Source organism: Hylobates moloch, unplaced genomic scaffold, assembly GCF_009828535.3.
Source record: "Hylobates moloch isolate HMO894 unplaced genomic scaffold, HMol_V3 SCAFFOLD_15, whole genome shotgun sequence".
Taxonomy (NCBI): Eukaryota; Metazoa; Chordata; class Mammalia; order Primates; family Hylobatidae; genus Hylobates; species Hylobates moloch.
Genome location: NW_026652290.1, coordinates 77,594,872 through 77,666,293, shown reverse-complemented (window position 1 = coordinate 77,666,293; position 71,422 = coordinate 77,594,872). Strand labels below are relative to the sequence as shown.

The 71,422-nt window shown below is 45.6% G+C and overlaps 1 protein-coding gene and 1 long non-coding RNA gene across 2 annotated transcripts in view; one reads left to right on the top strand and one right to left on the bottom strand.

Annotated features, from left to right (window-relative positions):
* The window catches only part of LOC116483145 (uncharacterized), a 155,896-nt gene extending 138,317 nt beyond the window's left edge, over positions 1–17,579 (bottom strand). Inside the window, exons 1-3 of the long non-coding RNA XR_004252186.1 lie at positions 17,399–17,579; positions 5,451–5,543; positions 4,801–4,935 (exon numbers count right to left, since the gene is read on the bottom strand). This is a non-coding gene — a long non-coding RNA (uncharacterized LOC116483145). The remainder of the gene's footprint in view (positions 1–4,800; positions 4,936–5,450; positions 5,544–17,398) is intronic.
* A 22,608-nt stretch (positions 17,580–40,187) lies between these two features.
* EPCAM (epithelial cell adhesion molecule) lies at positions 40,188–57,953 on the top strand. The gene is made up of 9 exons (XM_032177204.2): positions 40,188–40,547; positions 44,436–44,543; positions 44,775–45,015; positions 46,193–46,258; positions 47,966–48,029; positions 49,886–49,987; positions 50,703–50,903; positions 56,095–56,139; positions 57,503–57,953. The coding sequence occupies exons 1-9, from the start codon at positions 40,472–40,474 to the stop codon at positions 57,542–57,544; spliced, it is 945 nt and encodes a 314-aa protein (XP_032033095.1). The 5' UTR covers positions 40,188–40,471; the 3' UTR covers positions 57,545–57,953.
* Positions 57,954–71,422: the final 13,469 nt, after the last annotated feature.

The window sequence follows — 71,422 nt, the reverse complement described above, 5'->3', positions numbered from 1 at the left end:
CCCCAGCACTTTGGGGAGCCGAGGCGGGTGGATCATGAGGACAGGAGTTTGAGACCAATCTGGCCCACATAATGAAACCCTGTCTCTAGGAAAAACACAAAAAATTGGCCAGTGTGGTGGTTCATGCCTGTAATCCCAGCATTTTGGGAGGCCAAGGTGGGGGGATCACTTGAGGTCAAGAATTTGAGACCAGCCTGGCCAACATGGCAAAACCCCGTTTCTACTAAAAATACAAAAATTAGCTGGGCATGGTGGCACATGCCTGCAGTCCCGGCTACTCGGGAGGCTGAGGCGGGAGAATTGATCACTTGAACCCAGGAGGCTGAGGTTGCAGTGAGCTGAGATCACACCATACACTCTAGCCTGGGAAATAAAGCGAGACTGTCTCAAAAAGGAAAAAAAAATCCGCCATTGACTTGCAAATGAGGAATTGCTTCCAAGTTCTCAGTGACCATTTGCTACAGATATGCCACGTAGTAAACTGGAAAGCCAAGAACCTGGGAGAAGCACCTGCTTGGCAGAGGCCAGGTTTTTGTTTGTTTATATGAAGAGAAACTTTTCCTAGTTTACTATTCCTTTTCAGAACACAGCTTCACAATACCTTCCACACATGTCAGATCTGCGTGCTCTCAGCTATTTGCTAAGAGGACATTACAGCATTGGTCCCTCTTGTGATTACAGGGGTGTAGGGAGCTGAAATGTGGATCCCCTGAAAACTTTCATTCCAATAAGAGAGAACTCTGATGTGGTGGCTCACGCTTGTAATCCCTGCACTTCTGGAGGCTGAGGCAGGCAGATCACTTGAGTCCAGGAGTCTGAGACCAGACTGAGCAACAAAGTGAAACCCCATCTCTGCAAAAAACACAAAAATTAGCTGGACGTGTTGGCACATGCCTGTAGTCCCAGCTACTTGGGAGGCTGAGGCAGGAGGATTGCTTGAGCCCAGAAGGTCGAGGCTGCAGTGAGCCGTGACTGTACCACTGCACTCTAGCATGGGCGACAGAGTGAGACCCTGTCTCAAAAAAAAAAAAAAAAAAAAGCTCACTGCTGGTTCCCTGAACTGGGAGAATCCCATTCAGCTTAAGAAGACAAGATACATAGTCCTAGACTTCTAGAACAAGCTGAAAATGCCAACTAGTTCCCAACTCTACACTCCTGGGAGTCGGCGACAGGTGCCCCCTGTTAAAGGCAACATACTTTTGCTTTGGGCTATAGCTTTGGGGTCTCTGCTTAATTGGAAGCTGGAAGTTTGTAAGCAAAGGAGTTTCCATATTTCTTTATACTTTGAACAATATAAATAATGGACATCTTAAATTTTTTTGTTAGACTCTCTATTATTTTAGTCCCCAAGTGCCTTAAAAAGTATCCAGAGAGTCTTGCCTTTCAGAGTTGCCTTAATCCAGGTCTGGCTCCCCTTATCTGGGGTTCCCTCAGTTCTGCCCTCTGCTTTATGTTGTCCACATCCTCACTCTGGTGGCCAGATGGCTCAGTCAGGCCAACAAGCTCTCCCGGAAGAACAGGAAACAAGTCTACACCAACATTACAGGTAAGAGTCCCAAGAATCTCCCTGATTGGACAGCTCAAGTCCCAGGTGCCCCTCTGAAGGCTGTGACTGTGCTCAGGAGAATGGACTGTGCCAGCTGGCTGTGCCAACCAGGGACCACCCCAGGAGCTGAGGGTAGGATCCCCTTCCCCTGCAGATGTGGACATGGAAGATGGATAGGCTACCAACAATATCCATGGCACAATAGTTCCTGGCCTGCTCACGCCTGTAATCCCAGCACTTTGGGAGGCCGAGGCAGGTGGATCACCTGAGGTTAGGAGTTTGAGACTAGCCTGGCCAACATGGCAAAACGCTGCCTCTACTAAAACTGTAAAAATTAGCCAGGTGTGTTGGCGGGCGCCTGTAATCCCAGCTACCCAGGATGCTGAGGTATGAGAATCACTTGAACCCAGGAGGCGGAGGTTGCAGTGAGCCAAGATTGTGCCACTGCACTCCAGCCTGGGCAACAAGAGCAAGACTCTGTCTCAAAAAAAAAAAAAAAAAAAAAAAAAGATTTGGAATATTCAATAGGATGGTCAGAGAAGGGTGCATTGATGAGGTGACATTTGAGCAAAGGCCTGAAAGAGAAGAGTAATCAAGCCCTGCAGATTGCAGGGAGAAGGGCTTTCCAGGCAGAGGGAGAGCAAGTGCAAAGACCCTGGAGTGGAGGCAGGTCCAGGGTGATGAAGGAACAGCCAGGAGGGTTGAGTAGCCAGAGAAGAGTCAAAGTATTTGGTGTTCAGGGCTATGCTTGGCACTCAGAGCAACTAGAGAGAAGGGACAGTGCCGTCCTTGGTCTCAAAGAGGCAATGAGCCTCTAAAGTGCACACAGCAAATGCTAGAAAAATAGCACATCTAGAAAAACATGGAGGCTTCCTCATGCTGTATGAGTGCAGGAAGGAAAGCTCAGGGACTGGAGCAGCCAGAGAGGGCTTCAAGGAGAAGATGGACATCATCTGGAGAGGCATAGCACAGGCAGGGAGAAAGTGTGGACACAGTGGGTGCCATGGGGCATCCTGTTTAAATATCAGCCTCATTCACTGTGCACTGAGCAATTGGGAATTATTACAGCTTGAGATTTTAAAAGACAAATCAACTAAGGTTCATAACATGCTGGTACTTCCTCTCAGGAAGAGAAATTCTCTATCAAGACTTCTGTCTTCTTCTCATTAAAAAGCTCTTATTGTGACTGGGTGAGGTGGCTCACGCCTGTAATCCTATCACTTTGGGAGGCCGAGGCAGGTAGATCACTTGAGATCAGAAGTTCAAGACCAGCCTGGCCAATATGGTGAAACCCCATCTACTAAAAATACAAAAATTAGCCAGGCATGCTGGCCCATGCCTGTAATCCCAGCTACTTAGGAGGCTGAGGCAGAAGAATCGCTTCAACCCAGGAGGCAGAGGTTGCAGTGAGCCGAGATCATGCCATTGCACTCCAGCCTGAGTGACAGAGCAAGACTCTGACTCCAAGAAAAAAGAAAAAAAAAAGTCCTATTGTACAGTAAGAACCTCTTCTATTTTCTCTTTTTGTTTTTTTGGGTGACAAGGTCTTGCTCTGTCACCCAGGCTGGAATGTAGTGGCACGATCATTGCTCACTGTAGCCTGTGGGCTCAAGTGATCCTCCTATCTCAGCCTCCTGAGTAGCTGGGACTATGGACACACACCACCACGTTGAGCTAATTTTAAAATTTTTTGTAGAGATGTGGTCTCACTAGGTTGCCTAGGCTGTTCTTGAACTCCTGGGCTCAAGCAATCCTCCCACCTTGAACTCCCAGAGCGCTGGGATCACAGGTGTGAGCCACCATGCCAGGCTGGAACCTCTTCTAGATATCAACATTAAAGCAGCATGTGGGAAGCTGTAGTGGGCAGAAAAAGGCTTAGCTCTAGTGGACAGAGAAGATTGGATGGCCCAAGAGTAGTCTCTACAGAGACTTCAGATTCCTCCTACCCACACCCAGAGCCCCCAAGGGCTCTCACGTGCCACAGATTTTTCCAGCCTAGCCTTTGCCTCCTTTTCTAAGGCAAATATCCCTATGAGGATCATATTTTGAGCCCATCACACATTCATGCATGCCATGCCATTTTTCTTAGTTTGTTGTTTCATTCATTCATTCATGTATTCATCAATACCTTCCACAGATACCTACTGATCTGTTTTTACAGGCCCATGTCACTATTCTCAGGTTGTCAGTGGCTGTGTGACCCCCACCTCCCAATCCCATACCTTCTAGAGCAGCAGCCCCAACCTTTTTGGCAACAGGGACCAGTTTCATGAAAGACCATTTTTCCACAGACTAGGGCGGCAGGGGATAGTTTAGGGATGATTCAAGTACATTACATTTATTGTGCACTTTATTTCTATTAGTATTACATTGAAATATATGATGAAATAATTATACAACTCACCATAAGGTAAAATCAGGGAGAGCCCTGAACTTGTTTTCTTGCAACTAGGCAATCCCATCTGGGAGTGATGGGAGACAGTGACAGATCATCAAATATTAGATTCTCACAAGGAGCGTGCAACCTAGATCTCTCTCATGCGCAGTTCACTAGAGGGTTCGTGCTCCTATGACAATCAAGGTCGCCACTGATCTGACAGGAGGCCAAGCTCAGGCAATAATGCCAGCGATGGGGGGTGGCTGTAAATACAGATGAAGCTTGATTTGCTTGCCTGCCACTCACCTCCTGCTGTGTGGCCTGGTTCCTAACAGGCCAGTACTGGTCTGTGGCCCAAGGGATGGGGACCCTTGCCCTAGAAGAGTTCTTCATCTGTAGTCATGAAAAGTTGATAAGTCACCTAAATCACCTTTAATAAGAGCCCAGTAAGTCGAGATGTCACAAAAACAGAGCCAGAAAAAGAATCTATACCCTCTGCTACAGCCAGGACCAGCTACCTAATTTATGTCTCAGCACAAAATGAAAATGTGGGCCCTCAGCCAGGTGTGGTGGCTCATGCCTGTTATCCCAGCACTTTAGGAGACCAAGGTGGGAAGATTGCTTGGGCCCAAGAGGTTGAGGCTGCAGTGAGCGGTGATTGCGCCACTGTACTCCAGCCTGGGCAATAAAGCAAGACCCTGAAAAAAAAAAAAAAAAAAAAAGAAGAGGAAAAGAAAAGATGGGTAGGGGGGAAAAGTGCCATAACAGGCACTAAAATACAAACTTTTCCTTTCTTCTGTGGTCTCTCTCTTGCCGTCTCTTGGTGTTTCTTATTTGCTATTTGATGCTATGCTTCCTTGGGCACGGGGACACTTACACGGTGAGTACAGACCCTCGCAGGCACTTGGGGGTGAGGAGTAGGAGGTGGGCTGCCCATGACTGCATATCCATGCACAGTTCACCAGCTCCAGGAGTCCTCCTCTGGCTAGACCACCAGACTGACATGCCGTCTCTGCCCAGGGGCAAGGATGAGGTGAGGCTGTCAATCTTCCCTTCCCACAGGCCTGCTGCCCCAACCCATGGCTGCTGGGAGACCCCCAAGGGATTAAATCTCCATTCCAAAGCAGTCTCAGCACCTGGCTGAGAGGCCCAGTCCTGCTACTGCTCATCAAAGGCACCATGGTGCTGCCAGCCCAGGGCAAGGATGGCTGCCACCCTGCCTCTCCCCAAAATGCCATAGGGCACACCAGCTCAACCCCAATTCTCCCTGTGCCCACAGCTAGGCCCCTACAGCAGGCAGAGGTCAGCAAGGAAGGGGAAGTCAGGTGGGGCCTGGGGAACCAGGGAGCGGGGAACAGGCAGCTGAGAATTGTTCCAGGGAAGCAGGGAGAGGCAGACCATGCATGGGCCAAGACTCCAAGCCCTCAGTGCATGCTGCATTGTCCCATTGGACTTCACTTGCAAAATAAAAATGCAACGATAAAATTATTAAGAATTTCAAGACAAGGTGGGTGCAGTGGCACACACCTGTAGTCCCAGCTACTCAGGAAGCTGAGGTGGGGGAATCACTTGAGCCCAGGAACTTGAGTCCAGCCTGGGAAGCATAGCGAGACCTCCCACCTCAAAAAAACAGAAAAGAATTCTAAAACAGTAGTCATAGAACATTAGCCCCCCAGTGCAGGAACCTTTTGAATAGAGCTCTTCTGAGCACGAGGCCCTGTCTATGCCAGATGCACACCCACGAAAACGACCTTGGCTCCAACTTTCAATGCGAACTTCTTACAGTTTAGGTCCTCTTCGAAGTCACTTGCTTCTAGTAGCTCCTATCAGAGCTGAGCTGAGGCCTTAGACTGGCGTTGAAAGAGAGGTGAAGTTTCCCGCTGCAGCACTAAACACATCACTGAGGGCCTACAGAGTAATCCTTGAGCATCCCCTGACTCAGAGCACTGCCACCGCATCGGCTTCTTAAAGAAGCACCTCTGGGTCTTGGGGTTCCGGCTTGTTTGTGTCACAAGTAATAACTTGTATTTTATTTGCTTTTAAAAACTGGATATGCTCCCACTTCTCAGCCTCCACATTGAGACCTGTGTTTCGTGTTTTTCAGTGTGTCTTTGAGAAAAGCCCATAAACCTACAAACACCCTTTTTCTCCCCAAGGTGAGGTTTGACCCTAGTACTTACTACCACTGTTTACTGGAGAGTCATGTTGAGAACATCTCCTTTAGGCTCTATTTCTCATCCTAAGGGATATATCCACCCTTCATTACGGAAGGTTTTGAAGGCCTCAAATAAAATCAAAGTAGAATTTTAATAAAATATCTTGGCCAGGCACGGTGGCTCACGTCTGTAATCCCAGCACTTTGGGAGGCCGAGGTGGGCGGATCACAAGGTCAGGAGATCGAGAACATCCTGGCTAACATGGTGAAACCCCCATCTCTACTAAAAATACAAAAATCAGCTGGGCATGGTGGCGCGTGCCTGTAATCCCAGCTACTCGGGAGGCTGAGGCAGGAGAATCGCTTGAATCAGAAAGTCGGAGGTTGCAGTGAACCGAGATCACACCACTGCACTCCAGCCTGGCAACAGAGAGACTCTGTCTCAAATAAATAAATAAATAAATAAATAAATAAATAAATAAATAAATAAATAAATAAAACATCTTAAAGAAATAGAAAATACTAGTAGAGTTTTCACTCTGATTTCAGAATCAATTTGTGGAAATTCAGTTTCACAAGAATGAAAAAAGCCCCCTAAGCACGGTAGCTTTTTTCTTTTTTTAAAAAATGGGGTCTCACTATGTTTTCCAGACTGATCTCAAACTCCTAGGCTCAAGCAATCCTCCTCCCTCAGCCTTCTGAGTAGCTGGGACTACAGGTACGCATCACCACCACCCTGCTAGGATATGGTAGCTTTTTAACCAAAACACACCACCATGCAATGGAGAGCATGTAACTTGTTATTTGGTCACACAAATACATCAGAATAAATTCCAACTCTCCTGTGGAGCCCTTTTTCCTACATCTGCACAGAAACCAGCACTAGCAGGACTGCATCTGAGGCAGATTCGAGAATTAGCAGACTCTGGCTCAGGCAGGACAATAGAGGAGCAGGAAATTTCTTTCAAGGGCTTTTGTTGCTGTTGTTGAGATGGAATCTTGCTCTGTCACCCAGGCTGGAGTGCAGTGGTACTATCTCGGCTCACTGCAATCTCTGCCTCCCAGGTTTAAACAATTCTCCTGCCTCAGTCTCTCAAGTAGCTGTGATTACAGACATGTGCCACCACGCCCAGCTAATTTTTGCATTTTTAGTAGAGATGGGGTTTCACTATGTTGCTCAGGGAGGTCTCGAACTCCACCTCAGGTGATCTGCCCACCTCGGCCTCCCAAAGTGCTGAGATTACAGGCATGAGCCACTGAGCCCGGCTTGAGCCCTTGAGGGGCTTTTTAACCAAGAGATGGTGTAGGGACAGAAGCCAGCAAGAAGAACATGGTGGACTCTCTGTGAGGCCCCAAACCCCAAATCATGAGCCTCCGCCCCCTGAAAGTATTCCAGGATCTCCGAGGGAGGTTTTGGGAGGGGGCCAAGTTCCTGCAATTGGGTGGGTGGGGCTCCAAGCCATTGTTCTTTGCACATTCTTGCCAATGTGACCTAATTGGCTAAGCACAGGCTGGAGAAGCTAGATAAACCTATTTAAATTCAGAGCCAAAAGACACTCAAGGATGTTTTCTGAGGGGGTGTGAGGGTTGGAAAATCATCCTATATTTAATTTATCTCCCACCTCATGTCCTGAGTCAATTCCTTAGTCTTAGATGAGGGAGAGGACTTGGGAGTCATCCTTGTTTTTGATGAGCTATACAACCCTATGGCCAGCAGAGGGAAGTACTGCATTTCAGAGTGACAATTTGAGATCTATGAAAGAATTTCAATCGAGAATAAGAGGCCGGGCGCGGTGGCTCACGCCTGTAATCCCAGCTCTCAGGGAGGCAAGAGGCGGGAGGATAGCTTGAGCCCAGGAGTTCGAGACCTGCCTGGGCAATATAGCGAGACCCCGTTCTCCCGAAAAAGAAAAAAAAAAAAAAAAAAAAGACAAAAAAAAAATAAGCGTAACTCCCCTCAAAGCAACAACCCCCCCCCCCTTTTTTCATATTCTTGCCTGGAAGAAGGGCCTTGCTTTTCTCTGCTTCTTAAAGCTGGGAAAAGTTAAAGCCGTTCTGAAATGCTGCTGCTACTGCTATATGTGGGGGAGAAAGCAAATTTTCTTTTTACTTTTGTAATCAATATTTATTTTAAGTTCGAGGGTACATGTGCAGGATGTGCAGGTTTGTTACATAGGTAAACGTGTGCCGTGGTGGTCTGCTGCACAGGTCAACCCATCACCTAGGTATTATATTAAGCCCAGCATCCATTAGCTATTCTTCCTGATGCTCTCCCTCCTCCCACCCCACCAACAGGACCCCAAATTTCCTTTCTTTTTTTTTTTTTGAGATGGAGTCTAGCTCTGTCACCCAGTCTGGAATGTAATAGCTCAATCTCAGCTCACTGTAACCTCCACCTCCCAGGTTCAAGTGATTCTCCTGCCTCAGCCTCCTGAGTAGCTGGTACTACAGGCATGTGCCACCACTCCTGGCTAATTTTTTTGTATTTTTAGTGGAGACAGGGTTTCATCATGTTGACCAGGCTGGTCTCAAACTCCTGACCTCAAATGATCCGCCTGCCTCAGCCTCCCAAAACTGGGATTACAGGTGTGAGCCACCGTGCCTGGCCTCCAAATTTTCTTATTTCGATGGCCTTGAGCAAAATTATACTATCCTAGACAAACACACACACACACACACACACACACACACACACACCCCATTCTCCCCCCTTCTTGCTGTCTTTCTCAGATATGAGATTCTCCTCCAATGGCCATTTTAAGCTTGCTCTTTTGCTCTGTAATGCAAGGCTTTTTCCCTGTTAAAAGGAATGTCAGGCATCTGTGAGCAAGTAGGGAAAACATTGCAGGAGGCAAGTAAACTTCTCAGGATACCTGCCATCGTTCATACCTCGAAGGCAGGTCAAGCCTGTAGCATCTGAGTCTTCCATCCCTGAGGCACCAGCAGCTCCGACTAGAGGTCCTGTCCTGTCTCCTAGCTGTGGCCCCAGCTCTCCCTGATGGTGACAGTTGCGGCTTCCAAACTTGCTCCTCCCCATGTCTGTAACAGCCCAGCGTACATTTGCCTCATGGGTGACACTGGACTTCCTTTGTGAACCATGTTTTCTTTCACCTTGTCCCAATCCACAATTAACCAAATCTTGGCCCAAATTATGTGCTGACTGGTGTTGGGCAGCTGTGAGACCCCTCCTTGCCCCTGTCTCTGTCTTCTAGGCTCTTCTGAGAACCAGTGTTCTTTGAGATCTCAGATGGGATTTAGAGGAAGGTTTCCACCCAGACCACTTTCCACAAATTTCACTTCTGCATTTCATCTGGTAGGGTGTTGTTTTCAACTAGAAGCCCTAATGGGGAAGAAAAAAATTCATTCACCATTCAGGACAAGGTGTTCACATTTGAACAAGGCAGAAATAACTGAAAGAAACTGAATTCTAAAGGGACTCTCAGCTTTTGGGGGAGACATATTTGAGTGCAGGAGGCTAGACCACCCACTAGCTGGCTCTTTGCTCCTCACTGAGGCCAGCCTTGACTCTAAACAGATAACACAGGGCCGAAACACACCCAGCCAGCTTTGATAAGCAACCATCTCTGCCAAACAGTTTCTTTCACAGGGCCCAGATGATCTCATCACAGAGGCTGCATTCTCTGGTATCTGTTCCGAGCACAGACTCACTTCTGATTACCTTTGCAAATAATAGTCAATCTATCCTGAGAAGCTCCTTTATGTCCCATACTGGGCTAAGGTCTGAAGAGGGTACAGTTAAAGAACCCATGATCTCAGGCTGGGCATGGCAGCTCATGCCTGTAATCCCAGCACTTTTGGGAGGCCAAGGCAGGAGGACTGCTTTAGCCCAGGAGTCCAAGACCAGCCTGGGCAACATAGTGAGAACTCTCGAGACCTTGTCTCTACAAAAAATAAAGAAAATTAGCCATGCATGGTGGCTTGCACCTGCCTGTAGGAAGCTGAAGCAGGTGAGCCTGGGAGGCAAAGGTTGCAGTGAGCCAAAATTGCACCACTGCACTCCAGCCTGTGTGACAGTGAGACTGTCTCACAAAAAAGAAAAGAAAAGAAAAAAAAAAAAAAGGACGCATGGTTCCTCATGAAGCTTGCCTCTGGATCTAATTCATGGTTCTCTATTTCCACAAGCTTTGTGGAGCAAGGGGCTCATGACACTTCATCTTTTATGGTGCGGATAACTCACCAAAACTGGATTTCTTTAGCTACTGGTCCCACACCACTCCCTCCAGGAGCCACCTTCCCTCTCCATGTTTTTCTCATGAATTTTGAACGGGCCATTTCTATTTTATTTTATTTTACATTTATTTATTTATTCATGGAGATGGAGTTTCACTCTTGTCACCCAGGCTAGAATGCAGCGATGCTATCTTGGCTCACTCCAACCTTCACCTCCCGGGTTCAAGTGGTTCTCCTGCCTCAGCCTCCCAAGTAGCTGGGATTACAGGTGCGTGCCACCACACTCAGCTAATTTTTGTATTTTTTAGTAGAGATGGAGTTTCGCCGTGTTGGCCAGGCTGGTCTCGAACTCCTGACCTCAGGTGATCCACCTGTCTCGGCCTCCCAAAGTGCTAGGATTACGGGTGTGAGCCACTGCACCCAGCCAAAATAAAAATAGATTTTAAAAATGAAAATAAAAATAAAATAATAAGATGAACACCACCTCGGTGATCTGTGGGATAGTATCAAGTGGTCTAACATAATTGGAGCCCCCCCCCAAAATGAGGGAAGGCTAAAAAATTAGCCAAAATTTTTCTAAACTTGAAACTGTTTAAAGCAAAAAATAATAACAATGCCTTATGAGGTTTATAACATATGTAGAAGTAAAATGAATAATCGTAATAGGCCATCAGGAGGCTGAGGTGGGAGGATTGCCTGAGCCCAGGAGTTTAAGGCTGTGATGCACTATGATCATGCCTGTGAATGGCCACTGCACTCCAGCCTGGACAACATAGTGAGACTCTGTCTCCAAAGAAAAAACAGAGGAAAAAGAAAAAGAAAGAAAATAATAGCCCAAAGGATAGAAGAGAAGAAATGAGAATAAATTGTTATAAAGCTCTTCGATTTTGTGTGGAGGAGTATAATAACATTTGAAGATATTCTGGGTTAAGCAGTTTATCCAAGGTGGCACATATGATGGAGCTAGGATCCAAATTAAGCTTTCCAGATTCAAAGCTTCTTGTGGGGAGATGAGATGTGAGGTTAGGCTCGCACATGCCACAAGACAGTTTCCCCAAAGGTTGTGGGAATTAAGTGCTTTCATCTCTGTAGTGGGTATCCCCTCAAAAGACATGTTCAAGTCCTAACCTCCATACCCATGAGAGTCGGCTTACTTGGAAATAGGCTCTTTGCAGATGTAATCAAGTCATACTGAGTTAGGGTGAAACCTAACCCAATGACTGGTGTCCTTATTTATAAAGGAGGGGGCACCAGGTATGGTGGCTCATGCCTGTAATCCCAACACTTTGGGAGGCCAAGGCCGGTGGATCACCTGAGGTCAGGAGTTCAAGACTAGCCTGGCCAACGTGGTGAAACCCTGTCTCTACTAAAATTACAAAAATTAGCCGGGCACAGTGGCAGCCACCTGTAGTCCCAGCTACTCAGGAGGCTGAGGCAGGAGAATCACTGGAACCTGGGAGACAGAGGTTGCAGTGAGCCGAGATCACACCATTGCACTCCAGCCTGGGTGACAGAGCAAGACTCCATCTCAAAAAAAAAAAAAAAAGGACATTTGAACACAGAGAGAGAAGACACACACAGGGAAAATGCCATGCAATGATGGATATCTATAAAGTGAGGAACATGCCCAGAAGTTAGAAAGAGGCAAGGAAGGCTCTCCGAGAGGCTTCAGAGAGTGTGAGGCCCTGCCAACACCTAGATTTTGGACTTCTGACCTTCAGAACCAGAGAGAAGACATTTCTGGGTTTCGTTTGTTTGTTTGAGATGGAGTTTTGCTCTTGTCACCTAGGCTGGAGTGCAGTGGCGTGATCTCGGCTCACCGCAACCTCCATCTCCCAGGTTCAAGCAATTCTTCTGCCTCAGCCTCCCAAGTAGCTGGAATTACAGGTGCCCGCCACCATGCCCTGCTAATTTTTTCATATTTTTAGTAGAGATGGGGTTGCTCCATATTGGTCAGTCTGGTCTTGAACTCCTGATCTCAGGTGATCCACCCACCTCAGCCTCCCAAAGTGCTGGGATTACAGGCATGAGCCACCGTGCCCGGCCATATTTCTGTTGTTTTAAGCCACCTTGTCTGTGGCATTTTGTTACAGCAGCCCTTGGGAACTAATACAATCTCTAAAACTTCCTCTTTTTGATGCTCCCAGTCTTTACAATGTAAAGAAGCTCCACCTCTACCCATGAATGGGCCAAGCATAAAGTGAGTGTTGATAGCAGGACATTAAGTTGATGAAATAAACCAGCTTCAGGATCTAACAGCCACAGGGGAAAAGCATGAAGTGTGAACTGGTTGGACTGGTTTTTCTCATAAATCTCAATGACTTTGATCCCAACCAGGTGGAATTTTAAAGTTAATTGATTCAGGGAGGAACACCTGAGCAGCTGCACCATGTTTGAGCCCTGTGCTAGGCCCACTGGGGAAGCCAGGTAAGTCAGGTGCCTCTGCCTTTGGGGAGCTCATAGGATTCACCTCTACACAAGGTGTGATGGAACAGGTCAGTCACTAGCCAAGGTGTGAGTAACAGGCTGTGCAAGTTCAAAATCAAGAGAGTGATTGATTTCCCCTGGAGGAGCATCAGCCAGACCGCTTCACTGAGGAGGAGGCAGTGGCGACATCTCTCTAAATATCTGACTATGGAGTCCATAGCCCAGATAAGGTCTTGTGTGTCTATTAGAGACAAGCAAAGGGAAACAAATCTACCAGGAATGCTGGTGTTTCTCTGGAGAGTGTGTCACTGATCACAGGGTAGTGCTCTTTGCTCAATGGAGAGATGCAAAGCTGTCTAGCCCCTGCTTGCTCTGAGGGGGAATTCTCTGGGCTCTCGGAACCTCTTCTTTTCCCTTCTGCTTCTCCACTTGGGGTGAGTGCTTATCACCACCTTCTGCAGAGATTGAGGAAAGTGGAGAAGGTACATAGAGGCTTTGGAGTTGCTAGCAATCTCAATGACATCTTGTAAGAGAGCTGGTGGCTCGAGAAGGAGAGAGCAGGCCCTTGTGTTGCATTTGCAGGATCTGGGGCAATAGTACGGCCCACATATCTAAGCTCCATTTACGTTGCCAAAAGTAGCATAGGCCACACATCTAAGCTCCATCTACATTGACACTCCATGACCCCACGTAGGCCACCCCGGTGTCATGGCCCAGTCTGGAGAAGTGACCCTGCGAGAAAGCTGTGTATGCCCTGCAGGTAGACTTGACCCTTCTGTGCAAGAAATTTTGATGTCCTGCAAACACCCAGAATGGTCTAGGAGAGAGGGAACAGGCTCCAGTGGACATATTCTCTTGGCCCTGTTGACTCCCTCCTCCATGGGAAGGGACTTGGCTGAAACAAGCCTAGAGCAGGACTCTTTAAGGTCTGGGGCCCTGAGTAGGAATCTACTTACCCACGTCGAAGGTAGAATTGGGAAGAAGCACTGTTATAAACTCAACATAAAGTGATACTGAGTTTCATTTTTTTTTTTTTTTTTTTTTTGAGACAGTCTTGCTCAGTTGCCCAGGCTGGAGTGCAGTGGTGTGATCTCGGCTCACTGCAAGCTCCGCCTCCCGGGTTCACGCCATTCTCCTGCCTCAGCCTCCCGAGTAGCTGGGACTACAGGTGTCTGCCACCACACCCAGCAATTTTTTTTGTATTTTTAGTACAGACAGGGTTTCACCATGTTAGCCAGGATGGTCTCGATCTCTTGACCTCGTGATCCACCCACCTTGGCCTCCCAAAGTGCTGAGATTACAGGAGTGAGCCACTGTGCCTGGCCGATACTGAGTTTCTTGGTTTTGCTCTGGAACTAATGAATTCCAATCCTCACGGAAGCCCTGTGTGAAGCATTTCATGGAGAGAAATTTGTATGATGCAGTGGTTTGCAAATGGGGGAAATGTGGCATACAGTGACATTTGGTGATGTCTATAGGCATTTTGCTTTGTCAAATTGGAGGATACTGCAAAGTATCTGGTGGGTAGAGGCCAGGGATATTGCAAAATATCCTACCACGTTGCCCTGCAGGATAGCGCCCCATAAGAAACAATGATTTTGGCCAGGCATGGTGGCTCACGCCTGTAATCCCAGCACTTTGGGAGGCCGAGGAGGGCAGATCACTTGAGGTCAGGAGTTCAAAACCAGCCTGGACAACATGGTGAAACCCCATCTCTACTAAAAACACAAAAATTAGCCAGGCGTGGTGGCATACACCTGTAGTCCCAGCTACTTGGGAGGCTGAGGCAGAAGAATTGCTTGAACCCGGGAGGCGGAGATAGATGGCAGTGAGCCGAGATTGCACCACTGCACTCCAGCCTGGGCGACAGAGCACAACTCCATTTCAAAAAAAAAAAAAAAATTAATGGTGAGCTTGGGACTGTACTATCAGCCTCAACAAATAGACTTGGCACCCAGCAGCTGTGCCAAGCTCCTGAAGACCCACCAGCCTGAACTGTCCATTCCTTTGCCTTGTGCAACTTTGCCACCCACATCACCCACCATCCCTCACCTTTGGTCTTCACTGGGGCAGCTCTCCATTCAACTAACTCCCCTGCACTTAAGTTAATTATCTGAGTTTTCTTTGCAGCTTAATACTTACCAGGCCTCATGGTGTCTACTTTTCTTTTTTCTTTTTTTTCCCCAGACAGAGTTTCGCTCTTGTTGCCCAGGCTGGAGTGTAATGGTGCCATCCCGGCTCACCGCAACCTCCATCTCCCAGGTTCAAGCAATTCTCCTGCCTCAGCCTCCCAAGTAGCTGGAATTATAGGCATGCGCCACCACGCCTGGCTAATTTTGTATTTTTAGTAGAGAAGGTGTTTCTTGCATGTTGGTCAGGCTGGTCTTAAACTCCCAACCTCAGGTGACCAGCCTGCCTTGGCCTCCCACAGTACTGGGATTACAGGCATGAGCCACTGCGCCTGGCCCAGTGTCTACTTTTCTTATCAGGCTGAACAACTCAGGACACAGATAGAATTTGGACTTAGGTACGTGTGAACCCAAAGGGCCATGCTCAACTGAGCAGCCGGCACTGCCTCCCTGGATCAGCCAGGATTCTGGGAGGGATACTTTGTACAACATTTTATGAAATGTTTCTGGCCTCCTTCTAGACCAGAGCAGAAAGGAGTGGTTAGGATGTTCTAAACACCAACTCTCTCTACTCCATCCCCAGGTTCATGACAACTTTTTAAGCTGAGCATACTGCAATCACTTAATTCTTCTAGACATAAGGTAAGCCAGTAGCCACGTCCACTCTGAGCCTGTGAACAGGCAGGATCAAGTCTAAGAGCATCTCTTCTTTGGAATCTTAAGGCCTAGGATCCCAGCAGTTTGGGGGTCTAAAGACTTTTCAGGCTCCCAAAACTCCCTCTATTTTTTTTTTTTTTTTTGAGACAGAGTCTCGCTCTTTCACCCAGGCTGGAGTGCAGCGGCACGATCTCGACTCACTGCAGGCTCCGTCCCCCGGGGTTCACGCCATTCTCCTGCCTCAGCCTCCCGCGTAGCTGGGACTACAGGCGCCCGCCACCTCGCCTGGCTAATTTTTTTGTATTTTTTAGTAGAGACGGGGTTTCACTGTGTTAGCCAGGATGGTCTCGATCTCCTGACCTCGTGATCCACCCGCCTTGGCCTCCCAAAGTGCTGGGATTACAGGCGTGAGCCACTGCGCCCGGCCTAACTCCCTCTATTTTTAATAATTTTAAATGTTTCCCCAATACTTAGCTAAGTAAAGAAGGAAAAGGTGTACTTTTATTACACAGTCAGTTCTGGATAATTCTAAGGGAAATTCTTCCATTTTAGAAATCTCTGCTTTCTTCTTTTCTCCCAGACTCTTCCTTCATTAATTCCCTCAGTAAATATTTGTCTGTGGCCGGGTGCAGTGCTCATGCCTGTAATCCCAGCACTTTTGGAGGCTGAGGATGAATCACCTGAGGTCAGGAGTTTGAGACCAGCCTGGCCATCATGGTGAAACCCCATCTCTACTAACAACACAAAAATTAGCTGGGCATGGTGGTGCGCGCCTGTAATCCCAGCTACTTGGGAGGCTGAGGCAGGAGAATTGCTTGAATCAGGAGGCGGAGGTTGCAGTGAGCCGAGATCACGCCACTGCATGCCAGCCTGGGTGACAGAACAAGACTCCGTCTCAGGAAAAAAAAAAACTATATATATATATATATATATACACATACATATATACATATAAATATGTTTTTATTTGTATATATGTACATATACATATAAATATGTTTTTATTTGTATATATGTACATATATACATATAAATATATGTTTTTATGTGTACATATACATATAAAAACATATTTATATGTATATATGTATACAATACATATACAAATAAAAACATATTTATATGTATATATGTACATATATACATATATATTTATCTGGCACCTACTAGATACCCCAGGTACCACGGTAAGCACAGGTGTACAGTGATGAAGAGCATTTTCCTATAAAATATTACCCAGGCTGACTCCAAGTTTTAATACCTCAGGTAGGAAAGGGAGGAGAGTGTTAATAAAATGTTTGCCATGGAATTTCACCAGCGTAAAAACAACATTCTGGGAAATAATTATCTGCACTTCAGTTATTTGGGGTGGTACCGGAGGGAATCGTTACAAAAGTGGTATTAATGGAGAAGAGGAAGGGAAGTGATTGTTTTTCCAAGCACCTCGATCTACTGGATTTCCTTTTTTTTTTTTTTTGAGACGGAGTTTCCCTCTTGTCACCCAGGCTGGCGTGCAATGGCGCGATCTCGGCCCACTGCAACCTCCACCTCCTGGGTTCAAGCGATTCTCCAGCCTCAGCCTCCAGAATAGCTGGGATTACAGGCGCTCACCACCACTCCCAGCTAATTTTTGTATTTTTAGTAGCCATGTTGGCCAGGCTGGTCTCAAACTGATCTGCCCACATCGTCCTCCCAAAGTGCTGGGATTACAGATGTGAGCCACCACACCCAGCCAGCATTTCCTATAAACAAATGCTCCCATAAATAAATGCTCCTACAAATAAATAGTACAAATATCTTTCCAAATCTGAGAACTACTAGTAAGCATCAGTTTTAGAGATAAAGAGAACAAAGCTCCTTTTCTGCAGTAAGAATATATTAGCTTAATGTTGCTTTTTTAGAAAGTTTCCACTGACCTTAAAAACACTGAAATCCAAGAAATTGGATTCTGGAATCTGAGGGCGAGGGAATCCCAGGGTTGTGGACACGCGGTCACATCAACAACAAAAACTAAAAGGAAATGAAAAAAAAAAAAAAAAACGGGACAGCAGCCTGAAATACTAAGAATCCAGATCCCTGCAGGAAGCCCAGGGGACTGCCAGGAACACAGCCCCATCCTGGCCACGTGGTCATTCTCTAGCCTTCCCCTGGGGCCTGGAGACAAAGGAGAGGGGAGGAGACTTGGGGACAAAGAGCAGGAGCTGTAGAGTCTAGCCCTGGGGTGAGGATGCCACTGCTACCCGGGTCTGACTTTCTGCCTCTGTTTTTTGATCTTTCCCAAAGGAAGTTAAACATTAATCCGAGCTGTAAAAGGACTAAGCAAGCAAAGGTGCCTGTGAGAACCTCTAAGGGCACCTGCTCGTCCAGTCTGCCCACCACACTGAGAGCAAAGCGTAAAGGGGAAAGGCTTTCACAACCAGCTCGAGCCCCCAGCCCCTCCTTTCGGGGTTCTTCCCTGCCTTTCAGAGTCTCCCCTCCCACTTCTCCTTTGGATCTCTGGGCGAACCTCTTTCCTTTCTGCCTCCGTCTTAGCATTTATGCCTTAAGTTGCTGTCCCTATGCTGAAATAAATTCATTATAGAAAAGTATGCTCCCTGATAAACGGGTATCACGTAACGGCCAATGGTGAGAAGGGAGATACCTTTTGTTCTTCGATGTTGTTTAAAAAAATTGCAAATGTCATGATAATGAGGCCAGTCAAGAAGACAAGGTGAAAGCCGGACAGAAATTCAGGTCCCTGCATGGCTGTGGAATCCATTTCTTCTGGGTACAGTGAGACTACTTCCCCTAGCTTCCATTTATGATTATTTCCATTATTTGGAACGTTTGTTACTCTTTCTCTCTCTTTCTGTCACACACATGGGTACAGTGAGAGCTAGATGCAGTTTAGAAACCAAATCTCTGTTGAATGGACTGTTAATTTAAATTTTTGAAAAAAAGGAATAAAAATTCTAGTTCTATAGTTCAGTGTTCAGTTTATTTTCCTTGTCTTTTTATTAGGAGTTTTGCCTTTGTCTCCTACCTGCTTCTGCTCCTGTCTGATTTCTCTTGTGGCTGATGCAGAGGAATCTTGGTATTGCATGTTCTTCTGAGACTCCTAGTGATGCTTTCCCAATTATAGAGCGAAAATACTCATTATGAGGCCAGTTTTAAAAATGGCCAGCTAGGCACATATAAGGTTTTTCTTGGTTGTTTAATCTGTAATTAGCTCTGAGGGCACCACTTTTCTTTAATTTTGTTTTTGTTTGTTTGTTTGTTTTTGTAATGGAGATATTTACCTACAATAGGCTGAACACAGTGGCTCACACCTGTAATCCTATCACTTTGGGAGGCCAGGCTGGAGAATAGTTTGAAGCCAGGAATTTGGGTCCAGCCTGGGAAACATAGTGAAACCCAAGTCTCAAATAAAAATAAAAATAATAATAATTTACATACAATAAAATGCACAGCTCTTAGAGGTACATAGAGCATTGACAAATGCATACATGTGTGTAGCCCACACCTCTATCAAAATATAGAATATTTCCATCACCTCCTAAAGATTTCCTCATGCCTTTTCCCAAGGGAGGGGACTCCCAACTCCGTCCCTGTCCCAGGCAACTTTGTTCTGATTTCTGTCACCATAGATTAGCTTTGCTTGTTTTATAATTCTGTATCAATGGACTAATACAGTATGTACTCTTTTGTATATGGCTTTTATTACTTAGCATAATGCTCTGAGGTTTCTCCGTGTTGTTGCAGATATCCGTAGTTCCTTCTGACCTTCAAAACAAAGGTACCTTTGATGGAAAACCCCCACAATTTATTAAGTGCCCTATGTATAGGGTCTGTTCGTAGGCACTGTGCTTGGTGTTGAAGAAGTGCAGTGGCTTTCTTCTGTGTCAACTTAGCTGAGCTGGAACATTTCCCAGAATTCCTGTCCCTATATATTCTGGGTTAGTGTTGGCTACAAGAGAAATTTGCAGTGTTTGGAAGAGGTAGGAAACAGCAGCCTTTTTTCTTTTTTACTGCTCTGAAGGTAAAGTGCAGGCCTAGCAGACACTGAGGCAGCTCCCATGCATTGTTCCAGTGATGCTTAGATCACTGGCAGGAGGCTATATCTGGACTGCGGCTCCTCTAGCCCCATCAGAACTTTGTCTGTACTCCTAGCATGTAGGTTAAAAGCGGGGAGAAGTAGACCTGGGTTCCAGTTGTCCTCATGAGTTTCCATGTGTCCTCACTCCCATTCAAGTCCAGCTTTCTTTTCCGACGCCAGTGAGGCCACAGAGACTTTAGGCTAAACACTAGATACAGAGGCAGCAGTCTTCTTGTTTTCCACCAGTTCCCATAATTGTGTGATTCTATATCATCCCTATATAAGTCCTTTATTCTCTATCCTTTCTAATGGCTCTGCTTCTCTGATCAAATCCTGACTGATTCAGGAGAGACAAGACATCAGCATCCATGTGGACAACACATCCAGCCAAACCAACCTGGCCTCCTGGCTGCTTAGATTTGGAACCCATTCATGGTTACCTGTTGTCCACTTCCGCACTCCTCTGCTGCAGCCACACACTGGTCACTAAGAACCCTTGGAACTGCTCCACCTCTCCATCTCCCTGCACAGATTTCGGGGTCCTCCCATTTTCTTACTCCCTTTCTCTCACTTACCTGCCCTTGGACCTCATCTAGAATTCCTGCCCTTGGCTTCTCCTTTTTGTCTCAGTCCATCAGCCTCCTCTGGCTTCCTTGTACCTCCTCTCCAATCTATACCTCACTGAATATCACCTTACCCACTTGCCTGCCAGGAGCTTTGGTGCTGTTAAAGAAAAATTATTGGCTGGGCACAGCAGCTTATGCCTGTAATCCCAACACTTTGGTAGGCCGAGGCAGGTGGATCACCTGAGGTCAGGCGTTCAAGACCAGCCTGGCAAACATGATGAAACCATGTCTCTACTAAAAGTACGAAAAATTAGCTGGGCATGGTGGCAGATGCCCGTAATCCCAGCTACTTGAGAGGCTGAGGCAGGAGAATCGCTTGAACCAAGGAGGTGGAGGTTGCAGTGAGCCAAGATCATGCCACTGCACTCCAGCCTGGGAGACAAGAGAAAAACTCTGTTTCAAGAAAAAAAGAGGCTGGGCGCAGTGGCTTATGCCCGTAATCCCAGCACTTTGGGAGGCCGAGGCGGGTGGATCACCTGAGGTTGGGAGTTCAAGACCAGCTTGACCAACATGGAGAAACCCCGTCTCTACTAAAAAAATACAAAATTAGCCGGGTGTGCTGGTGGGCACCCGTAGTCCCAGATACTCAGGAGGCTGAGGCAGGAGTATCACTTGAACCTGGGAAGTGGAGGTTGTGGTGAGCCGAGATCGTGCCATTGCACTCTCCACGTTGGGCAAGAAGAGTGAAACTACGTCTCAAAAAAAAAAAAAAAAAAAAATTATCCCAAACTTGGAAACAAGAAAAGAGGATGACTGCATTCCTTTCAAAGTTGTTTAACGTGGTTTACAGGCTCACTCAAGGATTATTTAATTATTTAGAAGAATAAATCCTCCTAGAACCCTGGGTTTTTAGGCCAAAGTCTCACCTATTTCTTTTCTTTTTTTTTCTTTTTGAGGTGGAATCTCGCTCTGTTGCCCAGGCTGGAGTGCAGTGGCACAATCTCAGCTCACTGCAACCTCTGCCTCCCGGATTCAAGCAATTCTCCTGCCTCAGCCTCCAGAGTAGCTGGGACTACAGGCACGTGCCACCATGTTCGGCTAATGTTTGTATTTTTAGTAGAGACAGGGTTTCACCATGTTGGCCAGGATGGTCTCAATCTCTTGACCTCGTGATCCAACTGCCTCAACCTCCCAAAGTGCTGGGATTACAGGCATGAGGCACTGCGCCTGGCCAGCCTCACCTATTTCATTGTATTCCCTTAAATGTACAGTCATGGGTCACTTCACAATGGGGATACATTCTGAGAAATGTGTTGTTAGGTGATTTTGTTGTGCAAACATCATACAGTGTGCTTACCCAAACTTGGATGGTGTAGCCTGCTACACAACTAGGCTATATGGTGTAGCTTATTGTTCCTAGGCTATAACCTGCATAACATGTTACTGTACTAAGTACTGTAGACAGTTGTAGCACAATGGTAAGCATTTGTGTATCTAAACGTACTTCAACAGAAAAGGTACAGTAAAAATATGGTATAACAGATTAAAAATGGTACATCTATATAGGGAAGTTACCATGAATGGAACTTGCAGGACTGGAAGTGAGTGAGTGAGTGGTGAGTGAATGTGAAGTCCTAGGATATGATCGTACACTACTATAGACTTTATAAATGCTGTACACTTAGGCTACATGAAATTAAAAAAATATATTTTTCTTGGCCAGGCACGGTGGCTCATGCCTGTAATCCCAGCACTTTGGGAGGCCGAGGTGGGTGGGTCACTTGAGGTCAGCAATTCAAGACCAGCCTGGCCAACACGGTGAAACCCTGTCTCTACCAAAAAATACAAAAATTAGCCACATGTGATGGCGTGTGTATGTAGTCCCAGCTACTCAGGAGGCTGAGGTAGGAGAATCGCTTGAACCCGGGAGGCAGAGGTTGCAGTGAGCAGAGATAGCACCATTGCACTCCAGCCTGGGCAACAGAGTGAGACCCTGTCTCAAAATAAATAAATAAAAATAAAAAGATGTCCAGTGCCTAATCTAATAAACACTGATTGGAAAGGCAGATGATTAAGCACAAATAAAGCCTGTTTAGTCAAGAAATTTACTATTGGATACATAAGATGAATCTATACATAAAAATGAAAAGGCAATGTTAGAGCTATGTAGGAGTGAATGCAAATTAATAAAATGTCATTGGAGTGAGACAAGAACTTACTGACAAGATTTCCATTGAAATCTTAGTGTGTGTGTGTGTGTGTGTGTGTCTGTGTGTGTGTGTGTGTGTGTGTTTAGATGGAGTCTCGCTCCATTGCCCAGTCTGAAGTGCAATGGCTTGATCTCTGCTCACTGCAACCACCTCCTGGGCTTAAGCAATTCTCCTGCCTCAGCCTCCTGAGTAGCTGGGATTACAGGCACCCATCACTACATCCGGCTAATTTTTGTATTTTTAGTAGAGACAGGGTTTCACCATGTTGCCCAGGCTGGTCTTAAACTCCTGACTTCAAATTTTGATCCACTGGCCTCAGCCTCCCAAAGTGCTGGGATTACAGGCATGAGCCACTGTGCCTGGCCATCTTAGTGATTTTTTTTTATCCATCTATCTATCTATCTATCTATCTATCTATCTATCTATCTATCTATCTATCATCTATCTATCTATCTATATTTTATTTTTTTGAGACAGGGTCTCATTCTATCACCCAGGCTGAAGTACAATGGCACAATCATGGCTCATTGCAGCCTCGATCTCCCAAGCTAAAGTGATCCTCCCACCTCAGCCTCGCAAGTAGCTGAGGCTACAGGTGTGTGCCACCACATCCCTTTAGTTTTTTAAAATTTATTTTTCTTTTGTAGAGACAGGGTCTCACCATGTTGCCCAGGTTGGTCTTGAACTCCTGGGCTCAAGCGATCCTCCAAGGCCTCCCACCTCAGCCTCCCAAAGTTATAGGATTATAGGTACGAGCCACTGTGGCCCCTCTAGATTTTTTTTTTTTTTTTTGAGATGGAGTCTCACTCCGTTGCCCAGGCTGGAGTGCAGTGGCACGGTCTCGGCTCACTGCAAGCTCCACCTCCCGGGTTCACGCCATTCTCCTGCCTCAGCCTCCCGAGTAGCTAGGACTACAGGCGCCTGCCACCACACCCAGCTAATTTTTTTGTATTGTTTTAGTAGAGACGGGGTTTCACTGCGTTAGCCAGGATGGTCTCGATCTCCTGACCTTGTGATCTGCCCGCCTCAGCCTCCCAAAGTGCTGGGATTACAGGCATGAGCCACTGCGCCTGGCCCCCTCTAGATTTTTAAATGATATTATATTAAATGATATTATAAGTAATTCTTTAATTCATAGGAACTTAATCTCAGGGCACAGCATGAGATCAGAACTTCAATGCATTTTCGTTTTTTTTTTTGAGACAGAGTCTCGCTCTGTCGCCCAGGCTGGAGTGCAATGGTGCAATCTCAGCTCACTGCAAGCTCCGCCTCCTGGATTCATGCCGTTCTCCTGCCTCAGCCTCCCGAGTAGCTGGACTACAGGCGTCTGCCACCACGACCAGCTAATTTTTTTTTTTTTGTATTATTAGTAGAGACAGGGTTTCACCCTGTTAGCCAGAATGGTCTTGATCCCCCGACCTCGTGATCCACCCACCTCGGCCTCCCAAAGTGCTGGGATTACAGGCGTGAGCCACCGTGCCTGGCAATGCATTTTTTAAATAACCATTTTTTCCCATACCATTGAATGAATTATCCATCTCTTTCCAGGGGAATGAAATTCCCCTGTAAAAATGAGCCCTTGACTCACACCTCTAATCCCAGCACTTCGGGAGGCTAAGGCGGGCAGATCACTGGAGGCCAGGAGTTCGAGATCATCCTGGCCAACATGGTGGAAACCTGTCTCTACTATAAATGCAAAAAGCAGTCAGGCATAGTGGCATGCACCTGTAGTCTCAGCTACTCGGGAGGCTGAGGCACTAGAATCACTTGAACCTGGGAGGCAGAGGTTGCAGTGAGCCAAGATAGCATTACTGCACTCCAACCTAGGTGTGGAGGGACACTCTCTCATTGAAAAAAAAAAAAAAAAAAAGACAAGCCCTCAATTACAAACTTCTTTTGGAGTCAATCAGAAGTTATTAAGTGCTATAGTTTGTCTGATGCAGAATTAAACATTTAAAGTTTTTTGGTTTTGTTTTTGTTTTTTTTGAGATGGAGTCTCGCTCTTGTCGCCCAGGCAGGAATGCAGTGGCGCGATCTCAGCTCACTACAATGCCCGCCTCCCTGGTTCAAGCAATTCTCGTTACTCAGCCTCCCAAGTAGCTGGGATTACAGGCGCCTGCCACCACACCCGGCTGATATTTGTATTTTTAGTAGAGACGGGGTTTTCCCATGTTGGCCAGGCTGGTCTCGAACTCCCTACCTCAAGTGATCCACCCGCCTCGGCCTCCCAAAGTGCTGGGATTACAGGCGTGAGCCACCGTGCCCAGCCACATTTAAAGTTTTGACATAAACTTTAGGGTTGGTAAGAGCATTAAGTGAGTTAATTGCATACATGTTAGCTATTACATCACAAATTACTGAAATGTTGTAGTTTACTGTCAAATTATTACAAGTTGCTAAAAGTGGACTTGCATGGGAATCTAAAGTACAATAAAAATAATGCTTAATTATTAGCCAAAGCGCTCTCTTAGCTGAAATGTTTACTCATTGGTCTGCCATGAATGCTTTCAAATAACAATATTCTCTTTGGTGTTCAGGAAAAGATCAGTATCTAGACTTAAATTTCGGAGCTCTGAAAGGAAAGCAATGAACTCTCCCTCCAACACTTTCGGATGTTTTTATGGACTCCCTCAACCCCATAGGCCCCCACGGTACCCTCATGATACTTTTGGGAACCATGATGTCTCTTTCTTCTGAAAAGCTCAGTGCTGCACTCTGGTACTATTGCCTGATATTAATATGTAGTTATTTATTTTTTAACTTCATGTGTATGTCTGATCCTTCCCAACTGGGATGGAAGCTCCTCAAGAACAGGATCTGACTTGGCACAGTGGCTCACGCCTGTCATCCCAGCACTTTGGGAGGCTGAGGCAGGAGGATTGCTTGCGCTCAGCAGTTTGAGATCTGCCTGGACAACATGACGGAACCACATCTCCACAAAAAAAACACAAAAATTAGCTGGGTGTGGTAGCACTTGCCTGTAATCCCAGCTACTCAGGAGGCTGAGGTGGGAGGATTGGTTAAGCCTGGGAGGTTGAGGCTGTAGGGAGCCATGATTGTGCCATTGCACTTCCAGCTTGGGCACGCCTCTGACTAAAAAAAAAAAAAAAAGTAAATAAGTTACAAATTAATACCATACGAGCCTGTGCTTCAGTACAGTGATTAGAAAGGTCCTAAAAGGCCCTGATGCCTGAAATATGTCTCTCAAAGACATGCTTCTGTGCCTTAGATTCTCCACTATTGCTTAGTTCTTTTATTTTTATTTACTTATGTATTTATTTATTTATTTTTGAGACAGAATCTCGCTCTTGTTGCCCAGGCTGCAGTGCAGTGGTGTGATCTCAGCTCACTGCAACCTCCGCCTCCTGGGTTCAAGCAATTCTCCTGCTTCAGCCTCCTGAGTAGCTGGGATTACAGGTGTCCGCCACCATGCCTGGCTAATTTTTTTGTATTTTTAGTAGAGATGGGTTTTCACCATGTTGGCCAGGCTGGTCTCAAACTCCTGACCTCAGGTGATTGCCCACCTCGGCCTCCCGAAGTGCTGGGATTACAGGTGTGAGCCACCGCGCCCAGCCATGTATTTACTTTTTTGAGACAGGGTCTCGCTCTCTTGCCCAGGCTGGAGTGCAATGGTGTGATTACGGTTCATGGCGGCCTCGACCTCCTAGGCTCAAGAGATCCGCCTATCTCAGCCTCCTGAGTAGCTGGGACCATAGGCACCACCACATTAGCCACCACGCCTGGATGATTTTTTTTTTTTTTTTTTGAGACGGAGTTTTGCTCTTGTTGCCCAGGCTGGAGTGCAATGGCGTGATCTTGGCTCACTGCAACCTCCACCTCCCAGGTTCAAGTGATTCTCCAGCCTCAGCCACCCTAGTAGCTGGGATTACAGGCATGTGCCACCGCATCCAGCTAATTTTGTATTTTTAATAGAGATGGGGTTTCTCCATGTTAGTCAGGCTGGTCTTAAACTCCCGACCTCAGGTGATTTGCCCACCTCGGCCTCCCAAAGTGCTGGGATTACAGGCTTGAGCCACTGCTCTTGGCTGATTTTTGTATTTTTTGTAGAGATGGGGTTCCACCATGTTGCCCAGGCTTCACTTGCTTTTGTTAGATAAAATGTTGTCTCCAGGCCAGATGTGGTGGCTCACACTTGTAATCCCAGCATTTCGAGAGGTCGAGGCGGGAGGATCACTTAAGCCTAGGAGGTTGAGACCAGCCTGGGCAGCATAGTGAGACCTCTGTTTCTGCAAAAAATAAAAAATTAGCCAGTCATGGTGTTTCGCACAAGGTACTTGGGAGGCTGAGGCGGGAGGATTGCTTGAGCCCAAGAGGCTGAAGCTGCAGTGAGCTGTGAGTGCACCACCAGACTCCGGCCTGGGCAAGAGAGTGAGGCTCTGTCTCAAAAACAAACAAACAAGGCTGGGTGCAGTGGCTCACGCCTGTAATCCCAATACTTTGGGATGCTGAGGTGGGCAGATCACTTGAGGCCAGGAGTTCAAGACCAGCCTGGCCAACATGGCGAAACTCCGTCTCTACTAAAAATACAAAAATCAGCCAGATGTGGTGGTGTGTGCCTGTAGTCCCAGCTACTTGGGAGACTGAGGCACGAGAATCACTTGAACCCAATAGGTGGGGGTTACAGTGAGCCAAGATCATACCAACGTATTCCAGCGTGGGTGATAAAGCAAGACCTTGTCTCAAAACAAAAAACAATAACAACAACAACAAAAACACAAAGAACAAAACAAAACAAAACCAAAGAAACACAAACTTTGTCTCCAGAAGGCCTCTATTAGAATCTAAATACCTAACCTTCGAGGTGTAACTCACTAGCACGTTGTCTCTCTAACAGTTTCCTAGCAGACAGTTCAAGTCTAGGATTGTATCCAGGGACAGAGCTAGAGAAACCGAAGCACCACTGTGGGGATGCTGATGAGGTAGACCCCTCAGTGAGGCCAGTGAACAGATAAGTCCACTGGGCTAGGCACCTGTGAGATGGGGCAGAGGAACACCTAGATAGGTTAAAGGGCATCTTGACACAACCAGAGTTTATCTGCAGCGTAGTCTTCACAAACCAAGCCAGAACCGCATGAGAGTGAATTCCCATCTGGCTTTGGGGGACAAATGTCTCATCCAAGGCTACACTCACAGCGCTGAGTGGCGACTGGGAGCCAGTGAGCTCTGCTGACTGCTCCACTTTCAGAAATACTTGCAGATCTCAATTATCTAATTGCAATTGCAATGAGAACCAAAGCAGGGGAGCAGAGATAAACAATTTCTGAGGTAACCAGATGGCCTTATTAACTCAAGTTCTCGCCTAAAATTGCCCTCAAGAATCCTGTGGGAATGGGTTGCAGTGGTGTGGCCCTGGATTCACAGCCGACAGAGCTTCTGAATTCTGAGTGATCTGTAGACAAACACACCTCTGCCTGGGTTACACGGTAAGGGCCTCATGTACATAATCGCAGCATGCTTTCCTAGAAATCGCTTGGTAGCGTGATGGGTGGGATTCAGAAGTCAGCAGGAACCCAAAGTGAGTGGAGGGTCATGGCCATGAGTCAGAGGCCTCTGTCCTTCAGCAGCCTCCAACAGGAAGCAGACAGGGAAGGTTCCTATAGTTACAAGGGCTTGGCTGGTTTATTACTTTCATTCTAATGGGCGTTTTTACAAGACATAAGCAAAGTACGAAATATTTTATAGCCATTTGGAGAGGAAGTCCGCCACACATTTCAAAGAATCAATGCTCTCTGTAAGGATGAGCAGCTAACTACAAGCTCCTTTTGGAATTGACTAGAAGTTATTAAGTACCACGGCTTACCTGATACTCAGATAAATATTTCTCCAAGTTTTGACTCCTGAGAAGTAAACTTCCAGGTTGACAGCACCGAGGCTATGTGGTATACTAAAAGGGTGTGGGTTTTAGAGTCCCACAGACCTAGGACCAAGCTTTATGGCCACCATTCACCAACACCAACAATAGGATCTTGGGATTTACTTAATTGTGGTTAACTAGTTTTCTCATTTGTGAAATAAAAATAAATGATACCTAGCTCACAGTCTCCGTGAAGATTAAGTGAGATAATATGAAAGAAATCACATTGTACTTAAATGTTTCATGTTCTTTTCTCCTCCTTTATATGTGTTAAGCTGAATTAGCAAACTACTAAGGAAGATTTCTTTTCTTTTTTTTTTTTCTGAGATAGGGTCTTGCTCTGTCGCCCAAGCTGGAGTGCAGTAACATGATCATGGCTCACTACAGCCTTGACCTTCACCTCCCAGGTGCAAGCCATCCTCTCGCCTCAGCCTCTCACGTAGCTGGGACACAGGCATAAACCACCATGCCTGGCCAATTTTTTTTATTTTTAGTAAAGACAGGGTCTCACTGTGTTGCCCAGGCTGGCCTCAAACTCCTGGGCTCTCCAATCACATTCGGGATTAGGTAAAAAATTAAAAACAAAAAAATAAAAAAGAACTTCTGGGCTTAAGTGTTCCTCCCACATCAGCCTCCCAAAGTGCTGGAATTACAGGGGTGAGTCACAATGCCTGGCCTAAACCACTCACTCTTTTTTTTGAGACCGAGTTTTGCTCTCGTTGCCCGGACTGGAGTGCAATGGCACGATCTTGGCTCACTGCAACCTCCACCTTCCTAGTTCAAGCGATTCTCCTGCCTCAGCCTCCTGAGTAGCTGGGATTACAGGCGCGTGCCACCACGGCCAGCTAATTTTGTATTTGTAGTAGAGACGGGGTTTCTCCATGTTGGTAAGGCTGGTCTCGACTCCCGACCTCAGGTGATCTGCCCGCCTAGGCCTCCCAAAGTGCTAGGATTACAGGCATGAGCCACCATGCCTGGCCTTTTTGTTGTTTTTTCTTTTTTCTTTTTCTTTTCTTTTTTTTTTTTTGAGGCAGGGTCTTGCTCTGTTGCCCAGGCTGGAGTGCAGTGGTGCAATCTTGGCTCACTGCAACCTCTTCCTCCCAGGTTCAAGCCATTCCCCTGCTTCAGCCTCCCAAGTAGCTGGGACTACATGTGGGCACGACTGCACCTGACTAATTTTTGTGTTTTTAGTAGAGACAGGGTTTTACCATGTTGGCCGGGCTGGTCTCAAACTTCTTCTTTCTTTCTTTCTTTCTTTTTTTCCTTGAGACAGAGTCTCACTCTGTCACCCAGGCTGGAGTGCAGTGGCGTGATCTCGGCTCACTGCAAACTCCACCTCCTGGGATCAAGCAATTCTTCTGCCTCGGCCTCCCGAGTAGTAGCTGGGACTATAGGCGCATGCCACCACATCCAGCTAATTTTTGTATTTTTAGTAGAGATGGGATTTCACCCTATTGGCTAGGCTGGTCTCGAACTTCTGACCTCAAGTGATCTACCCGCCTCAGCCTCCCAAAGTGCTGGGATTACAGGCATGAGCCACCGAGCCCAGCCCTACTAAGGAAGATTTCTGGCCAGTAGCCAAATAGGACTTTGAAAATCTTTAACAGTAGGAAGAATCTAAAAAATAATCTTCAAAAAAGAAAGCAGCATGTTTCATGAAAATGTGTAATTATGTAGAAATGGTTGTGGCCAGCCAATGCTAATTCTACTAATTCTGTGTACTAGAGTTATCTATATGGATATGTAGAAACTCCTCGAGGGAATGTGTGAGGATGGAGAATTCATCTTGTTGACCATGAATCTCTACAGAACTAGTACAGAGCCTTGTAGTTTGATAATTCATTAAAACAGAATCATTTTATATCCCCTTCCCACTAACTGGTTCTGAAATACCATTCTCCTTGGGTAATTTTGTTTTTTTGTTTTTTGTTTGTTTGTTTGAGACAGTCTCACTCTGTTGCCCAGGCTGGAGTGCAGTGGCGGGCACCATCTCGTCTCACTGCAACCTCCACCTCCCGGGTTCAAGTGATGCTCCTGCCTCAGCCAACCAAGTAGCTGGAATTACAGGCATGTGCCACCATGCCTGGCCAATTTTTGTTTTTTTAGTCCAGTCGAAGTTTTGTCATGTTGGGCAAGCTTGTTTTGAACTCCTGGCCTCAGGAGATCTGATTGCTTTGGCCTCCCAAAGTGCTAGGATTACAGGCATGAGCCACCGTGCCTGGGCTCTTCAGGTAATTTTGGATCCCCTAAAGGCTCACCCACAGGCCGGCTCTCATATTTTTGCCCACACTTTATGTTCAAAACATGTATCAGTGGTTACCTATGCTTTCAGACAGAATATTCCTACAAGAGTGAGCCAGCTTGCACCACAGACAAGGCAAACTATGCCTGTGTCCTTATCTATAGCTGCATAATCCCACTGGTTAGTGAGCTCCATTCCATGGACCCCCTGCTGTCTCATACAAAGCATTTCACACTTAAGGATAGAAGCAAACTGCCATGTCCTCTATGCCACGATGCTTACTAATCCTTCACCACTCTGAGATATTCTTGGAGCTATTTATAGCTAATTTTCCTGGGCTGACTTTTGACCAAAGAGGAGATGGAAACTTGGTTCTTAACAGTGCTCCAACTGTGTGATTCAACTTGGCTGCATTCCAGCAAGTTCTGTGAGTTGTTAATGGAGGTGAGAAAGGAGTGGGGTGGGGAGTCACAGGGATGCTAACTGTAGATTTGCTTTTTCTCTTTTTTTTTAAAGTTTGTTTTTAGAGACAGGGTCTTGTTCTGTTGCCGAGCCTGGAGGGTAGTGGCATAATCATGGTTCATTGAAGCCTCAAACTCCTGGGCTCAAACGATCCTCCCACCTCAGCCTCTCAAGTAGCTAGAACTACAGGTATGCACCACCAGGCCTGGCTAATTAAAAAAAAAAAAAAATTTGTAGAGACAGGGGTCTTGCTATGTTCCTCAGGCTGGTCTCAACTCCTGTTCTCAGGCAATCCTCTGACCTCAGCCTCCCAAAGTGCTGGGATTTCAGTTGTAAGCCACCATGCCCAGCCCTGTAGGTTTGCTTCCTTTTTTTTTGAGACGGAGTTTCGCTCTTGTTGTCTAGGCTGGAGTGCAATAGTGTGATCTCTGCTCACCGCAACCTCCACCTCCAGGGTTCAAGTGATTCTCCCGCCTCAGCCTCCTGAGCAGCTGGGATTACAGGCATGCACCACCACGCCCAGCTAATTTTGTATTTTTAGTAGAGACGGGGTTGCTCCATGTTGGTCAGGCTGGTCTTGAACTCTCAACCTCAGGTGATCTGCCCACCTCAGCCTCCCAAAGTGCTGGGATTACAGGTGTGAGTCACAGCGCCCAGCCTAGGTTTGCTTTCTGTAGGACTTTATATTGTCATCCTCATCACCACTATTTTAACAAGCTGCTAGTTTACCTAATAAATCCTACATGAAATAGAAATGTGGTCATTATTGGCCGGTGCAGTGGCTCACGCCTGTAGTCCCAGCACTTTGGCAGGCCGAGGCGGGTGGATCACAAGGTCAGGAGTTCGAGACCAGCCTGGCGAACATGGTGAAACCTCGTCTCTACTAAAAATACAAAAATTAGCCGGGTGTGGTGGTGCACACCTGTAATCCCAGCTACTGGGGAGGCTGAGGCAGGAGAATTGCTTGAACTCGGGAGGCAGAGGTTGCAGTGAGCTGAGATCGCGCCACTGCATCCAGCCTGGGCAACAGAGCAAGACTCTGTCTGGGCGGGGGGCATAAAGAAGAAGTTTGAGACCAGCCTGGCCAACATGGTGAAACGTTGCCCCTGCTAAAAATACAAAAATTAGCCAGGTGTAGGCTGGGCACGGTGGCTCACACCTGTAATCCCAGCACTTTGGGAGGCCAAGGCGGGCGGATCACAAGGTCAGGAGATTGAGACCATCTTGGCTAACACTGTGAAACGCCGTGTCTACTAAAAATACAAAAAAATTAGCCAGGCGTAGTAGCGGGCACCTGTAGTCCCAGCTGCTGGGGAGGCTGAGGCAGGAGAATGGCGTGAACCCAGGAGGCAGAGCTTGCAGTGAGCCGAGATCGCGCCACTGCACTCCAGCCTGCGCAACAGAGCGACACTCCATCTCAAAAAAAAAAAAAAAAAATTAGCCAGGCGTGATGGCGGGCGGCTGCAATCCCAATCCCAGCTACTTGGGAGGCTGAGGCAGGAGAATCGCTTGAACCCAGGAGGCAGAAGCTGCAGTGAGCCACGATCACACCACTGCGCTCCAGCCTGGGAGACAGAGCAAGACTCCATCTCAAAAAAAAAAAAAAAAATGTGGTCATTACTTTATCTATTCACAACACTTCCCTACAGACTCCTGGAGTTCACCTTCTTTCCGTAAACAAGGGAACCAACCAACAGACATGACATATCCTCCCTCCCCCACTACCCTATCCACATTCTTGGTTTCCTTTTTCTTTGACTTCCTTCTGGAACTTGAGAGCTTGTTTGGAGGTTCTAGCAGGGGAGCACAGCTACTTGTATACCCTTGACTGAAGACCAGTCCTCCTCTATCGGGGCTGGTCGTCCTCTTCGACCTAACATGCAGCTTCGGGAGGGACGCACATGGAGCGGTGAGAGAGGAAGGGGACGCCTACCTATCCAGCCAGATCAGCTGAATCAACCCTGGTGATCAATAGGGTGACAGATGTCGTAGGAACCTTATTGAGCTGGGTATTCTGAGTCAGTTTCGTGTACAGTGATGATGTGTGTTATGTATGGCTCAGCCAGACTACGACACTTGACAACTCCCTCATCCTGAGTAGGAGTACAAATAAAATTAAGTTTGTGACATTTAGTTCATTCTTTTTTTTTTTTTTGAGGTGGAGTCTGGCTCTGTCACTCAGGCTGGAGTACAGTGGTGCAATCTCATCTCACTGCAACCTCTGCCTACTGGGTTCAAACGATTCTCCTGCCTAGCCTCCCAAGTATCTGGGATTACAGGCGCACACCACTATGCCCGGCTGATTTTTTTTGTATTTTTAGTAGAGACAGGGTTTCGCCATGTTGGCCAGGCTGGTCTTGAACTCCTGACCTCAAGTGATCCGACTATCTAGGCCTCCCAAAGTGCTGGGATTACAGGCGTGAGCCACCACGCCAGGCCCGTTTAGTTCATTCTTACTACACACCTTGATTTTCCATGAACATCTCAGGAATCGGAACATACAGATAATTCCAGAAAGGAGAGGAATCTGTGTATTTTTCCTTTTTTGTTTCCTTATTATGCCTTGTGAGAAGCCAATGCATGAGTTCTTAACCAGCTCCATGAGAACCCACAGAGACAGCCTCGTTTGACCCAGTCTGGTTATCAGAAGAGGGAAGTTCCTTATAATTGTGTATGTATACCTGATTGGTTCACAGATGTCCTTAAACATGAGAACCACTATGTCTGAAAAAAACTCTCAAGTTTCACTGGGGCTGTTGCACACTCTATAAATGACCCATCATAAAGACCTCACCCCTCTCTGATAGGATAAGGCAAAGGTTAAGGTCCATCCTGTTAGCCACACTCTATTTCCTTCTAGCTAGGCCAGAACATAATATCTGGAGCCAACTGTTCCCTCTCTCAGCTGGCTGTAAGAATGCTGTATGCTTTTTTTTTTTTTTTTTTTTTTTTTTTGAGACAGGCTCTTGCTCTGTCGCCCAGGCTGGAGTGCAGTGGTGGGATCTCGGCTCACTGCAGCCTCTGCCTCCTGGGTTCAAATGATTCTCCTGCCTCAGCCTCCCGAGTAGCTGGGATTACAGGCACGTGCCACCATTCCAGGCTAATTTTTATATTTTTAGTAGAGACGGGGTTTCACCATGTTGGCCAGGCTGGTCTCGAACTCCTGACTTCAGATGATCCGCCCACCTTGGCCTCCCAAAGGGCTGGGTTACAGGCTGTATGCTTTTTATAGTGTTGGGTGGTTAAGTCTTACACAAAGTAAATGCCCAGTGAATACTTATTACTGGTCATGACTCAACCATTCAGGTTGTTAGTAAGCTAAGACCAGTCACCCCACAGTCCCTGCCACACCATATGCTCCCAGAGAGAGCACTTCTGGCCCTCCCTATGATGGCTGCCACCACCACTACTTTGTAGGGAAGAACAGTCATCCTGACGGTTAGTCATCCCTAACCTTTGGACTAACTATGCACAATTCAGTTTAGGCTGATTTCTCATTGCGCCTTATATTCCTATGTGCCTCAGTCACTAGAAGAATAAGCCTTCTAGATCATCCAACATGGATAGATCATCAACAGTGGATACTATCCCAGTACCCTGAGTCCACTGCTAATCTGATCAAGCCCCTCTCCCTCCCCTTCCCAAATTCTTCCACTGTGCCTTTGCAACTCCATATCTGTTGCCATCAAACGTCTTCGTAGCCTCATCCTCTTCTTTGAATGTTCTCTTCACCACTTGGCAATAAATGAACCTGGCTGTCCCTGAGCACCCCATCTCCTGAGCAGTCCTCTGAGGTAGAAGCTGCTTTACTTTTCCCCTGACATTTCAGGCTCCTAAGGGCCAGGGGGTGTAGCAGGTTTCCTACTTGCCATTTCCAAACTGTTCCTTGCCTCTCTTCCTTCAGACACACAGCTTCTTTGAAGCCTCTCTGATGACCTCCTATCCTTCCAGCTCACTTACTCAAGAACTCCCACTGTCTCAGTTCTTCAACTGTGTCTGACACCATTTCTCTCTCTTCTCTTGTCTTCACTTCCCAACCTCACTTAAGTTCCAGGGCCCAGCATTTTTATTCCACATTTGCAAATACTGTCCACAACAATCTTATCCTTCTCTCTTCTATCATATTTTATTTCTAGACAGAGTCTCGCTCTACAATAGTCACTTTTAAAATTATTTATTAGCCAGGCGAGGTGGCTCACGCCTGTAATCCCAGCATTTTGGGAGGCCAAAGCAGGCAGATCACCTGAGGTCAGGAGTTCGAGAGCAGCCTGGCCAGCATGGCGAAACCCCATCTCTACTAAAAATACAAAAATTAGCCAGGTGTGGTGGCACATGCCTATAATCCGAGCTACTCTAGAGGCTGAGGCAGGAGAATTGCTTGAACCTGGGAGGCAGAGGTTGCAGTGAGCTGAGGTAACGCCACTGCACTCCAGCCTGGGCAACAGAGCAAGACTCTGTTTCAAAAAAAAAAAAAAAAAGAATACCATTCAGACCATTCAGCGAACTCCAGCGCCCAGGCCCAGGCGGCCTGGTCCTCCATCTCACCCTTTGCTCCATCTTGCCCTTAACCTGAGCCCCCCTGCACCCTGCTCCTTCTCCCCCTGGCCATTTGGGGTCACAGTGCACCAAGAGAAGAGGACGCCACCTTCCCGGTCTCATCCCTACTCAGGTGTGCACCTTTGCTAGGGCCAGTGCCTCCACCCAGGTCAGAGCTTGGAGATTCACCCCCTTGCTTTCACGTTTAAATAAGATGCAGGCAAGGGCCGGGTGCAGTGGCTCACTCCTGTAATCCCAGCACTTTGGGAGGCCGAGGCGGGCGGATCACGAGGTCAGGAGATCAAGACCATCCTGGCTAACACGGTGAAACTCCGCCTCTACTAAAAATACAAAAAACTAGTTGGGCGTGGTGGCGGGCGCCTGTAATTCCAGCTACTCAGGAGGCTGAGGCAAGAGAATGGCGTGAACCCAGGAGGCGGAGCTTGTAGTAAGCCGAGATCACGCCGCTGCACTCCAGCCTGGGCAACACAGCAAGACTCCGTCCCAAAAAGAAAAAAAAAAAAGATGCAGGCAAAAGGCTGTTGTAGAATAGGCGCTGCACACTTGTTCATAAGCACTTGGTAGAAGCACATAATAGGTGCTTAATATTTACTGAAAAGTCTAGTACCTAGTAAGTGCTCAAAACTTGATGAAACGCCAGATGCGGTGGCTCACGTCTGTAATCCCAGCACTTTGGGAGGCCAAGGCGGGCGGATCACCTGAGGTCAGGAGTTTGAGACCAACCTGGCCAACATGGTGAAACCCGTCTCTACTAAAAATAAAAAAATTAACTGGATATGGTGGCATGCACCTGTAGTCCCAGCTACTCAGGAGGCTGAAGCAGGAGAATTGCTTGAACCTGGGAGGCAGATGTTGCAGTGAGCCGAGATCTGGCCACTGCACTCCAGCCTGGGTGACAGAGACTGTCTCAAAAACAAACAAAGAAACAAACAAACAAACAAAAAACAAAACAAGCAAAACCTGGTGAAAATAAAGCACCTGTCAACAATGCTTGGTGCCCAATGCCTGGCACTTAATATGTGCTCCATGAGTGGCAGTTATAATTGTTGCTATATTCTATCAGTGTTCCACACTAATTGACATAAACTTTACAAATATGCTGAGTTGGCCAGGTGCGGTGGCTCATACCTGTAATCCCAGCACTTTGGGAGGCAGAGGTAGGTGGATTACTTGAGTCCAGAAGTTCAAGACCAACCAGAGCAAGATGGCAAGACCTCCAACTACATTAAAAAATAATAATAATAAATAAATAACATTCAAACTCCTAACCATTCCTTAAGGCACTGTATAAGCTCACACCTGCCCTCTCTCAATCACCACAGTGGTTAAGGACTTTTACTCTTCATTCTATATAAAGGACTTTTGTTTTCTACTCATCTATTACTCATAGGATAACAAAAATTTTTAGAACTGGTAGTCTAATTATATATATATCTATATATATACATATATATAGATATATAGATATATATCTATATATATATATATATATTTTTTTAGACAGAGTTTTGCTCTTGTTGCCCAGGCTGGAGTGCAATGGTGTGATCTTGGCTCACCACAACCTCCGCCTCCTGGGTTCAAGTGATTTTCCTGCCTCAACCTCCCAAGTAGCTGGAATTACAGGCGCGTGCCACCATGCCCAGCTAATTTTTAGTAGAGACAGGTTTTCACCAGGTTGCCCAGGCTGCTCTCAAACTCCTGACCTCAAGTGATCCACCCGCCTTGGCCTCCCAAAGTGCTGGGATTACAGGCGTGAGCCACCGTGCCTAGCCTGAAAATATTAATAAATGTGCTTAAATATGGCATTAGAACTACAAAAGATTCACAATTAAAACATAAAATGAGTAATTTTGAGCAGAGAATGACAAATTGAGAAGGTGTTAAAGAGGTATTAAAATAAACAATACCGGCCGGCGCAGTGGCTCATGCCTGTAATCCCAGCACTTTGGGAAGCTGAGGCGGGTGGATCACCTCAGGTCAGGAGTTCGAGACCAGCCTGGCCAACGTGGTGAAACCCAGTCTCTACTAAAAATACAAAAATTAGCCGGGTGTGGTGGTAGGGCCTGTAATCCCAGCTACTCAGGAGGCTGAGGCAGGAGAATTGCTGGAACCCAAGAGGTGGACGTTGCAGTCAGCCAAGATCATGCCACTGCACTCCAGCTTGGGTGACAGAACAAGACCCCATCTCAAAAAAAAAAAAAAAAAAGAAAAAGAAAAAGAAAAAGAAAAAATACCCTGGATCGGCCGGGTGTGGTGGCTCAAGCCTGTAATCCCAGCACTTTGGGAGGCTGAGGTGGGCGGATCACCTGAGGTCAGGAGTTCGAGACCAGGCTGACCAACATGGAGAAACCCCATCTCTACTAAAAATACAAAAAATTAGCCGGACGTGGTGGCACATGCTTGTAATCCCAGCTACTCAGGAGGCCGAGGCAGGAGAATTGCTTGAACCTGGGAGGCGGAGGTTGTGGTGAGCTGACTGAGATGATGCCATTGTGCTCCAGCCTGGGCAACAAGAGCAAAACTCTGCCTCAAAAAAAGAAAAAAAAAAAAAAAAGAAAAGAAAAAATACCCTGGATGTATACTCAGATACAATGAGTCGGAGATTAGTCTGGTATTTTGTCATTTATTTAATAATTATGCTTACTCAATTCACTTTATTATCATTAACAATAAATAGCTGTCCAGTTATAAGAAGATGAAGTTCTCCAGATTAGGTAAACAGATTTAGACCTCAGAATGGAACATTTTGCCAATAAAGCCACAATAACCAGTTAGATTATTCTTGGGAAAAGTACATGTAATTTGGAGAAAGGCAAACTTCCTGAAAACATCCAAAATTCAGCAGACAACAAAAATCTGGTTAACTTGTTCCTGATTTGTTAGTACTATTCTTTTTTTTTTTTTTTTTTTTTTTTTCTGAGACAGAGTTTTATCAAGGAAATTGGTTCACTGCAACCCTTCCAGGTTCAATGATTCTCTGCCTCATCTCTGATATTGGATTACAGGCAACTTTTTGTATTTTTAGTAGAGACAGGGTTTCACCATGTTGGCCAGGCTGGTCTCGAACTCCTGACCTTAGGTGATCCGCCCGCCTGGGCCTCCCAAAGTGCTGGGATTACAGGCGTGAGCCACTGTACCTGGCCTAAATAGCTTATTTCATATACCAAGTGAAATTTAAATTATACAAAACAAATTATAGAGGTCCTTAGAACAGCATGACTATTTACATTAATCAATTTGCCTGCACTTCAACAGAATACAACATAGAAATGATTGTTCTAATATAAACATAAGTTTTGATTTGACATATACTTGTAGAAATTAATCAAACTTAGCTGAATCTTAAAATTGCTTTTTTACCTTTCCTCTTTTTTTTTTTTTTTTTTTTTTGATATGGAGTCTTGCTCTGTTGCCAGGCTGGAGTGCAGTGGTTGGATCTCGGCTCACCGAAACCTCCGACTGGTTCAAGCAATTCTCCTGCCTCAGCCTCCTGAGTAGCTGGGATTACAGGTGGCTGCCACCACATCTGGCTAATTTTTGTATTTTTAGTTGTTACTTTTATGATTTCTTTAGTGGATAAAAAGCTTTTAAAAAATAGGTTACAATGATATTACAGCTAATAAAAAATAACATTAAAAACACTAAATAGTATATGTATGAAGTCTTTATAATTATTTTAATATTGTAATAATATAGTGTGTTGTGAGTTGAATTCATTTGCACGGAAATCGATTACGGTCCTTTGTTTCTATTTCCCTATATTTTCTTTCCGAAGGCCTCATCAACATTGTTCTTTAACAGTAACCAAAACCCGAAATCAGCTCGGTTCTCAGTATTTGGCTCTATGGGAACACCTTTTCTTTTCTCTCTCTCTTTTTTTTTTTTTTTTTGAGACGGAGTCTTGCTCCTGTCGCCCAGGCTGGAGTGTAATGGCACGATCTCTGCTCACTGCAACCTCCGCCTCCCAGGTTCAAGCTATTCTCATGCCTCAGCCTCCCGAGTAGCTGGGATTACAGGCATGCGCCACCACGCCCGGCTAATTTTCTATTTTTAGTAGAGATAGGGTTTCTCCATGTTGGTCAGGCTGGTCTCGAACTTCAAACCTCAGGTGATCCGCCCGCCTCGGCCTCCCAAAGTGCTAGGATTACAGGCGTGAGCCACCGCGCTCGGCCTGGGAACACCTTTTCTTACATCTTCAAGTGCCAGAAATGCTTATGAAAACGAGAAAAGAATTATTAAGAGTAATTATAAAGAAACACTCATTTTCTTCCCAAGAGAACCAAGGAGATTTCTTCTTTCCTCTTCTTTTTTTTTTTTTTTTTTTTTTTTACTAATTTCAAAGGAGTATAATTAAATTGCCAGGTAAAAGCTCAAAGGTCTTTTTTATAGTGTTGTGGAAGGTTCTCTGCTTGTGTTTGTATTCCCTTTAGCCTCCACGTTCCTCTATCCAGTTCCCGCACCCATTCCCCCAGGCCGCGTTCTTCAAGGCTTCAGAGCAGCGCTCCTCTGGTTAAAAGGAAGTCTCAGCACAGAATCTTCAAACCTCCTCGGAGGCCACCAAAGATCCCTAACGCCGCCATGGAGAGGAAGCACCTGGGGCGGGGCGGAGCGGGGCGCGCGGGCCCACACCTGTGGAGGGGGCGGCGCCCCAACGGCAGCGCCGGGGCTGGGGGAGGGGAGCCTACTCACTCCCTACTCCCGGGCGGTGACTCATCAACAAGCACCAGCGGCCAGAGGTGAGCAGTCCCGGGAAGGGGCCGAGAGGCGGGGCCGCCAGGTCGGGCAGGTGTGCGCTCCGCCCCGCCGCGCGTACAGAGCGCTAGTCCTTCGGCGAGCGAGCACCCTCGACGCGGTCCAGGGACCCCCCTCGTCGCTGTCCTCCAGACGCGGACCTGCGCGCCCCTCACGGTGCCTGGCCGGCTCCTCGTGCCCCACTCCCGGCGCACGCCTTCCCGCGAGTCCCCGGCCCCTCCCGCGCCCCTCTTCTCGGCGCGCGCGCAGCATGGCGCCCCCGCAGGTCCTCGCGTTCGGGCTTCTGCTTGCGGCGGCGACGGCGACTTTTGCCGCGGCTCAGGAAGGTGAGGCGCGGACTTGGAGCAGAGTTGTGGAGTTAGGCTGGGCTGGGGGGCAGCGGCCCCCGGCCCCCGAAACGGGAATAATAGGGAGGGGACCAAGAGGCCGCGCTTTCCAGCCTGGAGACCGGACGACGCGGCAGTGCCCCGGCCCAGGCCCTCCGCGCGGTAGGAAACGGCGAGGCGGCGCTCACTCGCGCCGTCCCGGGGAGCTGCCTCACTTTGCAGCTTTGCTCGCCTCGGTAGGGAAATGGCCCGGGGCAGAGGCGGGGGTCAGGCGGGGAACGGTGTGGCCAAGTCCAGGTTTCCTGCGGCCACCGAACCGGTGTCTCGCGCCCTGGCGCACCCACGTCCTCGGTTCGGGGTGGCCTTGGGGTTCTTTGGAACAGCCCACAGCCCCACCCGGTGGCGGAGTCTCTGCGACAGGGACCAGCGGGCTCGCCCTTGTCCTTGCAGCGGGCCCCGGATGTGGGCCTCAGGCGGGGACAGGTGCCCGCAGGGAGGCCTCCAGGGCCGCTATGCACCTGCGCGCGGCAGGCGGCCTGGACTACACAGGGCGTGTGGGTGTTTTCCCTTTTCTAAGGATCATATGAGTAATGCCAAGCTTATTGTAGGGAACGCAGAAATAATAACCGTAAAGAGTAGAAACCTATAATCCCAGCATTTTGAGAATCCCATAATTAGTAATTTCTTTCTTTTTTTTAATTTAATTTTATTTTATTTTATTTTTTGAGACTGAGTCTTGCTGTGTCCCCAAGCTGGAGTGCAATGGCGCGATCTCGGCTCACTGCCACCTCCGCCTCCCGGGTTCAAGTGATTCTCCTGCCTCAGCCTCCTGAGTAAAGTAGCTGGGATTACAGGCGCGCCACCACCCCCCGCTAATTTTTGTATTGTTAGTAGAGACTGGGTTTCTCCATGTTGGTCAGGCTGGTCTCTAACTCCTGAGCTCATGACCCGCCCGCCTCGGCCTCCCAAAGTGCTGTGATTACAGGCGTGAGCCACCATGCCCGGCCTATTTTATTTTTTTATTTGAAACAGCCTTGTTCTGTCGCCCAGGCTGGAGTGCAATGGCACTATCTTGACTCATTGTAGACTACGCCTCCCGGCCTCAGATCATCCTTCTGCCTCAGCCTTTATGCCTGGCTAATTTTTGTATTTATTATTTATTAATATTATTATTATTTTTGAGACAGAGTTTCGCTCTTGTTGCCCAGGCTGGAGTACAACGGCACAATCTCATCTCACTGCAATTCAGGCGATTCTCCTGCCTCAGCCTCCCAAGTAGCTGGGACTACAGGCATGCACCACCACGGTCAGCTAATTTGTATTTTTTGTAGAGACGGGTTTCACCATGTTGGCCAGGCTGGTCTCGAACTCTTGACCTCAGGTGATCCACGGACCTTGGCCTCCCAAAGTGCTGGAATTACAGACGTGAGCTACCGTGCCCGCCGAATATTTGTATTTGTAGAGACGAGATCTTGCTATGTTGCCCAGGCTGGTCTCGAACTCCTGGGCTCAAGTGATCACTCCGTCTGGGCCTCCCAGAGTGCTGGGATTACAGGCGTGCGTCACCACACCCGGCCTTAAAAACAAGATTTAAAATGGTGACTGGTATGTTGCACCATTATTCAAATGTTAGACATGTAGTTTGAATTCAGTTTCTCTTAACTGTGGAATAAACAACTTGGCTGCCGTGTCTCTCTCTCTCTCTCTCTTGGAAACAGTGTCTCGGTCTGTCGTTCAGCCTGGAGTGCAGTGGCACATTTACAGCCCACTGCATCCTCCATTTCCCAGGCTCAAGCAGTGCTCTTACTTGGACCTTCCAAAGTGCTGGGATTACAGGCATGAGCCACCGGTCCGGCATCTCTTGATTGATTTGTAAGATGGTGCCTAGAAGTGGAGTGGCGTTTGCCAAAGGTCTCTGGAAGGGCTTTTACACTTTCACCAATGGAGTGGCCTAAATTCAGTAATTATACTCTCAAAGTAATGCACTTTAGTCAACTCAGTGTTTTTCTGGCTTCAATCTGGGACTACATGCTTAATGTTAAATTGCTTTAAAGTGGTCATAGCTGCTACAGGTTTGTGCTCAGAAAGTCTGCACCCGACTGGTCTGATTTAAATTTCATGCCCCTTAGGGATGAACAGTGTGTTTTAAACAAGTACAGGATGGGGCTGCAGAAGATTTAAACGCTCGAGAACAAGTGCTGTATTCTCCCCTTTTGTGACCCCAGTATTGAGTTTAGTGTTGGGCAAATTAAAGGTGGTTCATATCGATTATAACTTGAACAGGGAAAAATTGAAGTCAACTTAGGGTACTTGAGATACAAAGGATCAATATAAAAACTCTGGTTTGTCGTGCTAGCTTTTTCTTTTTTTCCCTCTTCAGTTGAACTGAGGAGATAGTTTTTGTTTTTAATGATTGTGCTCTTTTAACTAGACAAAAGGAATTAGATAGTCTTGCCAATTCGAAGTTAAATGAACTTTTGAGGTTGTTAAGGACAAAACTATTAAACTGACATCAATAACCCAGAATGGGCTGCTTAGTGTCACTTTCCAAATCAGGTACTAGGATTTAATTTAGTTAGGAAACTCACTTACAGGGAGGACTACAACTGCATTTGAAAGTGTAATTTTTCCAAGATATAAAATGGTTTAAAGGTTGAATATATTCCTGTTAAGCCCCAAAGGAAACATCCCTCATTTAACAAAATGGGGTGGGAGAGCGAGAGGTGAGGATTCGCAGATCCTAGAATTGGAATTGTTGATTTTTTTTGTAAAAGAGGCAGTGACAGCTGGGCATGGTGGCTCACGTCTGTAATCCCAGCACTTTAGGAGGCTGAGGTGGGTGGATTACCTGAGGTCAGGAGTCCTAGACCAGCCTGACCAACATGGTGAAACCCCGTCTCTACTAAAAATACAAAAAAAAAGCCGGGTGCGGTGGCTCACACCTGTAATCCCAGCACTTTGGTAGGCCGAGGCAGGCGGATCACGAGGTCAGGAGTTTGAGATCGGCCTGGCCATTATGCTGAAACCCCATCTCCACTAAAAGTAGAAAAATTAGCCAGGTGTGTTGGCGGACCCCTGTAGTCCCAGCTACTCGGGAGGCTGAGGCAGGAGAATCGCTTGATCCTGGGAGACAGACATTGCAGTGAGCTGCGATTGTACCACTGCACTCCAGCCTGCGCGACAGAGTGAGACTGTCTCAAGAAGAAAAACAAAAAAAGGCAGTGACTAACAGGGGTGTTATTTAGCAGGAGAGGAGTGTGGAAGGAGCTAAGACTGGGAGTTTCACAAAGACAAAGCTAGAAATGACGCTTGGAGAGCTGTGTTCTTGTTTTAAAAAATTGTAACAGGACGCCAGGCACAGTGGCTCATGCCTATAATCCCAGCACTTTGGGAGGCTGAGGCGGGAGGATTGCTTGAGGCCAGGAGTTCAAAACAAGCCTTGGCAACATGGTGAAACCCCATCTCTACAAAAAGTTAAAAATTAGCCAGGCATGGTGGTGCATGGCTGTAGTCCCAGCTACTTGGGAGGCTGAGACGGGAGGATCACTTGAGCCCAGTAGGTCCAGGCTGCAGTAAGCCAAGATTGTGCCACTGCATTCCAGCCTGGGCCACAGAGTGAGACCCTATCTCAAAAAAAAAAAAAAAAAAAAAAATCAAAACAGGAATGCATGCAGATTAAACTATGTGTCTGTATACAGTATGCAAACTTTAGCAAGTGCCAGGCACTTAGGCAGTAGTCTATAGCTGAAAAATAAGACATTCAGCACCACTTTTTAAGGTTTTGTGTCCTTGTAACTTTAGGCATTATTATTACAATATAACTTTGCTGGGACGTGAGAGTTAATAGATCCACATTTTAAAGTAGATTTTTTTTTTTAAATTTTCTAGAATGTGTCTGTGAAAACTACAAGCTGGCCGTAAACTGCTTTGTGAATAACAATGGTCAATGTCAGTGTACTTCAATTGGTGCACAAAATACTGTCATTTGCTCAAAGCGTGAGTAAAATATCCTTATTACCTGTAAGCTTTATTTTGACTTAATACTTCTTTAATTGATGTGCCTTGAGTTGGAAAGAGTTTTATTGGCTTAAATCTGAATCATGTTATAAAGTAAGTGTGGGAACACATAAGTTTCAAATAATCTTTGACCCTGGAACTTTAATTTTTTTTTTCGTGTAATCATGAAATCAGTTATTTTTCAGTTTGGCATTAAGGTTTCTTTTTCAGTGGCTGCCAAATGTTTGGTGATGAAGGCAGAAATGAATGGCTCAAAACTTGGGAGAAGAGCAAAACCTGAAGGGGCCCTCCAGAACAATGATGGGCTTTATGATCCTGACTGCGATGAGAGCGGGCTCTTTAAGGCCAAGCAGTGCAACGGCACCTCCACGTGCTGGTGTGTGAACACTGCTGGGGTCAGAAGAACCGACAAGGACACTGAAATAACCTGCTCTGAGCGAGTGAGAACCTAGTGAGTGGGGCTGCCAATACTACTTGTTTTCATGCTGTTCAGATTCATTTAATTAAATTCATTTTTGATTATGTAATACGATTTCATGGTTTAGAATTCAGAAGATATGAGTGTCCAGTGAAAAGCTTCCTTCTCATTCCAGTCCCCCCCGCTACCTAGTGGACCTCCATAGAATTGATGTTATTCATTATTCTATAACCTTCCAGAGATAGTTGATGAATTTGTTATATATCTATTTTGTTATTTTTACATAAGTGGTAGCATACTAGGTATAATTTTTCTTTTATATCTTTACTTAACATTATTCAGTATTTCATAATTGCATTAGTAGTAAATGTATGTAATTTAACCTATGTATTTGCTCATTGATTGTGTTTTAAAAGTGAGATATGCTTGTTTTAGGGATTGTTTAATGAAAAGGAACAGAAACCCACTCACGCTAGCTTAAGCAAAAAAAGACTTCATTGGAAGGGACTAGAAACTGGAAAGGATGTCAGGACCAAAGTGGGCACTTTCTGTTTTTCTATTTTGGTCTTCTAGAGCCTCGTTGTCAATTTTCTCTTTGTGCCCTTTCTTTTGTTTTTTCTTTTTTCTTTTCTTTTTTTTTTTTTTTGAGACGGAGTTTCCACTCTTGTTGCCCAGGTTGGAGTGCAGTGGCCCAATCTCAGCTCACTGCAACCTCTGCCTCCCGGGTTCAAGCAACTCTCCTGCCTTAGCCTCCTGAGTAGCTGGGACTACAGCTATACCACACCTGACTAATTTTTGTACTTTAGTAGAGATGGGGTTTCACCATGTTGGCCAGGCTGGTCTCCAACTCCTGACCTCAGGCAATCCACCTCCCAAAGTACTGGATTACAGGTGTGAGCCACCATGCCCGGCCCTTTCATGCCTTTTCATCTTTTCAGTTGAACAGGGCACGACACTGCCAGCTAAACTTTGACTTCATGTGACTTTATGTATTGTGCCCAGGGAACAGACGGTCAATATTAGAAAGGGTGTTCCCTCCTGGGTGTGTCCTTTATGAAGGATGTGTAAGGGAAGAAATTATGGGAATATCTACTGCATAAATTTTTTTTCTCTTAGTCCTTATAATTCGAGAATTTTAGGATTAGCTTATTAGGAAAATAGTATAAAAGACTGAGTTAGAGTTAACTGACATTGTCTTTTTACTTTATAGCTGGATCATCATTGAACTAAAACACAAAGCAAGAGAAAAACCTTATGATGGTAAAAGTTTGCGGACGTAAGTGCAATTAAATGCATCATATTATTCTTGCACAATTGGTGGCTCAAATCTTCCATCCTACACCATTAGAAAAACCAACTCTAAATGCTTTTTTATATTTCTGAAAAATAAAGTTACTTGAAATAGAGTTGCAAGAATAGCACAGAGATTCCGGGAATACACTTCACTCAGATTCACCAATTAACATTTTGGCACATTTGCTTTTTATATGTGTATGTGTGGATGAATATGTGTGTGTGCTTTATATTAGTGTATCTATGCATGTATAAATATTTTTCCCAGAAGCACATGAGAGCAAGTTGTAGACATTAGGCCCCTTTACTCCTAAGTACTTTAGTGTATCTTTTGCTAAGAACAAAAGGCATTCTTTTATATAAACCACTATACAATGATCAAATTTAGGAAATTTTTTTTTTTTAGACAGAGTCTCGCTCTGTCACCCTGGCTGGCGTGCAGTGGCGTGATCTCTGCTCACTGCAACCTCCACCTGCTGGGTTCAAGCGATTCTCCTGCCTCAGCCTCCCAAATAGCTGGGACTACAGGTGCCTGCCACCACGCCCTGCTAATTTTTGTAGTTTTAGTAGAAACAGGGTTTCACCATATTGGCCAGGCTGGTCTCGAACTCTTGAACTTGTGATCCTCCCACCTCCACCTCCCAAAGTGCTGGGATTACAGGTGTGAGTCACCATGCCCGGACAGGAAATTTAATGTTATATCACGTTGTGCCCATTTTCCCAATATTGTCCTTTGTAGTAATTTTTCCCCTCTGATTCAGGACCCAGTCCAAGATCATGTATCACATTTAGTTGTCGTGACTCTTTAGTCTCTTTTAATATTGAACAGTTTCTTGGCCTTTCTTTGTCTTCCATGAACTTGCTATTTTTGAAGAGCATGGGCAAGTCATTGTATATAATGTCCCTCAAATTTTGATTTGTCTGATGTTTCCTCTTTTTTTTAAATTTTTTGAGTTGGAGTTTCCTTTTTGTTGCCCAGGCTGAAGTGCAATGGCGCAGTCACTGCTCACCGCAACCTCTCCTTCCCGGATTCAAGCGATTCTCCTGCCTCAGCCTCCCGAGTAGCTGGGATTACAGGCATGCGCCACCATGCCTGGCTAAATTTTTTTGTATTTTTGGTAGACACGGGGTTTCTCCATGTTGGTCAGGCTGGTCTCGAACTCCCGACCTCAGGTGATCTGCCCACCTCAGCCTCCCAAAGTGCTGGGATTACAGGTGTGAGCCACCTCACCCGAGCCTTGATGTTTCCTCTTAACTAAAAACAGGTTATGCATTTTTGACAGGAAAACTACTTAAGCGATCTTGTGTCCTTTATAATACTTCACATTAGGAGTTGCATGATGTCAGCTTGTCCCTTTACTAGTAATGTAAACTTTGGTTAAAGTGGTATCCACCAGGTTTTTCCACTGTGACGTTACCATTCTCCCTTTGTAATCCATAAATAATCTATGGGCAGATACTTGGATACTAAGTAAATGTTCTTTTTCTAATTAAACTGGTACCCAGCAGTTTGAATATCAATGGATGATTCTAGCCTGAATCAATTATTATTATGATAGTTGCAAAATGGCAGAAAAATTTTAACTTTAATGACAATTTTAGACCCTGAGCTATCTGCTTAAAGAGCAGTGCTTCTTACTGTTGTGTGGTACAAACATTTTTTTTAATACAGATTTTAAATTCTTTACAGTGCACTTCAGAAGGAGATCACAACGCGTTATCAACTGGATCCAAAATTTATCACAAATATTTTGGTATGATTTTTTAATAAGTGAGCTTTAGCAGACAGTTGGTGAGACAGTATGTTTTGAGTATAAGGACAGCCAGTGATTTAAGTGGTGGTTAAATGCACTTACTGGAGCAACATTTTCAGATCTGAGTACTTAATGTGAATTTCCTGTTACTGTTTTTCTGTTTGTTTGTTTCTTTAAGACAGACTATTGCTCTGTTCCCCAGGCTGGAGTGTCATGGCAAGATCTCGGCTCACTGTAATCTCTGCCTCTAAGGTTCAAGCAATTCTCATGCCTCAACCTCCTGAGGAGCTGGGACTACAGGCACATGCCACCATGCCCAGCTAATTTTTGTATTTTTAGTGTCGACGGGGTTTTGCTATGTTGGCCAGGCTGGTCTCGAGCTCCTGGCCTCAAGTGATCTGCCTGCCTCAGCCTCTCAAAGTGTTAGGATTACCGGTGTGAGCCACCACGCCCGGCCCATTGTTTTTGGTTATCATTGTTTTCCTTCCATAGCCTTTGAAAAGCCTAGTTTTACCCCTAAAGAAAACGTAGTATCTCTTAGTATCTCTAAAACATTTGAGTTTTCTTATCCTGGAGAACCTGTCCCTGTGGATGAGCTCCAGCAACATCTTAAAGTAAATATGCACCAAAATTACTTTTGTTAAATGTAGTTTTGGTGCATATTTACTTTAGGATGTTACTGGAGCTCCCATCTTCTCTGCTTTAGGGAACTAGTCCTTAACCAGTTAGCCCTTACTTAACTCTTTAAACTCTGGTTTAAAAAATAAAAAGAAGCTTGAATAGTGTGACAGAACTCTTTAAAGGCAGTATGAATTTGTTCAAGACTCTTAAGAACATGATGGCCGGGCGCGGTGGCTCACGCCTGTAATCCCAGCACTTTGGGAGGCCGAGGCAGGTGGATCACAAGATCAGGAGATCGAGACCATCCTGGCTAACACAGTGAAACCCCGTCTCTACTAAAAACATACTAAAAAGTTAACCAGGTGTGGTGGCGGGCACCTGTAGTCCCAGCTACTCGGGAGGCTGAGGCAGGAGAATGGCGTGAACCCAGGAGGCGGAGCTTGCAGTGAGCCGAGATCATGCCACTGTACTCCAGCCTGGGCAACACAGAGAGACTCCGTCTCAAAAATAAAACAAAACAAAAAAAACAACATGGTAAATGCATACTGCGTTTTACCTTGCATTTCTTTTTCTTTCTTTTCTTCTTCTTTTTTTTTTTTTGAGATGGAGTTTCTCTCTTGTTGCCCAGGCTGGAGTGCAATGGCGCGATCTCAGCTCACCACAACCTCTGCCTCCCAGATTCAAGCAATTCTCCTGCCTCACCTTCCCTGGTAGCTGAGATTACAGGCATGTGCCACCACGCCCGGCTAATTTTGTATTTTTAGTAGAGATGGGGTTTCTCCATGTTGGTCAGGCTGGTCTTGAACTCCCGACCTCAGGTCATCTGCCCACCTCAGCCTCCCAAAGTGCTGGGATTACAGGCATGAGCCACTGCACCCGGCCTTACCTTGCATTTGTTTAGTAATTTAGTTTTAAAGTAGTTCTAATCCAAATAAAATACTTTCATATCTTATTTAAAAATCTTTTCAATATAAGAAAATTCTCTTAGGAAAAATTGTACATTGTAATTATGTTTGGTTGCATGGCTGTCTACTTCCCTTTGATAGATTTAGAGACCTCCCAAAGATTTCTTGATTAGTGATAAACTTAATTATCCACTAATGGAAAGGAACAGTGAGTGATGCATGTAGATTATAGAAAATCAAACACTGAATGTTCTGATTTCCAAATAATGTTATTTTCAAATGATTTTGATTATATTAGTATTAATTTGTATTATTCAATTTTTTCCCCAGTATGAGAATAATGTTATCACTATTGATCTGGTTCAAAATTCTACTCAAAAAACTCAGAATGATGTGGACATAGCTGATGTGGCTTATTATTTTGAAAAAGATGTGAGTATAATCTTCTTTATTCTATTCCTGTGTTCAGGAATGTAGTCTATCGTGCCTCAGTGAATTAAATATATTTCATCACCTTTTTCTCCACTTATAGATCAACCAAATGGTTCTGCTGCTGCCATTAATTTTGTCCTCCCTGTCACTCACATGCATCTTGCTTGTTTGTATATTTATGCCTCTTATCAAATTGTTCTGCCTAAAATATCTCTCCTCTTTCTTATAATTCTTATTTATTATCTACTTGGTGGTTACTTAGTTTGTGCATATATGCTCCCCTATGATATGTATAATTTACACAAATAAGAGTCTGTTAAAAAAGACTATGTAACTGGTATGATTAAAATATTTTGTTTAAACTTTAATATATTATAGTGAGGTATTTTCTGCTGAAATATGAGGTTTGCTTCAAAATAATCTGGGCAGGGGTGAAGGGATAAAAGGAAGAAGAGATGAAGTAAGAGAGGCTGTGTGTTGTCCTTGCATCTGGGTGATAGGTACATGGGCATCATTGCACTACTCTACATTCGTGTATGTTGAAAGGTTCCTGTAATAAACAGTTTTTTAAAGTTCCAATAGATTAGATTGTTATCACTAAAACCATAAAGATTCTTGGCAGCGGTTCTTTTGGCATACAATTTGTATTTAATTATATGTGGCCATGGTTGGTTTTCTTAAATATTTTTAATTCCTTTTCTCCTTTTCAATACAGGTTAAAGGTGAATCCTTGTTTCATTCTAAGAAAATGGACCTGACAGTAAATGGGGAACAACTGGATCTGGATCCTGGTCAAACTTTAATTTATTATGTTGATGAAAAAGCACCTGAATTCTCAATGCAGGGTCTAAAAGCTGGTGTTATTGCAGTTATTGTGGTGGTGGTGATAGCAATTATTGCTGGAATTGTTGTGCTGGTGAGTACAGAACAAGTAAAATTTCATTTAAGGGTATATTTTTTCAAGAAAAAGTAATAATGGCTGGGTGCGGTGGCTCACATCTGTAATCCCTACACTTCGGGAGGCTGAGACAGGTGGATCACTTGAGCCCAGGAGTTTGAGACCAGACTGGGCAACATGGCAAAACCTTATCTGTACTAAAAATACAAAAATTAGCCAGGCATGATGGCTTGCACCTGTGGTCCCATCTACTTAGGAGGCTGACATGGGAGTAGTCAGTTGAACCCAGGAGGTCAAAGCTGCAGTGAGCCATGATCACACCACTGCGCTCCAGCCTGGGCAACAGAGCAGGACCCTGTCTCAAAAAAAAAGAAAAAAGGTAATATGAAAAAGTAACATCCATATTCCAAAACATTCGGGGAAAAAAAATCTTCATTTTTAAATAATTTTTTATGGTGAATGAATGTATTGTATTTCTGGTCTCTGTTTACAAAAGTTATTTTATGAAGCAAGAAAGGACACTAATAGTAAAAAGCTGTGGCTCTGCACCTCACAGGCCAGTTAAATTGCCATCTAGCAGCAAGTGTCTTTCAGTTCTCACTGCAAACAATTCAACACCTAGTGCAAAATACCTGAACCCCCAAACCACTCAATGAGATGAAACGACAGAACACAAAGTTAACGTTAGCCATAGAAAAGAGTTAAAAGTGATATGTGAATCAATACTTCCAAGTAAAGATGAGCAAATTGAATTTAACAGTGCTTCAGCAAAAGAATGTATTGCTTGAAGAAGTAAAAGGTTTATTTTAGGAATGTAAGGATACTTCGGTATCAAGAAATCTTACTAACACTGGCCAGGTGTGATGGCTCAGGCCTGTAATCCCAGCACTTTGGAAGGCTGAGGCAGGTGGATCACTTGAGATCAGGAGTTCAAGACCAGCCTGGCCAATATGGTGAAATCCTGTCTCTACTGAACATACAAAAAATTAGCTGGGCGTGGTGGCACGTGCCTGTAATCCCAGCTGCTCAGGAGGCTGAGGCAGAAGAATAGCTTTAACCTGGGAAGCGGAGGTTGCAGTGAGCCAAGATCATGCCATTGCACTCCACCCTGGGTGATAGAGCAAGACTCTGTCTCAAAAAAAAATTAAAAAAAAAAAAAAGAGGCCAGGCACGGTGGCTCATGCCGGTACTCTCAGCACTTTGGGAGGCTGAGGCGGGTGGATCACGTGAGGTCAGGAGTTCGAGACCAGCCTGACAAACATGGAGAAACCCCATCTCTACTAAAAATACAAAATTAGCCGGGCATGGTGGCTCATGCTTGTAATCCCAGCTACTCAGGAGGCTGAGGCAGGAGAATCGCTTGAACCCAGGAGGTGGAGGTTGCGGCTGAGATCATGCCATTGCACTCCAGCCTGGGCAACAAGAGTGAAACTCCGTCTCAAAAAAAAAAGATCTTACTATACTAACACAACAGAATTCAGAAATAGGTTTGAGCGTATTTGGGAACTTAGATTTCCAGTTCAATCAACCATGTTTGGCTATCCATCTGGAACAAAACAAAAGTTGAATTCCTATTTCACTCCACCAGGCTGGCCATATTGCCCAGCTGTGTGAGGGTGGCATGTCCAGAGCACAACAGCAGGAAAGGAGTTGGGCAGTGTATCCATTTTCAAAGACATTTACATTTTTAAAAATATAAAAAAGTAAAGTCCCAAGAAAATTAATTGAGGGAATGTTTGTACAACATTGTGGTAGGGGAAACCATGTAAGGCAAGAAATCAGGAATCCATGAAAGAAAAGATACATATATGTGTATGTATATTTTGAGAGAGTGTCTTGCGGTGTCACCCAGGCTGCAGTGCAGTGGCATGATTATAGCTCACTGCAACCTCCAATTCCTGGACTTAAGTAATCCTCCTGACCCATCCTCCCAAGTAGCAAGGACTACAGATATGTGCCATCATACCTGGCTAATTTTTAAATTTTTAGTAGAGATGAGGTCTTGCTATGGCTGCCGAGGCTGAGCTTGAACTCCTGGGCTCAAGCAGTTCTTTTGGGTTAGCCTCCCAAACTGCTGGGATTACAGGCATGAGCCATTGTACCTAATCCTATATATATATATTTTGGCTTCATTAAAATTAAACATTTTATATGGCAAAGAAACCGTAAAGTAAAAAATATCAACGATAGGCATGAAAAAGATATGGTGCATAAAGCAAAAATGGATGTTATACATAATATACAAAGAGTTCTTACAAATTGATGAGGGAACCTAAAGAAAGAATGACAACAGGTAGGGATAGAGAGTTAATAGAAATTTCAGATGGCAAATGAACACGAGTTGTTAATGCTGGAAGTCTGATTGTCCTGTAGAAATAAATGAAAACACAAGTGCAGTAAGGAAGCACATTCAGTTATTGTATCATAGCATTGCTTATAAGAGTGAATCTGGCCAGGCGTGGTGGCTCACGCCTATAATCCCAGCACTTTGGGAGGCTGAGGCGGGCGGATCAACTGAGGTCAGGAGTCCGAGACCAGCCTGACCAACATGGAGAAACCCCGTCTCTACTAAAAATACAAAATTAGCCAGGCATTGTGGTGCATGCCTGTAATTCCAGCTACTCAGGAGGCTGAGGCAGGAGAGTCACTTGAACCCAGGAGGCGGAGGTTGTAGTGAGCCGAGATCATATCATTGCACTCCAGCCTGGGCAACGAGAGCAAAACTCCGTCTCAAAAAAAGAATAAAAACAAACAACAAAAAAAGTGAATCTGGAAAATAGCCTGAGTGTGTATCAGTAAGAGAGTAAATTGTGTTTCTTGTATCTACAATAGGGAATAATGTCAATGAGTTTGATCTTTATCTTTGGATCTGGAATGGTTGCTATGATGTTGATACAGGCTGTGCACAAGGTGTTGATGATACTGCATGATCCCATTTTTAGACCCCAAAACTTAGATGCATGTGTTTATGTACGATATTTGTATTAGTGTGGAAAAGGAGGATGTGGAAGAATGTACCCCAAACTGTTAAATTTCTTTCTTTTTTTTGGAATGGAGTCTCACTGGCCAGACGCAGTGGCTCACGCCTGTAATCCCAGCACTTTGGGAGGCCGAGGCGGGCAGATCACGAGGTCAGGAGATCGAGACCATCCTGGCTAACACGGTGAAACCCCATCTCTACTAAAAATACAAAAAATTAGCCGGGTGTGGTGGCGGGCGCCTGTAGTCCCAGCTACTTGGGAGGCTGAGGCAGGAGAATGGTGTGAACCCGGGAGGTGGAGCTTGCAGTGAGTCGAGATCGCACCACTGCACTCCAGCCTGGGGGACAGAGCAAGACTCCGTCTCAAAAAAAAAAAAAAAAAAAAAAAAAAAAAAAGAAATGGAGTCTCGCTGTGTTGCCCTGGCTGGAGTGCAGTGTCATGATCTCGGCTCACTGCAACCTCCGCCTGCCAGGTTCAATTGATTCTACTGCCTCACCCTCCTGAGTAGCTGGGACTACATGCGGAAGCCACCATGTCCGGCTAATTTTTGTATTTTTTAGTAGAGACAGGGTTTCACCATATTGGCCAGGCTGGTCTCGAACTCATTACCTTATGATCCGCCTGCCTGGGCCTCTCAAAGTGCTAGGATTACAGGCATGAGCTACTGTGCCTGGCTTCTTCTTTTTCTTCTTCTTCTTATTTATTTATTTTTTTTTGAGATGGAGTCTTGCTCTGTTGCCCAGGCTGGAGTGCAGTGGCACGATCTCGGCTCACTGCAACCTCTGCCTCCCAGGTTCAAGCCATTTTCCTGCCTCAGCTTCCCAAGTAGCTGGGACTACAGGCGTGCACCACCATACCTAGCTAGTTTTTTTTTGTATTTCTAGTAGAGATGGGGTTTCACCATGTTGGCCAGGCTGATCTCGAAATCCTGATGTCAGGTGATCTGCTCACTTCGGCCTCCCAAAGTGCTGGGATTATAGGCGTGAACCACCATGCCTGGCCTAAACTGTTAAATTTCTTTAAAGATGATTCATTGTTTCCTTTTTTTCTTTCTTTTTTGTTCTCCCATTGGATCCAGCATTGTTTTTGATTTTTTTTTTTTTTTTTTGGTTTGTTTCACTTGTGGTAGACTTTTTTTTTGTTTAGTAGTGAAAATTTTTATTTTATTTTATTTATTTATTTATTTATTTCAGACAGAGTCTCCTTCTGTTGCCCAGGCTGGAGTGCAATGGTGCACGATCTTGGCTCACTGCAACCTCTGCCTCCCGGGTTCAAGCTATTCTCCTGCCTCAGCCTCCCGAGTAGATGGGATTACAGGCGCCTGCCACCATGCCTGGCTAATTTTTATATCTTTAGTAGAGATGGGGTTTCACAATATTGGCCAGGCTGGTCTTGAACTCCTGACCTAAAGTGATCCACCCACCTTGGCCTCCGAAAGTGGTAAGATTACAGGCATGAGCCACTGTGCCTGGCCTATTTTATTTTTATTTTTTTTTTAGAGATGGAGTCTCACTCTGTCACCTAGGCTGGAGTGCAGTGGCGCCATCTCGGCTCACTGCAACTTCTGCTTCCTGGGTTCAAGTGATTTTCCTGCCTCAGCCTCCAGAGTAGCTGGGATTAAGGCGCCCGCCACCACGCCTGGCTGATTTTTTTGTATTTTTAATAGAGTCGGGGTTTCATCATGTTGGCCAGGCTAGTCTTGACCTCCTGACCTCAAGTGATCCGCCCACCTTGGCCCCACAAAGTACTGGTGAGCCACCACGCCCAGCCCACCTTATTTATTTTTAAGAGACAGGGTCTTACTCTGTAGCCCAGGCTGGAGGGCAGTGGTGCAATCTCCACTCACTGCAACCTCTGCCTCCCGGATTCAAGCAATTCTGGTGCCTCAGCCTCCTGAGTAGCTGGGACTACAGGTGTGCACCATGACACCTGGCTAATTTTTGTATTTGTAGTAGAGATGGGGTTTCACCATGTTGGCTGGGCTGCTCTGAAACTCCTGACCTCAGATGATCCTCCTGCTTCGGCCTTCCAAAGTGCCGGGATTACAGGCATGAGCCACTGCACCGGCGTGAAATTTTTAATTTAAGAAACAATAAATGTTTATGGATAGATGTTAAAATTAGTTTTTTCCAGATCAAAATTATGTCCATTAAAAGCATATATGTCCGTTTAGATAACCTTTTTTTGAGTAGCAGTCCTAAAACAATAGTTGTCTTTCTTCCACTCAGGTTATTTCCAGAAAGAAGAGAATGGCAAAGTATGAGAAGGCTGAGGTAAATGGATTACTTACCTAAATAGAAAGGCCCCTGTTGAATCTCTTACTCCTAATCACTCTACCTTCCTACACACTGATGCATTTCACTTATGCTGGAGTCCCTGTATACTTTTGTGTTTAGGTTCTTAGGGACAGTCTTAGAATGTGCTCTTACCTAAATCTTCCTGCGTGAGTCCCATGGCAGATCACCATCTATTTTCTGCCTCATAGAAGAGTGGAATGGGAAGCCTATGGTTTTTATTTTACAAAGCGTCAACATCTAACAGAATCTTCTAAAGGCATACTCCAGTGGATTCACCTTGGAGAAACTCATTGTGACTAATGATCTGATTTATTATCTCTATGCCAGTGAAATAATCATTTAATATGAACTTAATTTGTCATAATCTATTGTGTACTAACTAGTCATCTATACTAGTATGACATCAAAGTGTCAGATTGTTAGTGTGTTTTAGTCCCTTAGAATTGAATATGAACACTTGTCCTTGAACCCTATCAATAACATTTTTCATATATCTATCAATTTTTGTGTATCTTTGTAGTTGTATATGGGCCACTTACTAATATTTTAGCAAGTAATAAAAATAGAAATGTTAAGGAATATTGGAAAAAATCTAATAGAACCAGAAAGTTCTAGCATTTTTTTCCCATTCTGTAGTAGGTCATCTGGCTTATTTTGTTTGGTGACCATGAGTCTAGAAGACTAACCCTGAATTGAACTGTAACAGACAGGCAGAATGACAATGTAGGGTTGTAGTGCAGAGCAGTACAGACCTGGGTTTGGCTGGACAAAGTTATATAACCTCTTTAAGCCTCCATGTTTCCTCATCTGTAAAATGAGGATAATAGATAGTATGGACCTGTTGCAAGGATTAAATATAATCGGTGTAAAGTGTTGGTCCCATGCTTGCCACATAAGAAAATATTTGTCAACAGAGTAGTAGTCATCGTTATCATTGTCTCAGTTTGCCTGTAACTAGTTGTGTGATCTGAGACAATAATTTTGAACTTGAGTTTCCCCACATATAAAATGAACGATTGATAATAGAAAGTAAATCAATTTTTTCCTAGCCTTAAAAATAGTATGCATTTAATAAAAATCTTATTCTTAAAGATCTAGCTTACCTCCAACTTGCCCTAGTCACTTTGGCGATCTTGTCTCTAAATAGAACCTTGAAAACACTTAAATGTGTGTTTCCTTGCAATATAGCTTTTTCTTTTTTTATTTAAATAAGTCTTATAAACGTGGAAAAAATTATCTTGTGTTCCTTTAATTTCATTTTTATTTAATACTATTTTCAGAATGAACAAAAGATTGAAAAATTATTTAGAAATTCTTTCTGTACTTTTTCCTGTTTCAGATAAAGGAGATGGGTGAGATGCATAGGGAACTCAATGCATAACTATATAATTTGAAGATTATAGAAGAAGGGAAATAGCAAATGGACGCAAATTACAAATGTATGTGCATGGGACGAAGACATCTTTGAAGGTCATGAGTTTGTTAGTTTAACATCATATATTTGTAATAGTGAAACCTGTACTCAAAATATAAGCAGCTTGAAACTGGCTTTACCAATCTTGAAATTTGACCACAAGTGTCTTATATATGCAGATCTAATGTAAAATCCAGAACTTGGACTCCATAGTTAAAATTATTTATGTGTAACGTTCAAATGTGTGCATTAAATATGCTTCCACAGTAGTTTGAAAAACTATCTGATTTGTGATTGAAAGCTGCCTTTCTATTTACTTGAGTCTTGTACATACATACTTTTTTATGAGCTATGAAATAAAACATTTTAAACTGAATTTCTTAACTTGGACATTTCAAATTTCTTCTTTTTCTTTCTTTTTTTTTTTTTTGAGACGGAGTCCCACTCTGTTGCCAGGCTGGAGTGCAGTGGCACAATCTCGGCTCACTGCAACCTCCGCCTCCTAGGTTCAAGCGATTCTTCTGCCTCAGCCTCCCAAGTAGCTGGGACTACAGGCGCCCACCACCATGCCTGACTAATTTTTTTATTTTTAGTAGAGACGAAGTTTTACCATATTGGCCATACTGGTCTCTAACTACTGACCTCGTTATTGGCCCACCTCTACCTCCCATAGTGCTGGGATTACAAGCGTGAGCCACCAAGCCCGGCCTCTTTGTTTTTTTGTTTTTTCTTTCTTTTTTTTTTTTTTTTTGAGACAGGATCTTGCTCTGTAGCCTAGGCTGGAGTGCAGTGGCATGATCTTGGCTCATTGCAGGGTTCAAGCGATTCTCCTGCCTCAGCCTACCAAGTAGCTAGGATTTCAGGTGCCCACCACCATGCCCGGCTAATTTTTGTATTTTTAGTAGAGACAAGTTTTCTTTTTCTTCTTTTCTTTTTTTTTTTTTTTGGTGAGACAGAGCCTTACTCTGTTGCCCAGGCTGGAGTGCAGTGGCACGATCTCGGCTCACTGCAACTTCTGCCTCCCGGGTTCAAGCAATTCTCCTGCCTCAGCTTCCCAAGTAGCTGGGACTACAGATGTGCACCACCGTGCCCGGCTTATTTTTGCATTTGTAGTAGAGACGGAGTTTCGCCATGTTGGCCAGGCTGATCTCGAACTCCTGACCTCAAATGATCCACCCACCTTGGTCTCCCAAAGTTCTGGGATTACATGCGTGAGCCACCGTGCCTGGCCCTATTTACTCTTTATTAAGTGGAAGTGGATCATCATAAAGGTCTTGATCCTCATAGTTTTCACTTTGAGTAGGCTGAGGAGGAGGAAGAGGAAGGGTGGTTCTTGCTCTCTCCGGGTGGCAGAGGCAGAAGAGGTAGAGGAGGTAGAAGGGCAGGTGCACACTGGGTGTAACTTTTATTGAATAAAATGTGTTTAAATGTACCCGCACAATTCAAACCCATGTTCAGGGTCAGTTGTAGTTGTGACAGACCCAATGGCCCACAGAGTCTAAAATGTTTATTGGAAATGTTTGCTGACCCCTGCTCTAGGATGCTGGGGGAAAGCTATTCCTAGGTAGGTGTCTCAGCAGACACGGAAAGCAGCCTATAATATTGCCCCAGCAGGTGGGGTATGGGACAGATGCTCAGGGAGGCTGCTGGCTGCTGTCCACTGCAGGCCCAGAAGCATCCGGGAGAAGCCACCCCATGCTGCAAGAGCCAGATGATGGAGCAGCCCTGGATGCTGCAGGAGCCTGTCAAACCAGGACACCAGAGCTAGGAAACAAAACCTTCCTTTTCAGTGCCTCTCTAGCACCCTCTGCTGACAGAGCTTCAGATTCATTTTCACAGAGAGGTGCAAAGGGTGAATTTGTTTTTTAGTTTTGTGTGTGTGTGTGTGTGTGTGTTTTTTGAGATGGAGTTTTCACTCTCGTCTTCCAGGCTGGAGTGCAATGGCACGATCTCAGCTCACTGCAACCTCCACCTCCCAGGTTCAAGTGATTCTCCTGCCTCAGCCTCCCAAGTAGCTGAGATTATAGGCACCCACCACTACACTTGGCTAATTTTTTTTTTTTTTTTTTTTGGTAGAGATGGGGTTTCATCTTGTTGGCCCAGGCTGGTCTTGAACTCCTGACCTCAGGTGATTCGCCTGGCCTGAATTTGAAACTAAGAGGCAATAAATTAATAACTGGCACACTCTTCAACCCATTGCCTTCTAGACTCTCTCCTGTCTCTTGTGAAGCTACTTTCGCTAAGGTCAACACTGACCTGCTAATTGCTAGTGATCCTCTTCCCCCGGTGTTGAATCATTTGCTTTCTCTGCAGCTTATCGCCATGATGACTTCCCCATTCTCTACCCTAGTGTGTTTTCTTTTTTTTCCTTTGGCTTCACTGGCATGAATCTCTCCTGATTTTTTTCCTCTTCTACTGATTCTGTAATACTGATGTTCCCAGAATTTGTCCTTAGTTCTATTTTTTCTCCCTTTTTCTTCCTGGAGGATTTCATCCATTCTCTTGCCTTTGTTATCTTCTGTGAGGCTCAATGAGAACAGAAGCACCATCTCCATTTCTGTTCTTTTTTCCTGAGATCTATAGTAAAGTATGTATATTTCACATAACTAGTTTTTAATGATTTAATCATCTTCATCCACAAACGTATTTTATAGCTTGTATTCTCAGAATCAATTGATGGCATTGCCATGAACCAAGTCCCAAATTCCTTCTCTTTTACTTCCTCCATTGTTTAGTCGCTAGACCCTGTGATTCTCCCTGAGAAATAAATGCTCCTCTAAACTGCCTTCTCTTACACACTTTCCCTGGTCTCTTTATCAACAATGTATTCCCTCTCCAGCCCAAACCTCATATTGCTCCCAGGATTATTTGCCTAAAGTTGATCACAGCACTTTTTTACAACACAAGGTGTACCCCTTTCCCCTGCCAGAGGGGCATATATAAAGCCTTTCAGTCTGGCCCTGTAGTGAGCACCTTTTCTCCTTTTGGCTGTCTGGCATCCCATCTCCTCCGCAATTTGGGAAGAATTATCTGCATGTTTTGTGAGAGCGAGGTCTCTACCTCCCTCTTCAGAAGTTTAAGGGCAGAGATCTCTCATAGTTCTCAGCATCCAGGGCACAGGCACCCCCACACAGGACTTGCAGTCTTGTGATGGAAAGAAGTAAGAACAGTTGAGAAAACACCCATGGGCAGTGGTGGCATTTGACCAATGGCAGTTATAGGCATGTTGCAGTGGTGGCATCCCAGCCCTTGGTCATCTCTGCCCTACGTGACACTGTGGCCATCCAGCTGTGGTTGCTCTGCTTGGCCTCCCTTGGCTGCTGATTCCTCTCCCCTCCCATTGCCAATACCCTGCTCCAGAGCTTTATCACATGCCTGGATTAATTTAATTTCTGACTTTCCCAATACCAAATTCTCCCCACTCTCAATCCTTTCCCAACGTAATTCCCAGAATAACTAAAATCTAGTCACAATCTACCTTATTTCTCACTGTATCTCCAATACATCAAGTTTTCCTGCATTTAAGATTTCCCTTCCCATTCCTCAAATGTTCCTGTTCTTCCTCCTTCCTTCCTCCCTCCGTCCCTCCCTCCCTTTCTTCCTTTCTTCCCTTCTTTTTTTTTTCTTTTTTTTCCCTGAACAGGGTCTTGCTCTCTTCCCAGTCTGGAGTGCAGTGGCACAAACACAGCTCACTGTAACCTCTACCTCCAGGGCTGAAGTGATCCTCCCGCCTCAGCCTTCTGAGTATATATAGGACCACAGGTGTGCACCACTGCACCTGGCTAATTTTTTAAATTATTATTTTTTTGAGTCAGAGCCTTGCTCTGTAGCCCAGGCTGGAGTGCAGTGGTGCAATCTTGGCTCACTGCAACCTCTGCCTTCTGGGTTCAAGCAATTCTTGAGCCTCGGCCTCCTGAGTAGCTGGGATTATAGGCACCCACCACCACACCCAGCTAATTTGTTGTATTTTTAGTAGAGATAGGGTTTCACCATGTTGGCCAGGCTGAAATAATTTTATAATTTTTTTGTAGAGACAGGGTCTCACTGTGTTGCCCAGGCCAGTCTCGAACGCCAGGACGCAAACATCCTCCTACCTTGGAGGATGCAATACCGAAGTGTTAGGATTACAGGTGTGAGCCACTGTGCCTGGGCCCTCTGTCCTTCTATACCTTGACTTGGGTTCTATCTACCTTGGAGGATGCAATACCGAAGTATTGGGATTACAGGCGTGAGCCACTGTGCCTGGCCCCTCTGTCCTTTTATACCTTGACTTGGGTTCTGTCCTGCCTTTGCTTATGTTCTTTCTTAGGCTTGGGAAACCCTCTGCTTAGTCAAGGCCTAGCAGATCTTCTTTTACAAATCCTTTCACCACTTTAACCTCATGTTTTTCTACTATCAACACTAACAGCACTTTTGGTAGATACACTTTCCCAATTCTTTCCTACCATCCTAAGACATGTTCCCCCTGCCTCATTAAAAATTCCCACTGAAGGCTGGGTGCTGTGGCTCATGCCTGTAGTCCCAGCACTTCAGAGGCCAAGGCAGGCGGATCACCTGAGCTCGGGAGTTTGAGACCAGCCTGACCAACATGGAGAAACCCCGTCTCTACTAAAAATACAAAAGATTAGCTGGGCATGGTGGTGCATGCCTGTAATCCCAGCTACTCAGGAGGCAGAGGCAGGAGAATTGCTTGAACCTGGGAGGTGGAGGTTGCGTTGAGCTGAGATCGTGCCATCACACTCCAGCCTGGGTGACAGCAAGACTCCGTCTCAAAAAAAAAAAAAAAATTTCCACTGAAGGCGGGGTGTGGCAGCTCAAGTCTGTAATCCTAGCACTTTGGGAGGCTGAAGCGAGAGGACTGCTTGAGGCCAGGAGTTCAAGACCAGCTGAGCAACATGACAAGATGCCCAATCTCTAAAAAAATAAAAATAAATAAAAATTCCCACTGATCTTAGCCTTCTAACAAGCTACCATTCCCATCTCTCTTTTTCCTTCTTATCAAACTTTATTTTTTATTTATTTTTGAAATGGGGTCTCAGCCTGTCGCCCAGGCTGGAGTGCAGTGGCGCAATCTTGGCTCATGGCAACCTCCTGAGATGGGATAATTCCCTTGACCTTGACCCCCTTCGTGGGCTGGAACTGGAGTGGCTCCTTTCAGCCCACTGCTGGCCACTTTTTGGAAGAGGAAATGTGTGAGCAAGCAGTGTGGGAACCAGAGTGAACGAATGCTGGAACTGGTTGGTCGATCCTCTCTGGCGGGAGCAGGCTATGTACGGCCCTGGCAGCAGCGTCCAAGCCCCTGCCCTCTTGGCACCTGGATTCTTGTCTGGCGTCCAGGAAGAATCAGGACAAAGGAATGGACTGAAGGGGTAGTGTATGCGGAGGATTTTACTGGGTGATGGGAATGGCCCTCAGTGGGATGGCAGCTGGAATGGAGATGGTGCAGGAGGTACCCTCCGAAGTTAGCTGCGTCTGTCTGCAGTCTCTGACACTCAGTAGCTTCTCTGCTCGCTGCTCAGCCACTTATGTTGCTCTGCCAGCTGAAGTCATTATGGGCACAGGATAGGGGCATGGCAGGCCAACAAGGTAACATTTGAGCAGAAAAATGGGGTCAGCTGTTTTCACTTAGGGCCATGGTTCCAGGACTTAGGGGTGGGGTTTGGCCAGTAGCCCAGCCATTCTGTACCACTCTGCCTCCCAGGCTTAAGCCACCCTCCTACCTCAGCCTCCCAAGTAACTGGGACTACAGGAACCCACCACCACGTCTGGCCATTTTTTTTGTATTTTAGTTGAGATGGGGTTTCACCATGTTGGCCAGGCTGGTCTTGAAATCCTGACCTCAGGTGATCCACCCACTCAGCCTCCCAAAGAGCTGAGATTACAGGCATGAGCCACTATGCCCGGCCCCTTTCTTATCAAACTTTAAAAGGGAACTAGCCCATTCTGCTTTCAGAATGAACTGTTCAACCTACAGAGTTTCCGTTCCCCATGTCAACCAACCAAACAGCTTTCTCAAAAAATGACTTAATGGCCGGGCGCGGTGGCTCATGCCTGTAATCCCAGCACTTTGGGAGGCCGAGGTGGGTGGATCACCTGAGGTTGGGAGTGCGAGACTAGCCTGACCAACATGGAGAAACCCCGTCTCTACTAAAAATACAAAATTAGCAGGACGTGGTGGCACATGCCTGTAATCTCAGCTACTCAGGAGGCTGAGGCAGAAGAATTGCTTGAACTCAGAAGGCAGAGGTTGCGATGAGCTGAGATTGCCCATTACACTCCAGCCTGGGCAATAAGAGCGAACCTCTATCTCAGAAAAAAAAAAATTCAGACCCTTTGTCCATTTTTACTTTTTATTTTATTTTATTTATTTGGAGACAGGGTCTCGCTCTTTCCAGGCTGGAGTGCAGTGGCGCGATCTTGGCTCACTGCGTTCTCCGCATCCTGTGTTCAAGCCATTCTCCTGCTTCAGTCTCCCAAGTAGCTGGGATTACAGGCACCCACCACCACAGCTGGCTAATTTTTTGTATTTTTTTAGTAGAGATGGGGTTTTTACCATGTTGGTCAGGCTGGTCTCAAGTGCCTGACCTCCAGTGATCCGCCCGCCTCGGACTCCCAAAGTGCTGGGATTACAGGGGTAAGCCACCGTGCCCAGCCGCTTTGTCCATTTTTAAATTGAGTTCTTTATCTTCGTATCATTAAGATGTAAGATGTATATGTTCTGGATACACAAGCCTATTATCAAGTATAAGTTTTGAAAATAATTTCTTGGCTGGGTGCAGTGGCTCACGCCTGTAATCCCAACACTTTGGGAGGCCAAGGCAGGCGGATCACTTGAGGTCAGGAGTTTGAGACCAGCCTGGCCAACATGGTGAAACCCCATCTCTACTAAAATACAAAAATTAGCTGGGCGTGGTGGTACACGCCTGTAATCCTAACTACTCAGGAGGCTGAAGTAGGAGAATTGCTTGAACCCAGAAGGCAGAGGTTGCAGTGAACCGAGATTGTGCCACTGCACTCCAGCCTACATGACAGAGCAAGACTCAGTCTCAAAAACAAAACAAAACAAAATTTATACGATAAATAAATAAATAAATAAATAAATCAGTTTCAACACCAGCTGGTGCAGGGGGAGGGCAGGAATAAATGGAAATAATTTCTCCAAGAAAATACAGAGAACATAAAAAGATACTCAACATTATTAGTCATTCGGGAAATGCAAATCAAAACACAATAAGATACCATTTTCCACACACTAGGATAGCAATAATCAAGAACACAATATAATAACAAGCATTGGTGAGACTTTGGAGAAGTTGGAACCCTCATACATTGCTGATGAGAAAGTAAAATGTTGCAATTGTTTTGGAAAATATTTTGGCAGTTACTCAAAATGTTAAACATAATCATATGGGTTGTAGTTTAACATAAGTATTACAGTTAAACATATGTTAAAAGGCTGGGGCCCGGTGGCTCACATCCCAGCACTTTGGGAGGCCAAGGCAGGCGGATCACCTGAGGTCGAGAAGTTCCAGACCAGCCTGACCAACATGGAGAAACTCTATTCTACTAAAAATACAAAATTAGCTGGGCATGGTGGCACATGCCTGTAATCCCAGCTACTTGGAAGGCTGAGGCAGGAGAATCGCTTGAACCTGGGAGGTAGAAGTTGTGGTGAGCCGAGATCTTGCCATTGCACTCCAGCCTGGGCAACAAGTGAAACTCCGTCTAAAAAAAAAAAAGGTTAAAACTATGAGCCAGCAATTCCACTTCAAGGTATACATCTAAGGGCAATAAAAACATGTCCGCATACAAACTTGTACACAAATGTTCACAGCAGCATTATTCATAATGGCCAAAGAGTGGAAATAACCCAAATGCCTACCAAATGATGAAGAGATAAATAAAATATAGCCATACAGTGAAATATTTAGTAATAAAAAGATGTGAAGTACTGATACATGCTACAACATGGATTAATGTTAAAAATATGCTAAATGAAAAAAGCCAGTCACTAAAGACCCTATATTGTATGATTCCATTTATATGAAATGTCCAGAAGAGACAAATCTATAGAGACAGAAAGTAGATTAGTGGTTGTCAAGGGCTGGGGAGGAGGACATGAAGAGTGACTGCTAATGAGTATGAGGTTTCTTTCTGGAGTGACAAACTTCTAAAATTAGATTGCAGTGATGATTATGCAACTCTATTAATATACTAAAAGCTATTGAATTGTACACTTTAAATGGGTGGATTGTATGGCATGTGAATTATATCTCCATAAAGCTGGGTTTTGTTTTTTGTTTTTTGTTTTTGTTTTTGAGACAGAGTCTTGCTCTGTCACCCAGGCTGGAGTGCAGTGGCGAAATCTCAGCTCACTGCAACCTCCGCCTCCCAGGTTCAAGCGATTCTCCTGCCTCAGCCTCCCGAGTAGCTGGGACTACAGGTGAGCACCACCAAGCCTGGCTAATTTTTGTATTTTTAGTAGAGATAGGGTTTCGCCATGTTGGCCAGCTGGTTTTGAACTCCTGGCTAACATGGTGAAACCCCGTTTCTACTAAAAATACAAAAAATTAGCTGGATGTGGTGGCACCCTCCTGTAATCCCAGCTACTCGGGAGGCTGAGGCAGGAGAATCGCTTGAACCTGGGAGGTGGAGGTTGTAGTGAGCCGAGATTGCACCATTGCACTCCAGCTTGGGCAACGAGAGCGAAACTCTTGTCTTAAAAAAAAAAAAAAAAACAAACTCACACACACACAAAAGATTATTTAGGCCAAGTGGGGTTGCGCATGCCTGATGCCTGTAATCCTAGCACTTTGGGAGGCTGAGGCGGGCGGATCACCTGAGGTCAGGATTTCGAGACCAGCCTGGCCAACATGGCAAAACCCCATCTTTACTAAAAAAATACAAAAATAAGCCAGGCGTGGTGGTATGAGCCTGTAGTCCCAGCTACTTGGGAGGCTGAGGCAGGAGAATAGCTTGAACCTGGGAGGTGGAGGTTGCAGTGGACTGAGACTGAGCCACTTCACTCCAGCCTGGGTGACAGAGCGAGACTCCATCTCAAAAAAAAAAAAACCCAGCCATGTTGAGGTGATAATTTTACTGGATTCTATCAATCATGCTATGTCTTCCAGTTATATTTTTGCAAAATTCCTCTTATTTTCAGAAATTCAGTTTCCCATGTGGGAGTGGAAAGTATATAAAATATCTGTGGGCCGGGCGCGGTGGCTCACGCTTGTAATCCCAGCACTTTGGGAGGCCGAGGCGGGCGGATCACGAGGTCAGGAGATCGAGACCACGGTGAAACCCCGTCTCTACTAAAAATACAAAAAATTAGCCGGGCGTGGTGGCGGGCGCCTGTAGTCCCAGCTACTCGGAGAGGCTGAGGCAGGAGAATGGCGTGAACCCGGGAGGCGGAGCTTGCAGTGAGCCGAGATCGCGCCACTGCTCTCCAGCCTGGGCGACAGAGTGAGACTCCGTCTCCAAAAAAAAAAAAAAAAATTAATTAATTAACTAATTAATTAAATAAAATAAAATATCTGTAAGACAACTGAGACATGAATAATACAGGGTAGTTGTGGGAGAATAGAAAATTCCAGGCAGGAGGCCGGGCATGGTAGTTCACACCTGTAATCCCAGCTACTCAGGAGGCTGCGGCTGGAGAATCGCTTGAACCCAGGAGGCGGAGATTGCAGTGACTGGAGATCATGCCATTCCACTCCAGCCTGAGTAATAGGAGGGAAACTCCGTCTCGAAAAAAAAGGCCGGCGTGATGGTGCATGCCTCTAATCCCAGGTACTCGGGAGGCTGAGGCAGGAGAATTGCTTGAACCCCGGAAGCAGAGGTTGCAGTGAGCCGAGATCATGCCATTGCACTCCAGCCTGGGCAACAACAGCAAAACTGTGTCTCAAAAAAAGAAAAAAGAAAAAAGTGTTTATTTATTTATTTTTGAGATGGAGTCTCACTCTGTTCTCAGCTCACTGCAACCTCTGCCTCCTGGGTTCAAGTGATTCTCCTGCCTCAGCCTCTCAAGTAGTTGGGATTACAGGCATGCACCACCACACCAACTAATTTTTTTTTTGAGACCGAGTCTCACTCTGTTGTCCAGGCTGGAGTGCAGTGGAGCAATCTCAGCTCACTGCAACCTCTGCCACCTGGGTTTAAAGTGATTCTCCTGCCTCAGCGTCCCCAGTAGCTGGGATTACAGGCACCTGCCACTGCATCTGGCTAATTTTTGTATTTTTAGTAGAGACAGGGTTTCACCATCTTGGCCAGACTGGTCTTGAACTCCTAACCTCGTGATCCACCCGCCTCAGCCTCCCAAAGTGCTGGGATTACAGGCCTGAGCCACTGCACCCGGCCTAATTTTTGTAATTTCCGTAGAAATGAGGTTTCACCGTGTTGGCCAGGCTGGTCTTGAACTCATGACCTCAAATGATCCACCTGCCTTGGCCTCCTAAAGTGCTTGGGTTACAGGGGTGAGCCACTGTGCCCGGCCCTGGCCTGATCTACTTTAAATAAGAATTTATCAGCCAGGCTCAGTGGCTCACTCCTGTAATCCCACTTTGGAAGGGCCTAGGCAGGTGGATTGCTTGAGTCCAGGAGTTCAAGACCAGTCTTAACATGGTGAAACCCTGTCTCTTATAAAAATATAAAAATTAGTGGGGCATGGTGGGCTGCACCTGTAGTTTCAGCTACTTGGGAGGCTGAGGTGAGAGAGTCACCTGAGCCTGGGGAAGTGGAGGCTTCAGTGAGCTCTGATCATACCACCGCAATCTAGCCTGGGCAACAGTTAGACCCTGTCTCAAAAAAATAAATAAATTAAAAAAAGAATTTATCATGAATAGTTAATACATGTACATGGTTGGAAACAAAGGATATTGTTAAAACAGTTTCAGCTGGGCACGGTGGCTCACACCTGTAATCCCAGCACTTTGGGAGGCCGAGTTGGGTGGATCATGAGGTCAGGAGATCGAGACCATCCTGGCTAACAAGGTGAAACCCTGTCTCTACTAAAAATACAAAAAAATTAGCCGGGCGTGGTGGCAGGAGCCTGGGAAGCTGAGGCAGGAGAATGGAGTGAACCTGGGAGGCGGAGCTTGCAGTGAGCCGAGATCACACCACTGCACTCCAGCTTGGGCAACAGAGTGAGACTCCGTCTCAAAAAACAAACAAACTAACAGTTTCTTAGACAAATTGATTACAAGTGCATATCAAATTTTAATTTCAAGCTCGTTTCCTTTCCAAGCAGGCTAAATATTCCTCTTAGACATTTTGTAGAAAAGAAGCATGTTAGAATCATTAGTATTAGCCTGGAGAAAGCAAACAATGTCTGGAATCATTAGCTATCTTCTAAGTCTGGTTAAAGGTAACTGTCTTGTGCCAAGGCTGACAGTGAGCTAAATGAACTTTTTTTTTTTTTCATCTTGCTCTGTTGCCCAGGCTAGAGTGCAGTGGTGCGATCATAGCTCAATGCAGCCTTAAACACCTGGACTTAAGGAATTTTTCCACCTCGGCCTCCCAAGGACTACAGGTACATGCCTGGCTAGTTTTTTAAACTTTTTTTTTTTTTTTTTTTTGAGACAGAATCTTGCTTTGTTGCCCCCACTGGAGTGAAGTAGTGTGATCTTGGCTCACTGCAACCCCCACCTCCCGGGCTCAAGCTATCCTCCTGCCTCAGCCTCCCAAGTAAATAGAACTACAGGCATGTGCCACCAAGCCTGACTAATTTTTGCATTTTTAGTAGAGATAAGGTTTCACCATGTTGCTCAGGCTGGTGTTGAACTCCTAAGCTTAAGCGATCCTCCCACCTCAGCCTACCAAAGTGCTGGTATTACAGGCATGAGCTGCTGTGCCTGCCTTACAGTTTTTTATAGAGATGAGATCTTGCTATGTTGCCAGGCTGGTCTCCAACTCCTGGGCTCAAGTGCTCCTCTGGCCTCAAGTCTTCTAAAATGTTGGGACTACAAGCATGAGACACCATGCCTGGCCAACTCATTAAAGTCTATCAGAAATGGTAGCCCTCTAAAGGGGTAGCACATGACATCAGACTATAATACTCAGGTTTGAGGCTGGGTGTGGTGGCTCACACCTGTAATCCCAGCACTTTGGGAGGCCGAGGTGGACGGATCACTTGAGATCAGGAGTTCCAGACCAGCCTGGCCAATATTGTGAAACCCATCTCTACAAAAATTACAAAAATTAGCCAGGTGTGATGGTGTGCACCTGTAGTCCCAGCTATTTGGGAGGCTGAGGCAGGAGAATCACTTGAAATCAGCGGGGGTGGAGGTTGCAGTCAGCCGAGATTGTGCCACTGCACTCCAGCCTGGGAGACAGAGTGAGACTGAAAAAAATAAAAATAAAAATATAAAATAAATAAAACTCAGGTCAGAAACACATCTTCTTTCTCAGTATACAGTCTTGCTGCAGATTCTGTAAGCACACAGACGGTTAAGCATACAGAATCTGGAAGAAGACTGGATTCTAGATCTATCACTTACTAGCTCTGTGATCTGGCGCAAGGCCAGGCAATTGAATTTTAACCCGTAGGCCTGAGATTTCTTTCTTTTTTTTTTCTTTTGAGACAGAGTCTCGCTCTGTCGCCCAGGCCGGAGTGTAATGGTGTGGTCTCGGCTCACTTTAACCTCTGCCTCCCGGATTCAAGCGATTCTCCTGCCTCAGCCTCCTGAGTAGCTGGGATTACAGGTGCCCGCCACCATGCCAGGCTAATTTTTGTATTTTTAGTAGAGATGAGGTTTCACCATGTTGGCTAGGCTGATCTTGACCCGCTGACCTCGTGATCCTCCCGCTTCAGCCTCCCAAAGTGCTGGGATTACAGGCGTGAGCCACTGCGCCCCCTAGAGATTTCTAAATTGAGCTGATTGTCAGGAACATCCAGGGAGCTTTCAAAAATGATTCCAGGCTAAGGCCGGGCGGGGTGGCTCACGCCTATAATCCCAGCACTTGGGGAGGCCGAGGTGGGTGGATCACCAGAGGCTGGGAGTTTGAGACCAGCCTGACCAACTTGGAGAGACCCCCCCCATCTCTACTAAAAATACAAAAATTAGCCGGGCGTGGTGGCGCATGCCTGTAATCCCAGCTACTCCGGAGGCTGAGGCAGGAGAATTGCTTGAACCCAGGAAGCGGAGGTTGCAGTGAGCCGAGATTGCGCCATTGCACTCCAGCCTGGGCAACAAGAGCAAAACTCTATCTCAAACAAACAAACAAACAAAAAATAAAACCAAAAAAACAAAAAAAAAAACAAAAAATGATTCCAAGCTGGGCGCCGTGGCTCACACCTGTAATCCCTTTGGGAGGCCGAGGCGAGCGGAACAGGAGGTCAAGAGACCGAGATGAGACTATTCTGGCCAACACGGTGAAACCCCGTCTCTACTAAAAATACCAAAATTAGCTGGAGGTGGTGGTGCACACCTGTAGTCATAGCTACTCGGGAAGCTGAGGCAGGAGGATCGCCTGAACCCGGGAGGCAGTGAGCCGAGATTGCGCCGCTGCACTCCAGTGTGGTGACAGAGCCCGTCTCAAAAAAACAAACAAAGGTTCCAAGGCTCCACTCCAGAAATTAAGACCCATTATGTGTGGGCTGGGCACAGGAATATGTTTAAATCCCCCCCAGGGTGATTCTGCTTCTGAATTAGGTTTTGGAACCACTTCCATGGGGAAAGGGTAAACTCAACTGGAGAATGCAAAAACCTTTTTTTTTTTTTTTGAGACAGAGTCTCGCCCTGTTACCCAGGCTGGAGTGTAGTGGCGCAATCTTGGTTTACTGCCACCTCCACCTCCCAGGTTCAAGCGATTCTCCTGCCTCAGCCTCTCGAGTAGCTGTGATTA

Coding starts and splice junctions, on each gene's coding strand:
- EPCAM (XM_032177204.2), top strand. CDS start 40,472: ATGGCGCCCCCGCAGGTCCTCGCGTTCGGGCTTCTGCTTGCGGCGGCG. Junction 48,030..49,885: donor AATTTATCACAAATATTTTG/GTATGATTTTTT, acceptor TTTTTTCCCCAG/TATGAGAATAATGTTATCAC. Junction 50,904..56,094: donor TTGCTGGAATTGTTGTGCTG/GTGAGTACAGAA, acceptor TCTTCCACTCAG/GTTATTTCCAGAAAGAAGAG.